The sequence below is a fragment of the Cariama cristata genome, unplaced genomic scaffold (genome assembly GCF_000690535.1).
Source record: "Cariama cristata isolate BGI_N322 unplaced genomic scaffold, ASM69053v1 scaffold1866, whole genome shotgun sequence".
NCBI classification, from domain to species: domain Eukaryota; kingdom Metazoa; phylum Chordata; class Aves; order Cariamiformes; family Cariamidae; genus Cariama; species Cariama cristata.
The window spans coordinates 1-52,156 of record NW_009622480.1 but is presented as its reverse complement, the minus strand read 5'-3'; the positions used below and the strand labels follow the sequence as shown (position 1 = coordinate 52,156).

Here is a 52,156-nt window from a genome sequence, read left to right as displayed (position 1 = left end):
GAGCCCTCAGGAACACCACTGGTGACTGGTCGCCATGGCAGCTCTGACTCAGTGTGGGCGGGGCTGTTATTTCTGAAGCATATATGTGCCCTTATGAAATACTAACCTGTCATTTTACCTGTAACATTTCTCCAGAGCAACAAGGAGCAGAATATATATGTATACATCTATACACACATCTAATACACACCTAAATGTCAGAAGTTTGGTATTGTAGGTAAGTTTTGAAAGACATATAACTTCAAAAGTTGCTGGCAATTAATAACATTTTAGTGTACTTCCACTCTGAGAGAAGATAACATGCATTACGGAATCATCTAAAGTGCTACTAAATAAATTGAAAGAAAATGCAAAAAAATATTTTTTTAAATAATCAAAATATTTCATTCAGCATATCCTTATATGAAAATGCCTTCTTCATTTCTATTTAAAAATAAAACTGTTGAACTGCTAGAAAACTCAGAAATTAATATATTTGTTTTATTGGGAATATGTTTCAACTTCATGTTTGTCATAAAAAAGATGTTTCTGGTCTAACTCCTTGCATTCCATCCTTTCTTCTTCTTTTCTCCTCCAGCATAACTATACAGCTGTATTGGTAAGCAGGTGCAACCATGTGAACGTATGCCAGAAAAGTTTAGAAAGTAGCTTGATTTCCCGCTGTTCCTCACAAGAAGTGATATTTGTATTCTTATGCAGAACCTAGGTGAGGAAAAAAGACGAAAATAATGGTTACCTTGCAAAATTATGCTACTGTGAATATTTTGTTTTAAAGGACAGTCATCACTGATGGTGCCACGAGATTGCTGTCAATCTTATGTCTAGGATATAACCAGCTTCCAGCCAGAGACGAAACCAAACTCTGCAGATTGATTCTGCTGTGTTTTTGCACTGGGGATTCCTCTGTCACTCTTGCACTGGGACAGGCTCATTAAAGACTCAAGGATAAAAAGTGTTATCAGAGACTTGTTGTACTTCTTGGCTGCTTTGCTTGCTAACAATTAATTTCTGTATCACCAGTGGGCCTGCTGGTGATAAAGTGGCTGTGTTTTCCTATTCCCATAGGAAACTTCCATAAAATACTTTGAAGAATATACAAGGAGAGGAGAAACAATTTGCTGTACTCCATTCCCATATCAGAAATTAGGGAAAAAGGCATACAATACACACAGTATTTTAAGCAATAAATATAATGCTGAAAAGTCATATGCTAGTCATTTTTATTTGAATTGAAAATTTGAATGCAACAAGAGTAGTTGCTGAGGAAAAATGTTCCTTTTTAATTATAAATTTTAGAAGGTGCCATTTGCTCCTGTAAATTTTCAAGACTGTTTGCTAATATAACTGATATGTTGAAAGGTTTTTAAAGAGTTTACATTTTTTAATTACAACATAATTTATACAAGAAGAAAATAAACATAATTGGTTTTATTTTTGTCTTTGAGGTACTTCGGTTACACAGGTAACAGCTACAGATGGTGATGATCCTTCTTACGGGAATAGTGCCCGTCTGCTTTACAGTCTCATTCAGGGACAGCCGTATTTCTCTGTGGAGCCAAAGACAGGTACTACAAATGATCGTGTAACTTGAAAACATTCGTAAATGAACATAAAATGGTTGCAAGCAAAAATGCCTTTCCTCAGTTCAACACAGAGATCATCTGATACCACCTTACACTTGTACATCTTTGCATAGTTCCTAGATTGAAAAAAATTTAATTCTTTCGTTCCCATAGGAATCTGAAATTCTTTCTCTTTAGAGAATTGACAATTTATTTAGCAAATTATGTTGCTAAAGAAAAGAGTTGGATTCTGAGTACCCCATCCAACAAATGGATCCAGGAACATTTCTGGGTTAACAGCTCTACAACTCTTTATGTGACATTCCTGTCTCTGTGTTGGAGAAACCACAGATATGTGACATCCCTCCAAAATCCTGAGTTCTGGAGAAGAAATATGGTTATATATGGTAGAAGAGATATATGGTGTGGTCTGCTCTCTGGAACTCTAAGTGTGTAGAATGGATCTGTCATACAGCGTAAATGTTACCATGAGTACTAATTCCCAGTATTAGGACAGTTGTGCTGTGTGCGATCTAGAATGTAAATTCATAACTGTGTCCAGTGATGCATTTTATATCATATTATATGGTCAGATGTTGGAAAAAATGGGATTATTACATGCTATGACATTAGACTTTTCATTTTTAGGGGTCATCAGAATGGCTTCCCAAATGGACAGAGAAACAAAAGATCAGTATTTGGTCATCATCCAAGCCAAAGATATGGTTGGGCAAGCAGGGGCCTTTTCAGCAACAGCCACTGTTACCATCAACCTCTCCGACATCAATGATAATCCACCTAAATTTCAACAGCGTGAGTATAGGCTACTTACAGTTGTTGAAATTATGAGGAAATTTAGATCTACTGTAGCTCTGTTAAGCTCACTGGTAGGTCTTTTCAGAACAGATCTGTGCTTTGACTTCAGCATGCAGATTTAAATAAAAATAAAATCAAATAATCCCACACAAAAGCTCAAAAACAAAGAGGAAAAGAAAACCTATCATTACAAAAGACCTCGGGTCTGCTGTTTTTAGGGCTAGACTTTGGAGACAAATGACTTTCTATGTAGTTTGCTCTACCCAAGCCTAAAATCTGAGTAACGGGATATTTAGTACCATTTTCACATACCTTCTTTCTTTTTCTCCTCTCTTCGTTCTTTGCTGACAGATACTGTAAACCTTTTGGCAGATGATGTGACCTTCTCTGTCCAGGCAGTTACTAGCAGACGTGGGAGCGACTAGACAGGCTGTCAGGGGGAACTAACGAAATGCAGTTGGGAAGTGCTGCCCTCCACTGTTTTTTCACCCTGTTGATTCATCGAATCGCAGGATCATAGAATAGAATCATAGATTTGTTTGGATTGGAAGAGTCCTTTAAAGGTCTAGTCCAACCGCCCTGCAATGAGCAGGGATCTCTTCAACTCGATCAGGTTGCTCAGGGCCCTGTCCAACCTGACCTTGAATGTTTCCAGGGATGGGGCATCCACCACCTCTCTGGGCAACCTCTGTCAGTGTTTCACCACTCTCATTGTAAAAAATTTCTTCCTGATATCTACTCTCAATCTACTCCCTTTTAGTTTAAAACCGTTATCTTTTTTTCCTTAGCTCTTTATTTACTGCTAAAATGGGGCTGAGAGGGGAGGAATCACGAGTGGAAAGGTCGTTGTCCCCTCCCCCCAAGAACTACCCATTGCTGGATTGGATCCATTGCTCTAATACAAGCTGGGGGCTTTCCCCAGGTTTTTGAGAGCCTCTAGCCATCATAGCTACAGCAGCTGTTAGCCATGGCAGATCACTAAACTGTGCCAGTATCGGTTTCTTTAGGACTCTACTATATGAATGTGTCTGAAGAGGCTCCTGTGGGCACTACTGTAGGCAAAGTCTTCGCAGAAGACAGCGACGTAGGGGAGAATGCAGCCATGAACTATTTCATTGAAGAAGATAACTCAGATGTTTTTGACATCATTACTAACAATGAGACTCAAGAAGGAATTATCTTATTAAAAAAGGTGAGATCTCAGAAACCTTCTAAAAAATCTCTAAGTACTGGAAAGAATCTCCTCAAGCAAGCTGTGTGTTTAAAAAAGGTCTATTGCTTTGGATTGTACTATTTTTTCTTTCTTCAGGCTTTGTGATTTGATTGGGATATTAGAGGGACAAAAAGAAACATGCTTTTCCTTCTGTTTACTTTTTTTAACTCATTCCTATTCTGCTGAACACAATAGTCACAGTCTAAGTATCTTAATATTATTCCTAGCTGTGCAGTACAGTGTATCCCATTGTGAGAAAATGTTCTCTCTCTTCTGTGCATCATCTGTGAAATCTTTATCAATAAATTGCACACAGTATTTCCTCACTTCCAACAACTCTTGTTAAACTTAACTGAAGCCAGAGTGCGTTAGAGTGTTAGACAGTTTTTGTTATGACATAGCTTTGAAAAGACAATAAATACACTCAAAAAGACACCACTTCATGAATTAAGATATTTAAGAAGCTTTGATACTGTGTGATTTATTTTGGAATCACATAGGAAGATTTCTGGGTCATCTGGGTCATCATCTGAAATGATGGTGGAGTTTGATAGTCTAGTGAACTCCAGGATCCTGAAGAACTGAATGCTATAAATTTGATGAATTTTTTTTTTTTCTATTTGGATTCATTACAATTCAGGAAGGTATTTATTTAGAATTTCATGGTTTTTAAATTACAGAACATAACGACTATTTAAAATAGTAGTGTGACTGTATTTATTAAACACTCGTCATTGCCTTCTGGAATTTATTCCCTTTAGAGACTAAATTTTAACATACTCAGCTTCACCCCTACAGATTAACTGATTTACATTGTTTGTGTAAGAGTAAAGAATAATGTCCACTAAGGTTACACCTATGTTGGAAAGACAAGGACTAATAGAAGTAGTTGTTTTTCTTAGGGGTGACGTTCTATGCGAAGACTTCTTTTACAGTGTTTAACATTAAAGCCAGCCTACATGTGAAAGCAAACAACGGCATAGCACCGATTAGTTTTAAAGTGTTTTTAACATAAAAAAGAAATCTTGGAAGTAACTGCTTTTGAAATATTCCCAAAAGAAAAGTAGTACTATTTTGTCTTTAAATTCACACCGCTTATTGAACTGTATTTAATTCAAATGTGAAGAAAGAAATATTCCACTTCTCACTTTCGTTCTTAACAGAGAGTGGATTATGAGAGCAAGAGGAGATACAGTATTCGAGCAAAAGTTGTAAACAGGTACATTGATGACCGTTTTCTGAACGAAGGACCATTTGAAGATGAAACCATTGTAAAAATCAATGTTGAAGATGCTAACGAACCTCCAGTTTTCACCTTGGAGAACTATGTGATGGAGATTGCTGAAGGGGCTATGAGTGGCTCAGTGGTGGGCGTTGTAACGGCTAGAGATCCAGATGACGATGATTGCCCAGTCAGGTACCTAACTTAAAATGTGAACAGGCCTCAAATGTAAATGTAGTTGGGATTTCCAAAGGCTGTTTCTGTTCCTTACCCTGCCTCATGATTACAGTTAACCACGCTTTCATTTTGATAGCCTGGGTTATTCTAGGTGTTGTTGTTTAACCTCGGTAGGCAACTAAGGACCACCCAGCTGCTTGCTCACTGCTCCACCCATTGGGGTGCAGGAGAGAATCAGAAGGGTAAAAGCGTGAAAACTCATGGGTTGAGATAAAGACAGCTTAATAGTAAAAAAAGAAGAAACAAAGAAAATAACAAAGGGGGAAAAAAAACCTCAACAAAACCCCAAGAAAAACAAATGATACTAAAAAACCCCAAACAATTGTTCACCACCAGCTGGCTGATACCCAACCAGTCCCCAAACAACAGTAGCCCCTCCCAGTTTTATTGTTGAGCACGACGTCATATGGTATGGGATATCCCTTGGGTCATTGGGGTCAGCTATCCCGGCTGTGTCCCCTCCCAACTCCTTGTGCCCTCCCAGCCTCCTCGCTGGTGGGGTGAAGAGCAGAAAAGGCCTTGGCTCTGCATAAGCCCTGATCAGCAATAACTAAAACATCCCGGTGTTATCAGCACTGTTTTCAACTTAAATCCAAAAAATAGCCTCATCAAACCTATTGTGAAAAAAATTAACTTTATCCCAGCCAAAACCAGTACAGTAGGTTAAATCCTGACCTCTAACCTCAGATCTAAATAAATCATCTTTCTTTGTGCATCTCTGCAATCACATTGAGATGGGATAATGTTTTAAACAGTGACAGCAGCAGAGCTAGGGTACCACAGCCAAACCTGTAAATGCCTGGGGGTGTCCCAGTCTGTTCCCAGTAACTTCTGGAGATACGGAGAGATGGACTCATTGCTGGGAGGGAGGCACAGAACAGCTCCACTGGCATCTGCTCAGCTCAGCATGACAAAAAAATTACCAATTCCCTACATCTACCATAACTGCCCTGCAGAAATATTATATGTGAAGAGTCCCCCAGGCTTTTAATTTTGCAAAATAATTTCACTGTCTCTTAAGGGAGAAAACAGGTAATTAATCTCTAACACGGAGTTTATAATTAAAAAAGCGTCTTGAGATACTTGACATCACAATGTACTATGTAATTTAGACAAGCTAGGATATAGGGATAAATACATGAGACACGAAATTATGATATGTAGATTCCTAATACCAGAAATATATATATATTGCTACCTGTAGTTACAGCTTCAGAGGTTTAGTCAATGCAAGGCCATTTCTTACTATTACATTCATTTACTCTTTAGTAAGCTAGCCATAGGTTACATTAAATAAGAATAAGTAGAAATATACATGTACTTTCCCACACGTGCCCCCAAAAAGGGCTTGTTTTGTGGTTTATTTAGATGATCGCAACATCTCCTGCAAAACATTTAAACATAGTGCACATCTATGACTTCTTAGATCGAAACATTTTGATGCAACTTGCTATAAAGTGAGTATGTATAGTCCCAAAACGGTGACGTATATATTGCATCACTGAATTTCTATAAAATAGAATATGTCACTTCTAAAGTAAAGATACGGTTATTGGGCTAAGTGCCGAAGATACGAATCTAACTTTGGAACCATTGCTACCCTAAATAACAGCAGTGGCTTACAATGTAGAAAACCAGTTGTGCTGACTTGTAGACCCCTGTTTTCAAACAAAGTAAATAAAAGACGTGCAGCAAAACCTCACTACATCAATAATAAAAAACCCCTAAATATAGCCAACATAGATTTTCTGAAAATTATCTGTCAAGAATCGGAATACCAAAAAAACTCCAAACAAAACAAAATGCCAATGTCAGAAAACACTAAACAAGCTTTGGATACAGAGGGTGAGGAATACTCACATTAAAAAAAAAAAAAAAAAAAAAAAGGAGAAATTGAAGTATGAATCCCTAAAACAGAGGTCTATAAATGTCAAATCTTGCATCTTGCAAATAGTTGCATGTGGGAATTCCAAACTGGATATTTGGAAGTTAAGAACCTTTCAGCTTTTCAAACAGGTTTTATTTCCGTGAAATAGACACTACTAGGAACTGTGACATACAGTATTTTTGTTAATATGTCATGACACATATGAATGAATATCCTTTCCATTTGAACCAATATCTTTGGTGTCTGTTTCAGTCCATCTCTGGCCTGTGAGCAGCGGTTAGACTTTAACAGTTTGAATGGTACGTATGTACGTACGTGTGCATGTGCACGTCCGCGTATGGACATAGCATCCGGAACCTTTTCAGTGAAGTCTCAGGAGCACCGGACACGTTTGCAGTCATCTCCTGCATTAGGATTTTGTACCCTGCCTAGGTGTCACCTCATTACAGATAGTTGTCTGTCTGTCTTTATAATGCCCGTTCCCTTGGCATCAGAGCATGTCAGCCACGATAAAATAGATTTACCTTTACACCTTCACTTAGCTGTTAGTGTTGTTCGTTTCACAAGTGGCACTTTTTCTGTTTCTTTTCAACGAAGTCATTCACCTGCTGTGAGCCTGACTTAGAAGCAAGAATGAATAATGCATTTCAGATTCAGTTCACATTAATATAGATCTGAGACATATTTAGTTTTATAAAAAGAAGAGCTTTGATCTCGGCAGTAGTGAATTTTAAATGTTTATAAGCGTACTTTTTTCATGATTTCTGGGTTGTTGCAGCTCGCATTTATATGTATATATGCACAGCTCTGTTTTCTCAACTGACAATACCCTTCTATGTCCTTACCTCCGATGGAACATCTCAGTATTAGGGAATCTCTTTACTTTTTTTTGGTGCAGGTACTCTATTGTTCACGGCATGCATTTAAGGAAATTGTTCAGCATCAATGAACACAATGGAACAATCATTACAACTAAACCTCTGGACCGGGAGATAGCTTCTTGGCACAACATAACTGTTACAGCCACAGAAACGAGTGAGTAAGAAATTCAAGGAACGCTGTGTTTTATATACTGTGAACTGCAATTATCCTCTGAATATGCCTTCTTTTAAGTGGAGAATACATACTTCTTTCTCATTATATTACTGTTGCTTGCTACATTAAGGAGCATTATTAAAATGATTAGTTAAACAGAGGGAGAATGTATTTGAGCTCCAAGGTCCTGTGCTTTTTCATAAAAGATGACCTTATAAAAAAAGAACGGAAATTGTAATAGGATCGAGACTGTAACACTTTCAAGTTACAGTGAAGCATACGAATTGCTCCTGGAGTGCAAGATCTTATGTTAAATTAGACCCTGGCTAATTTCACACCAGATTTTTGACTAGTGTGAAATTAGCGAGGGTCTAATTTAACACCAGTCAGAAACCTGTGGCTCAAATTAATTGTGAATGTACGGCCTAAATCAGCTAGACTTCTAGGCAGTGACAATTAAATCTGTGAGGTACCCTTTATATAGATTTCATCTGTCATTTTTGACTGAAAGTCAAATGCAAATTGCCTCTGTTTGTGCTTTTGGTGATCTGGTTCCCCTAACTCCGGGACAACGCTCTAGAAAACTAACAGCTACTGATTTATAAGGCAGTTTATCAAGATTATTGGGATATTATTTAAAGACTAATCACATCCATCCTCAGGAAGGTAAAAACCATACGAAAATAGAGTCCAATCAATAAAGCAGGTAGGTGTTGCCAAATACTTTTAGCATGTTTTTTTCAATCCTGAATCTCAGTTAAATGCTATTTATTGCTAAGACTACTTTAAATACATATTCATCAATTGCATCATTCCCAAAAGGGAGCATTTTCTGTACATATGTAGAATATTACCGCTAGAAGTTTAATATAGGATAGTCGGTAGCCGTTTTCATTGAAGTCTTTAATTTGTGTTTGGGAATTGATAGTATTATCTTTTCAGCTTCTCTGTGAGCTTTTAAGCATGAATGTGTTTTATGTCTCATGTTGTTGGACAGCTGGCAGGTGTTGGTAAAATTGATCTCTGGCATATTTTTGTCATGTCTTGAATAGCGCTATGGAAACACAGCAGGATGACTTTGGTCTGGACTTTTCTGTTTAGTTAAACAATAAAATAGGAAATAATAAAATGTTACAAATGAATAAGTCTCTCCTGCAGTAAAAGAAAGCGAGTCTTTCACAGTAATGAAAGTTATTGTAGAGAAACCGAGCCCTCATTATCTTCCTATTCTTATTCTTTCTTTCTTTAATGATGATAAGGTCACTATCTATAACACTATATTAAAAAGCATTGAAGTTAGGTCACCTTGGTCTGGGCATACCTGAAATGATTTATATCATGAGCTAGTAGCATTTTGTTCCTTGAAATATAGTCACACTAGACACTGTGTGTATGAGACATTTCGTGGATGACATTGTGGCTCCACTGAAACCAAATCAAAATGCCGTTAGAGTTCATGCACACAAGATATTCATTGCAACTGAGAGAGATATTGAAATTGCGTTACAACAACAACCTCCCTAGGGGCCTTTTGATGTCCTGGCATTCTTACAGGACAGAAGACTTTTGCCTCCATTGCAATGACGGGGATCAGAGGTTGGTAAAAGGAGCTTGCCTCTGTTATTTCAGGCTTGTGGTTGGATCATCCTATCCTCATGCCATTGAGATAGCATGTTTTAAAGGTACCCAGAAGAAGATCTAATTCATCGAACCTTACATGCAAATGGTTGGAACCTGCAATCTGTGAAGTCTTATTCTACTTTGTGCTTAAGATGGTTCTAGCTGAAGACAAATCAAGTTTCCTCCGATCAACTTTTACTTGGTTGTAATCACCTTTCACCTAGTAGAAGGCTGAAGCACAAACAACATTCTAATGATATGTGAGACCAAGAAATCCATAAGTCATTGGCTTTACTTAACATTGATTTACTGAGTCAGATGATGATTGACTGACAATTAAGTAATTTAGAAGAGGGGTATCTGCCTCAGCTTTGTCTCTATTGTATATCTGGTGGTCATCTTAGGTAACCAACAAAACTTCCCAAAGATAACACCTGGCTTGGGAGTACTCTGATCCTTATTTCTCTGTATTCCCATTGGAAAAGTGCACTACCAGTCATAGGCAAACCTACTCGCAAGAGACAGCATTCATTTTCCCACTGGGTCTTGCAGATGTCCTTTCATAGTGGATTCCAGATCTACTACATGATTACAGAACTTATGGCTCTTTGAAGGTTTCAGTCACGCATCATATCATTAATTCACTATTTAATTGTCACCCTACTTTGGTCATAGATACTTTTGTTGACAGACAAATTTTTTTAGATTAGTTCTTTTTTAAAAAAATAATAAAAAAAAAATTGGTGTCCACTTCCTTTAGGAAGTAAAGAAATTTGCTTTAGTCTAAATTATAACAACTATTATTATTAAGAGTACTACTGTTATTATTATTATTATTATTGCTTCAGATTGCCTTCTAGTGGTTGATGACAATGCCCAGTATTCTTTAATCCCCTGCAAGTAGTGAGTTCTGCTTTGTCTCTAGAGGTGGTCACTGTTTTTCTTTCCACACAGCTCCAAAGTAAGCAAGTTACTAATTTTGGTCCCTAATAATTAAAGCATCAACTTAATTTTCACACTTATCCAGCCTATTGCACTTGATATCCTGTTCTCTCAGACCTTGTTTTTCAAGTTCTGATTTGTCTCACAGAGATTATGACAAAGAAATTTTCTGTTCATTGGAAGATATTTAGCCTGATGTAGGAAGAGTTCAATAGCTGTATTCAAATTCTGACAACTATTTTCCCATGTAAGGGATAAAAGACAAAATAAGCATTGCCTACCATTTTCCCCAACTGCAACCAAAAGAGTCACTCTGCTTCACCCAAAATCTTCATTAAATATTTAGCAGACAGTGATTCCAAGAGTGGCTTTGCAATGTCTTGCTCCCTCCCGAAACAAAACACCTGTGATTTTGGAAAACTCAAAAACTTCCATACTGTTGCCTTCCACTAGCAACATGAGAAAAGCTCTTTGTTGTCATTTAACCATACGCTGAGTTAAAAAAAAAAAAAACAACACACCAAAACAACCGCAACACAACAAGCTAAATATAGTAAAGAAGTTGAAACAAGACTATTACCAAAAATAAATAAAAAAGAAGAGTTATTTGGTGAAAGAAAACAGATGTGAATGACAGCTCCAGGCTTAAAGATGCTACCAAAGTATTTGTGCAAGCAAAGGGTAGGCTTTAAAGCCAATATCGTACCCACGAATCTTACGAACAAGTAAGTTAGGAACAGGCCAAGGTAACTGCGTCCTTCCCATGTGACTTTGTATACAACTGAAGCCACCAAAGATTTTCCCTGTCTCCTAATTAGTATTACAAAGTTTTCCTATAAATGCCAATCCAGCCAAATCTCTGCCCTACACATCCATTTTGACCTAAGTAAAAGAGGTTAAGTGAGTCCTACACTCTCAGTATTATTTCTAAAAGGGATGTGTGATACATTTTATGAATAGTTTAAAAATAAATTGAGCACTGTTTCATTGCCTATTGTATTATTACGGATGTTAGGATTCAAAAGAGAAATGTCATCCCATAAAGAAGCATTTTTGAGATGACTTTGACAGATCACAAGCTTTGGTGAATTAGCACGGCTCTAATGATTTCACAGGAGGAATAGTAATGTGAAACTGCTGAGTATCTCGCCCTTTATCTCTGTGGTAGTCACTTTTGCTGCCATTTCCTTTGGCAAAAGACTCAAAGCTATCAGCACAGATTCCATAAGATCCAAGAAAACAAATGTTTGCTCCAAGCAACTAGTGAATTATACATTAAAAAAGCAGTGTAAGAACCAACCAAACCCATACAGTTTGAAGTGAGGAAGAAAGTACATTTTGTTTTTCTCTTAGAGGTCTGTTTGACTAATTTAAGAAAACGCCTTAAGGGCTTCTGAACAGGTCAGATGCAGTGACACTAGCACCCACCATGAGGCATATTTTAATTATAGTGAATATTATTGTGATTGACATACTTCTGGTTTAGACAGGGTGGATCGAGATATTGACAGATATTTAGGTGGATAGATACTTTTTTCAGTCTGGTCTACACACAACTTTTGTACTGTGAAACTAGTATAATGAGGTCTGGCTTTTCCTTGTCTGAGGTAGTTATAGCATTATAACCTTGTGTAAATGTAGTAAATGCAGGAAAAAAGTGCCTTATATTAGCAGAGTTTATTTTCCTTTTCATATGGTTATAAACCATACTGACATATCTTTTATATCTAAAGTCACGGTACTAAAGTGTACTTGTATACCAGAAGCAGTACGGATTGGGTGAGTACAAAATGCCTAAGAATTAAACCTGTTGTGAAAATAATACTTGGAACAAAACTATAAGCTCAATCTGTGAAGTCTGTCAGCAGTAATGCCTTAGACATGCCCAGGCAAAATCAGACTTCTTTGCAAATATGTGTTTGGAGACTAGTGGATAGATCAGCTCTGTTGCTTCAAAATTCAAAGTCTCAGCTTTCTGTCTTGGCTAGGTTGGGTATTAGCATCCACTGCAGTAGCTCCATGTCTAGCAGTGGCAGAAATATTTTTAGAGCATGTGAATATTCGTGAAATTTTCTCCCAAAGCTTTAAAATTTCAAAATACTAAAGAAGAGGAAGAGTAACAGAATTTCTTAAAGGATTGTGACCAATCATTGTGGTATCCATGATGTTAAGTGATGTAAGAAAGTGCAGCCACCTCCTCCAACCACTCCATCCCAGGACCCTTCTGCCTGGCTGCCGGAGCCCAGCCCAGTGCCCGGGGACCTGAGGCCTCTGCCTGGGTTCAACCAGCAGCAAAGCTGAGCACATGTCCTGGAGATACACACACAGAGACGTAGATGTGGAGGACACCAGCATGGCTGGTCGTGCAGACTGCCACAGGCAAGGCAGTGCCTTCAGCAGCACCTACATACAGGACTCACATAAACCACAGGCACAGCCAGCCAAGTCCTCTTCTCCCCTTCGGCTGGAGAGGCAGAAGGTCACTGGTGCAGGCACACACACCCCCACACATGACACCCTCCAGGTTCACAAGCACACACACACTCATGGATCCCTTCAGTACCTGCATGAACCTTCTGTCTGCCCGGTATCCCTGGCTGGATCCCAGGTCCTCTTATCCACTTCATGGTGTCCAACTCACCAGCTAGTGCATGGTCAATGCTTGCTAGCAAACCCCCAGCACTCACATGCTTGTCCCTCATGCACCCCACATTTGCAAGTCCCCCCTGAACACACCAGCATGGACCCCCCCAGAGCACCAGACCTGGACTCAAGGACCCCCAACTCACTGTTGGGTCCAACTTAAAGTTTGCTAGCTGAAACACAAGCACACCGAGTTTGGGGAAGATGCAGATATTTGTCCCCTGTGCCTCCCACTCACTCCAGTAACTGACACCAATTTTCGCTCACACGTATGCAGGTCTCACCAGTAGCTGGCAACCAGTGTCTGCAGCACACGTACACACAATGATGGAGACTGAGATTATGCAGACAGATAGCTAAGAAAAGATTTCATTACAAGGTGATAAGACTGACTGGTCATCAGGAGCAGGGCTCAGCCAGACAAGCATACTGCCTGGTCCCATTTTACACACAACCATCACCTTTTATACCCCCTTCTGTCTGCCCCCTCTTTGTTTCTCCCTGCACGTCCCCCATGGGTCTGTACAGCTCCACTGATTCCCATGCCCCTCCGGGTCTGGGGTCCCTCTGGTTTACAGTCTTAGCAGTTGCAAAGTCCAGATTGATCTACCTGGAACTGTTGCCCTGTGGTTTCTGGATAGCCCATCAAATTACCATGAGGTTTGTTTCTTGTCATTGTCTACTTGTTTACTTTGTCAGGTCTGTGTCTAAGCATATTTTGCTACCGTTTTCTCTTTTTTCTCCCTCGGTTTCCCAATTGACAAGATCTCGCATCTGATAATCTCTCAGGAATAAACATTCTCACACTATCATGTGCCCCCATCAATTAACATGTTTGACCAAGTTTTGTTCTCATCACCCGCTCCCTTATAATTTGTCCCTGTTTGTGTCCCTGCAAGTTCATGTTTATGGCTTCTTCCTTTTCTTAACAACTCTTGCTGTATTGGATAAGGTCCTTGACCAGATAGCCTTAGAGGAGCAGACACTCTCCCTCCACATAACCTTCCACCTGACTAGTACAGTAAATTGTTCTGCGTGAACAAAACCTCATTTATTTTTTCCAGATCAGATTTTATTTTTTACATTTAAATCAGTTTCTGACTTGATAAATGAAAAAGTGAACAAATCCAAAATTTTACATGAAATATCCTTGTATATTTCAAGATATACTATTATAATTTAACATGATGGGTTAGTGAAAAAAACAAACACAAAACCAAAACCCCACCACCTTTTTTAAACAGAACCTCAGTAAAGAAAAAGAATGCCCTTTTTTATATGTATAGCAGATACTTGAACTCATTAAAAGATTTTGTGTAAAATGTGTCTGTAGGTCTCAGTAAAAATTTTCTTCTCTGCAGAATACATGTAAAATTTTCTAATGTCTACATTACTTTAAAATATGTAGCAGACTTTTTATAGCTTTTGATTTCTGTCTTTTCTTAATCATTAGGAAATCCTGAAAAAATTTCAGAAGCAAATGTGTATATCCAAGTTCTCGATGTTAATGATCATGCACCAGAATTCCCTAAATATTACGAAACATTCGTTTGTGAAAATGCAGTTTCTGGCCAGGTAAGCATGAAGGAGTTAGCCGTCAGTTTTCTCATTACAACGAAGATTTGATCTGAGATGTTAGTACTCCCTTTAGTATTGATTACTTTTGTACTGTGCGTACAGGCTGTATTTTACCTATTTCCAAAATTAGTTCTGTTGATAGATGTACAGTTTCAAATTTAAATTTCAGAAGACTGATATTTATTTTTCCCCCTTTAAAACAAAATCAATACAATTTGTTTGTCTGCAAAAACAGGTAATAGAGAAGTATAGACAGAAATCTCCGAAAAAAAGACATAAGACAAAGATTTGTTTCATGTTAATGTCACAGATGTAAAACCTAGGCCTGGTATTTTCAGCAACAGCATAACGTAGCCTGGAAGAACCAGACTGAGACCAGACTGAAACCAGGTTTGTTGTGTTCTTTGGTTAGAAATCATCTATTGTGAGTAGAATTCAAACCCTGTCTAGTTCAGTGGAAGTCTGAAGGTGTTCAAGTCACAGCCCTTGCAACACCTTCTGTAGCTGGCAGCTTAAGGGATAGTTGTATTAAACATCCTTCCCTGGAGGTTTTTTTCCATTTCCTGCTCATTCCCCAGGTGAATGGGATAACATCAGTCAGCTGCCCTAAGACCCCAGGTACGCTGCTGACTCTCCATTTGCCTCCTGCAAAAAGAAAAACAGGATGTTCAAAGTTAAAAAAAAATAAATAAAGGTACAAAATGAGCAACAACAAAAAGCTGCAGACAGAAAACTCTATATGTTTTTTTACCACTTTACAGCATTATATGGACATACAAAAAAAGACCTTTGGGATATCCATGACGGTTCCGTTCAAACGTTTTGCTATGTTTTGATTTCTGAATCACAGACCCTGCCTTTTTACACCAGCTTGGTTTACTTTGACCTTCATTAGTCTGCAGTTAAATAAAACTTTCCCCATTGCTAAAGTAACTTCTTTATAGCTTTTTGTATCCATTTATACGTTTCTCGATCAACAGTTGGTTGGTTTGTTCTGCATCTGGTAATTTTGCACTCTGCAAAGGCTACCTCTGGCTCAGAGGTACTTGGAGCAAGCCGTTTCTTTTGGTCTTCAGGTAACTCATTGACAGATCAAAGTATAGGCATTAAAGCCAATGCCACTTCATGTTCCTTGTCATCAAGACACCATGAATTAAATATGGAAGCTTATAAAATGGAGGTTTGTAACCCATGTTTTGGACTTGTCTGCAGAATAAAAACTCAGGTGATTTGTTTCCCAAGGTTGTTATTATTCCATAGTTGTTTACCAATAAATAACATCTGTATGTTAACATATTAATGGCTACTTTTCAATAACAATTCAGTGTATATATATATATATAAAGTATTTTGAGAATCACTGAGGAGAATTGTACTGTAAAGAATGGTAGTAGTAACAATAATAATAAACTCTTTGAGCATAGGATACAAACCATGACAATAATGTCAAATAGTCTTCTCAATAACAAATGATCTTAGGAAGAACAGGAAAGTGCTACTGAAGTGCATAATTATCACAGTCACAGTTGATGTTGTTTTATTCAATGTTTATGATTGAAAACAGAATTGATAGCTGATATATCTCCTTCAGTGTTATTATTATTTTTTTTTTACTTTTTGCTCACAGAAAAAGGTTCTTTATTTTCATCAGCAAGAAGCCAAAAGGTTCAAAAGTGATTTTATAGACGATCTGGTTGTCCACTGAATAACACAATTTACATTTCAGAAGAATCAGGTTAAGTAGTTGAAGGGCTTAATCAGGACGTTACATATCTTTTTATCTTAGCCATATTTCTGCAATCAATTTCAAACAGCTCAGGAATCTGCTTACATGTTACGAGTTGAGATCAAAGCTTGTATAGATACTCTATCACATTTCAATTTCTAAAGTAGCTGTCTCTAACCATTTAGCTAGAAATGATATAGTGAGAGATATTCTCAGAGATGTTCTGCACTTCTGGAATCCACTTCCTTCCCTGATCTCAGCTTTCATGGGATATTCCAAAACACATTTACATCCCCCAGATTACAGCATTTATGGGAAAGGAAGGAAAGGCACTGCAGAGGGAAAGATACTGTCAAAAATTAAATTGTCGTATTGGGGTGACTTTTTCTTGATGTCTGCCTAGTTTACAATAAAAGCAACATAGAATCATGTGGCAAATAAGTTATTTTTACATAGCCTTAGAGTATATTAGGTTATGATAAAGAATGTGAAACACCACATGAATAGAAATAATTGTTGTCGTAATTATCCAGATTCAGAGGCAGTTAACAATAGCTTCAGTCTAGAGAAGAAGGCTTGGTTTGAAGTTTTGAATTTTCTGAAAGATTATAAAAAGTTATTTGTCTACTTTTATTGAAAAAGTGTTGATCTCCATGTCCCTGTACAGTGGTTTTCTAAGAGTTACAGACATGTTAAGCTTAACCTCCAAAAGACGTTCGAACAAAAGGATTACATTTTGGTCTGTGGGACTATAATCTGAAATTTGACAATATAAATGGATGTAAAGAAGATAGACAGGTGTTTTTTGGCATCATTCTAAATCCATTCATCATATTTATTAGACATTTTGAATAGGTTTTTCACTAGCAGCTTCATGTTACAGTTCTGTACTGTCCTATAGTCCAAAGGTCAGCAGTATACTAACCAAGCTAAAGATTTCTTTTGCACATTGAAAAGCCCCTTTCACTGTACCACTGGTATTAAACACATTATTTTCAAAAGAACTTCAACGTGAATGTTGCTATGCAAAATGGACTTCTACCACAGTTATAACTAGTGGCAGATCAAATAGAACAATATTAATAAGGCATGATTCCCTTTTGATTGGGCCTTTTGACTGTATAAGTGTACGTAGACATGGTAACTGATGACCACAATGTGTTATTAATTCTTTACTGTTACCCTTTATGTGTGTGGATGGTAACTACAGACTGTTGAATTCTAGAGGAAATATTCTATAAAAATAGTCAGAACACAAAGTGGACCAACTCTGTCCCAAAGGTAACACTAAAGGCATCTCAGCAAGAATAGATTTGACCTAGAAAGCTTAATTCGCAAGGCATTAATAAATTAACTCAGCCTGAAACTGCAGCTTGAAAGTTTCACATAAGCTATCAAATGTCTTACACTACGTGTAAGCAAGCTGAGCATCCAGAATGTAACTATTTGTACATGTGGTAATTTCAACCCTTTTGTGGATATTGGTCTTTCTTCACATCATACAGGACACAGATTTCAGCTGAAGACAAACTACACTGAGCACACTTACATTCTGAATTAATGCTGTGTTCTCTAATGCATATTTATTCTGGCAAATCTGAGTTCCTGTAATTTGGGGATCACGTATGAAGTGACTTTGATGTTGCAGCTTGCTTAATAATTTTTATCAGATCCAAATAAGTGACCACGTATGCAGAGCACTTCGAGCTAGAGATAAGACAAAAAACCAAATTTATTTACTCAGTACTTAGCATATAATACAATAATCATCAGCTACAGTGAAAGTGAAGAGTACTCATTTGCTATTACTTCTCTACATAATGAAATGTTGACAGAAGAAAAGAGGGGATATCTTTAAGGATATCTTTAATATCTTAAATTAATATTTAATTCTGGGGGTATACAATTAATGTTAAAAATAAGCAGTTTGCTAAAACAAATCCTTTCTAACAAGTCATGATGTAAAATGATTTTTGACAGCAAAGAAGTGAAAGTGATAGGTTAGTATCCAATGTTTATTATTTCACCTTGTTATGTTCTCTTAATCATTTACCAAAAGCATCTGAGCAGTACTGATAAGAAAATAAATAGCTAAAAAGAAAAAAAAAAAAGGAATGAGGGCATCCCTCAGAGTGTAAAAACACAGTGAAGCTATGAAAGTACCATATGTTCTAGCAGATCCTTACTCTAAGCTACACCTGCAGAGACACTGAGTGTGACCTGTGACATTTTGAAATAGTGGACACAGTGGTCCATGGAAAATTCCTTTTTCTGTTTAATACTAACCATGATTCAACAATATTGTCTCATAGAAGAATGGAAGATGTAGGAAGAGTTTATCAGCACATACAAACAAACATAAAGAGGTACCTAAGTGTCACAGCATGAGTTTTGTAATTGTTATTCCTTTGCTGAGATGTATACCATTTCATTTATAGCTGAGCAGAAGCATCTTACAGTAGACTCCAAGAACTCAGATCAATATTGTGCCAATTTGCTTTTCAAAAAAGAAATAGAAGCCATCAAAACGAGAGCCTTGGTTTTGAGGTAGAAGGTCTACCTGGAAAATGCAGGTAGTAACTATAGTAATGAACATTTTAGTCTTTGACTTGCACTAAATTCTGATGGTCATCAAACTTTATTAAGCAATGAGAAAAGTCCAACTACTTGTAAGACCTCTGCCAATTTGAACAAAACCAGTTCTGTACTCCCAAAATAGGAGGGTGATCAGATCTCTTACATCCTATGAACCACAGTAGAGCTCCTATTGAAGGACGTTGGGTGGAAAACAAAACAAAAGAAACTGAAGTAGAAAAAGAGAGATGGTAAATCTGTTCCTACTTCCTTCCATCTGTCTAATGGGAATGGTAAGACTATAGTTGGGTATGGAAGCACATACAAAGGACCCCAAATTATACTCTCAGAGTACTCTAGCATCAAAATTAATGGTACTGATCATTGTTCAAACAGACAATCTATGCTTTAAATTTAACTTGGTAGAGAGAAAGCCCTTAGAAGCAGAAAGGACTGTAACAAATAAGATTTATCCTTCCTTCTGGACATCTCCATAATTCCAATTCAGTTGAGACCACTTGGGGTTGACGAAATAAATTTTCAATGAATTTTCATCAAAACTATCAGGTAGCCAACTACTTGGCTCCATAACCTGTTATTTGCAAGACAAACAACACCCAGCTACACATTCAGTCCAGAAGAGTTCACAGAAAATCTCTTCCATACAAAATAATTAATTAGTGAGAGATCAGAGATGTTACTGATATCTTAGACTCTCTCACTGATGATACTCATTAGTTGAAAGTGTCCACTAATCAGATGGATGGGGAAGTTGAGGATAGCAGCCCACATCTTTTTGTGACCTTTGATAAAAGGAGGGCCTGCGGTTCCCAGCAGTGATCTCAGTGTGTTGGGAAAGAAACAGTAAATGAGTCCAACCCATCATGAACTTAAGTCAGTTTTTCAAGAAAAATCAAGTAAATTAATCTCATTTTTACAGAAATGTACATTTTCAAATGGACTACTGGATTATTAAAGCTTTAGATTAATGAGACTTGAAATAAGAAATTTTACAGCAATTAAATTTCAGTCTAGTCAATAGAACAAGTGATATGACCTTGCAGAAACAACACTTTATTCACTCTATTTTCTTTGCTTACGCACTAAAATGTAGGTTTTTTTAAAACCTTGACTCACAAGTGCAGTTTTTGAGTCTGTGATACCAGTGTCCCTGGTGAAAGGCTAGAATCTCCTAGGTTAGGTGTAAGCCTAGGAAACCAGAAAAAAAGAAACAGTTTTTTTTTCTGTGAGTGATTTTTCCTTTAGACTTATCAAAATCAGAGCTGCCTGTTGTTGTCCAAATATTTTGTACTTTCATCTGGGTTTTGTTGAATCCGAGTGGAAGTGATACAGTAAGAAATAAATAATAAGATTTTGTCCTGTCCTTATGTTCCAAATATTCCCCCCTTCTAAGGTGAATTCTTAAAGGCATGTGAATATGTCTAGAATAACCATTGGAGTCTTAGGTTTGTTTAGAACACCACAGTACAGATCAAAACAAAGGAAGGTGGGTTTTATTTTTTTGGCTAGCCACATGCTCCTCAGCATTTTATTGATTGGATCAGATACAGATAAAATTCACGGGGACAAACACATTCTGTACGTAAACTAATGGAAGTTAATAATGAAATAGCAAAACTGTATCTAATCTGCAACTGCAAAAGTTTTATGATTTTCAAACATGATAGACTCCAAAAAATACACTTTCCAAAGACATTGTTAATAGCTGGTTAAATAACTATTAATTAGAATGAAAATTAAAAGTATAAAACCCACATCAATAATTAATGCTTTCTCTTTTTTTGGTAGATATGTAGTTCTTCTCTACCAAGTAACTAAACTAAAAGCAAAACAAAACAAGACAATTAGATATGGCTAAGATGTCTTTGTAGATTACTATGCAGTAACACAGTATTCAGTCCAGCTTGATAGACCCTGCCTTGTAGGGACAGAAATACACATCCATACAAAGCTTTTTCTCAGCTGTGGCCATGGAGATGTTACCAACAAAGGTCAGCATAGCCCTTTTTAATTTTTTGAGGTATATGGCAGAATATTATCATGAAAATGTGCTATGGTTCATGTTTTAGACTGGATGCATAATTTTGTCTCTATCGCTGTTCATACTGAGCATATTCTGGGATCTGTATTTCCTTATAAAAATGAAGCCTGTGGTTTATTATCGAAGTAATATTAGTGATCAGTTATTGCTCTTCACTGATTTCTTGACCTGCATGCCTATAATTGTATTTGCGTCACCTTAGCTATTTTGTTTGTTCTGAGGAAATGGAAAAAAAATCCCTTGGGAAACTTCATCCTTTGTACACTCTCACCAGCCACATCACTGAACAACCACTCGTCTCATTAGTGGCAATAAAAAAATCTCAAGGGTCCTCATTTTTCCATAGAGTGAAAATATAGATTTGAAGTAAATTTCATATATTAAAAGGGAACAATGCTAAGAATACAAAACTGCTGGGCTGTAAGCCACATTTCGCACTTTTCTGTGACGATTCCATCAAACCTAGCTTGCTTGAAAAGAAAAAGAGTGTGCACTAAAGTCTTAGATCTTGGACTGAAAAATGGTTTAATCAGGAAAGAATTTTCAAAGGCACAGATGGAAAGCTGTAGTTGCTTCTGTTGACTTACTGGTTTGCTTTTAAAGCGCCGCTCGTAGCATTCAGGTGCTTTCTGGCTTGGGGAAAGTTAAGGCTTCAAGTCCCTTGGGTACAAATATCTACAAGATATGAGATGACTGGTAAAATAGAGCCCAAGTTCAAACTGGACACTGTATTTCTGAAAGTTGGTGGGCTTGCATCAGTTTGCTTTCCTCCTGATCAGTGATGATATTCACTTACTAATATATGCTGATGCTTGCGTCATTAAGTTTTTACTGATAAAAGTAACAAATATAAGCTTTTTTAAAGCAGAAATACTGCTAATTATGTCAACTGTAGTGTGGTTGTTTATTTACAGAGATGAAAGATATCCTTTTGAATGATAACTGTTATTTTTTATTTCATCTTATCGGAGCTATCTGATTTGACATATTTGTAAATGAAGGCTATTTTGCTTTCTTGAGAAAGAGCAGGCAAGAAGTTCCATAATCAATTTGTTATAATATCCAGAATCAACAATTCAGCACATGAACTTGTCACCATATCTCTCTTACTGAAGCTACAATATATCAATTGAATGATGTCAACATGTTTGTGGACTGAAGGAAATGGGTTTTGTATAGAGTGGTTTGTTCAAAAGTAGAATAATATACTTTTCACCTTGAAAAAAAAAAAAGACAAAACACTATATATATGATTACTTTTTTATTTATGGAAACTTCATTTACCCTTGGTCTTTTGATCCAGAAAGTCTTCTACATTTTCTCAAGATTTTAATGCCTGTCTCTCTCAAATATATGAAAAATCAAAGCGGAGTATTTGCAGAATACGAGTCTCGATAAGCCTTTTTGAGTATAGAAGGTGTATATTTGTGAGTGCATAACATGCATTCAATACTTCTTCACAGATCACAGCTCTAGCATCAAGAGTTTCATATGCCTGGTTTGTCCTTTCATTGTTTTAAAGGACAAGTAAATTGTATTTTTAAACATTGCTGTTTACCTGTGTTTCCAGCTAATTCAAAGCATCAGTGCAGTGGATCAAGACGATTCAGCAGAAGGTCACCATTTTTACTTCTCATTGGCTCAGGAGGCCACAAACAACTCACACTTTACTGTCAAAGATAATCAAGGTAGTGTCATTCATGTAGCTCTTTAAGACCTTCCTAATGAAAGATGCATGCTTCTAGTGGTCCTGACATCACTAACTTTGTAAAAAATTTCCACTTAAATAAAAATTGTCATTATAAGATATGAACATGTCATGAGGTGGATTTAAAAACAATAAATCAGAAGTACCAAACAGTTTATTTTCCTTTTTCAGTTGAGTAACATAAACAGCAAAAGACAGTATTTCAAGGAAAGAAAAAATGCTGAGATGAAAAATACACTGATATTCCTCAAAATTTATTTTCTTAATGTAGGATACGGTGGGAAATACCAACTTTCTTGTTAAAATTATCTATTTATCTAACAAACAAGATCGATAGAAAGAGCAGATTGCTGCTACTTCATCACATTCTGTTACTTCATCACTTCAGCAAGACCAAAATTATAAACACAGATAGGAACGTAATCTTGTTTCCTAATACATGTTAAACTGCATATGCTGATTACTGATGACATCATACAAATGTCTTCTATATGTATTTTAATGTTATTCAGAACAGATATTGATTGAAACCCTTATTGAAAGGGTGATATACAGAGGTATCAAGCAAAACCCGTCTGCAGTGAAAACATAAGTGCAATATCTGATGGAATTTCAGGGAAGATGACCACTTAGAGTCAGTCTGCTGAGACTACAGAGAAAAGCTTTTTCAGACTCAGTTAAAACACACATTGTTCTTATTGACTTTGTTAATTATTTGAATGTTCTGGCTAGGTGAATAAATCAATGGAAATAAGTTTTGGAAAGTTCAGACCATGTTAAACAGCGAACTACTTCTCTCGACGTCTCCAAAGTCAGTCAATATATTAATATATATTTCATTTCCCAGCTTCATTGACCTCTCACCCAGTGCCAGGAAGAGATAAGTTGTAACGTTAAGGTCAAATTGTGCGTAAGTTTTGAGCCTTTCCCACCTCTCCTCATCCCGCGCAAAGCCCCAGCAGAGCCACCTCCATGGCAATATGGCCAGTTCCTTTTGGTGGCTACTGACGGGAAAAAAAAAATCTTCTGAAGTATGGTATGATCAGCTCTCAAACTCCCTTTCTGCTGCATTTCAGAGAAATGGCTGGGTGAATTGGGGTAGTCCTAGGCAAAGGCAAAAGTGACTCCACAGATCTGGAACATTTTATCTCCGAGTTACTTTCTGAGCTATGACAGAAACCTAGAAGAACTTAAACATGAGGGAGTTAACTTCAGTAGACTGGATAGATGTATTATACAGATAATGGAAGAAATACTTTTTTTCTCCTATGTACACGTATGCACACATGCCGTAATTCACCCTGCCATGGTAAAAAATTCTGACATGTAAATATTTATGGATTTTTTCTTCTTTCCATTATACACAGATTTAGACGGGGCTAATTTGTTTTGTAACAAGCTGAGTTTCAGATTTGAGTTAGTTGATATGCAGCAGGAGCTGAACTGAAGATGCTTACTGGGTTTTGTACTGGACTGATTTCTAAGCACTAATAGTTAAATACAAAGCAAGGTGAGAGCCTCTAGCAACTTTTCGCTAATTTAGACAGTAGAAGCTCAGCTAGCTCCAGTTTTTGAGTCAGGGAAAGAAATAAAAGAGTATTTTAATGGACTTTTTTCTTGCTTTCTCTTTTTTCCCTTGCCACCTGCTTTCTCTTTGTGCTGCCAGACATATTTTTGAAGCCTTTTGATTGGTAAACTGTCTATATTTCATCTGTGAACTGCTGGATTGGTAGCAGCTGGTAACATGGAACCATTTTAAGAACCAATTAATTAGTCTGAGCAGGTGTCAGGTACTGAACACGGTGGGATTTTTTTTAGCTCTGAACATTAAAAACAGAGCTCCTAGGTCAATTTTTATTACGGCTCCTGGAATACATATGTCAAAAATCAATGCAATTTATTCACAATTGACACAAAAAAACCACCACATGTCAGTGTGTGGTTTTAATTTTTTAACTCTCTTAATATGTAACTTTGCACAGTAACACTGTTTTTAAATAGGTCAGATTCTACTGAAGTTTTATTTTGTTGTTAAAAAGTGACAAATGCGTATCATGCGTAATAATTTATCTTCTAGATAACACAGCTGGAATTTTCACAGCAAAAAGTGGCTTCAGGAGGCAAGAGCAGTTTTCTTTCTACTTGCCAATCTTAATTCTGGATAACGGAACCCCACCGCTGACGAGCACAAATACTCTCACCATCACTGTCTGCGACTGTGACACCGAAGTTAACACCTTCTACTGTCGATACGGAGCTTTCATGTATTCCATGGGTCTCAGCACAGAAGCTTTAGTTGCTGTTTTGGCTTGCATACTAATACTCCTAGGTAAGTACAAGTGTGAGAAATGACTTTGTTTCCCTTTACAGTGGGCTTGGTTAAGTGACAAAGATGTTCTCTTGGCTGGAAGGCTGGAGGTGTTGTGCTATTGAGAAAAATTGCAATAAGGCAAATGTTTCATTTCTTTTCTGTTTTCTTAACTATAATTTCCCCCTCTCCCCCAGTTTTCAGAAAAATTTGAATTCTAATCCAATGTCCTAAAAGTTGGCTCTAGTTGAGTCATGATCCTACTTGCTCCTCCGGCATTGCTAATAATAAAGGTTTGGAAGTCTAAAGTGTGTATTGAGCCCAGGTAAAGCTGAAACAGCATTACACAAGAAAATTGGTTAGTATAAGAATATATTAAAAGGAGCAACACCCCGTTCATTCTGCCTTAGGTATGCCAAATGTAAAGCTAGGATCAATAAAAGATAATACAAGAAAAAGAGAATCTGATACTCCCAGAAAACAACTCCAGAAACAAACAGGGAATTTCTCTGTCAGCTAATAAGGTTGCATCTCCCAACAGCCTTTTCTCCAAATGTTGGACATCTCCTCTTTGTTCTCAAGAGGCACCAAATTAACGTCCGTTACACTTGGGAGCTTGTAGATGTGAACAGTGGGTTTGAGAGCATTTGAAAAGCGCAGGAGTTGTGCGTGTACCTCTGCAAAGGGTCGTGCATAGCTGGCAAATGGCACTGCATGGGGCTACAGCTGCTGCCAGATGTATTGGAGTGGGAGCACTCGGGGAAACAGCTGCTTCACCTGGGGAAGCACACAGCTATCATCACTGCTACGATGCATTTACCTTTTTTTTTCAGCAAAAGGATATTCCTACAGTGTTTGATGAATGATTTGATGACCCAGACACGTTATAACAGCAGGCACACTGCACTAATCATTCACTAAAACTTAAATATCAATCCTGGAACTCTGTACCTGTCTGAGGTAGTGAGGCTAAGGTATGGTAGTTTCTGAGGCCAGGGGAAAAAAGTGATAGAGATGGGTAGGTTTGTTTTCCAAGGCAAAATGACTGACGTTAGAGCTTGGTCACTGATGATGGTCACGGGCCTCAAGACCACATTCAAGCTGACGCTAATAAAGTAACCGGGAAAGACTTCCAAATCCCTGTTGCCAGTGTAATAATATGGCATATCCATATTATGCCACATAGCAGTATGTTTCATAAAATGCCGTCTCCAAAAGTACCACAAAATGATTGATGGATTATGTTAGTAAAACTATTTTTCCACTAATGAAACTAGAAATAAACAACTCCAAAGAAAGAAAAGGAAGATAGAATTAGGATTTAACTAAGCAGTGTGCTATCAAATCATCATTATAAATTGTGCAAACCTAGCATAAATTGCTTTTCAATAAAATTCTAAAAAAAAAAAAAAAAAGGAAAAATAAAATCAGAATTGAAACAAGAAAACTGCAGCACAATATCTAGTTATACAAATATAATGTCCAGAAAGAAAGAAGTAATAATAACGGAAATTACATTGCTTTAGGAAACAAAATCTTTCAGTGAAAATTACTTTCAATGTATTTGTTAATGAGAGCAGATACAGCACTAATATTTTCAACTGCCTATATCAGTGAAAGAAATACACACAATTTTAAGTAAACCCTTTTTTTTTTGGCCGTATGAAGGATATCTAGGTAAAGAACATTCTTTTTTCTACCCTCATTATACATATACAATATGACCTCTACTAGTCTATAAATAACAGCATACAACACTAAGCATATCATCATTAACTACAAGAAAGCTGAGGCTTGAAAATGGAGGCTTGCAGCTCTATTCTGATGCTGTATTTTGATCTGCTATAGTAGCAACGGAAGACAAGAAAAACAAGTCCAATAAAGCTAATGGAATTATTTTGAGTTTACACCAATGAAAAAAGAAATTTAACGAGTTAAAAATCACCCATATTCTCCATTCTGTTCACAAAGTTATGGCTTATTTTCCTCAGCATAAGTAATAGAAACTGGCTTTAATTTTTTCTGTGGAGTTAACCTCCTGACTGAATGTCATTGAAATTTCTCCTAAAATGGAAGCCTATAATTTAGTCCCATAGGCAGCACACATATCTGTTAATTATGAGTCAGCATCTTCATATGGCTTTAAACTCTCAAGATTAGGTGACTTGTAGGAAACTGCAGAAACAGAATGGCCTACAAAAAAATACATGTGTTTTTATTTATCCCTACAAACACATTGAACAGATAGAGCAAGGATGAGAACAATGGAAGGGTACCTCATAATTATTATGTCTAGATGGAAGTACTCTTGGTCAGACACCACCCATTTCTTGACTCCATATCAAAGTCCAGGGATGCACTAGTTCCCCTACTTCCATCTCCTAGTTTCCAACAGAGAGAACAGAAACATATGATTGAATTGGTGGTTTTTAGACTTGCCTGCACTTCCAGAGTCACCTTATTTAAATCTGAGCTTTCCTTGTCCAGAGAAATCTTCAGTAGTGTCTCTGGAAAGCAGCCCCCCAGATGGAAGTCCCTGCCTTAGACCTTGCAGTCAGCCTGAGCTTGCAGGCAGGCCAGTGTGCATTTCAAGTTTTCTTTGAGTGTTGCTGGGTATCTGAACCTGGTCACTTTGAGTTATGCACTTAAGGGACTGAGGATCAGACGAACTGTATCACTGCATTATCCAGGCCATCAGTGGAATCATTCATCAAGGGCTTCTTGTTTGCTTGCAGGGAGGTCCTTTCTCCAGATGGAATAAACCCTTGGTGTTACTGGGTCTATGCATATCACAAAAGTCAAAGCAGGGATATAGATAAATGTATTAATCAGAAAGAAGAAGAAACTAATCTACCACACTCTTTATAGACGCACATATTTTAAATGCATTAAACCTTTGAATGTGTTTTTTTAATTATTTAAAATGTAGCAATAAAATATTCTATACATAATATGTTTGCCAGTTATATCTGAAATCTAAAGTTTCATTTTTTCCATTTTCCCATATCAACATGTGTACCATTAGAAGAGCTCACCATGCAAAGCATTTCGAGAGCTGACACTATCTGGGGTTTGTAAATATATAATAACATTGTAAAAATTCTTGTTTTTAATGATTTCAAATTTGGTGATGGTATCTCCAAATCAAATGAAAAAATATGCAGTAAATATATAGAAATAAATCACTACTTCAGGTCCCTTATATCCCTACATGAGGTAAAATTGTTGGTAGTTGTATCATGTTATGTGCCAAGTAAAAATTTCCAGTCCACAAACTACTTATTAAATAGAACTGCAGTAAGATTTAGATAAAAACTGAAATCATTCACCTCTGTGAAGGTCATAGACTATTTCAAAAGGATCGTGCAACTAAAAATGAAATGAGGTAGGATTAAAAAATAATTAAAAAAATTTTAAAAAGCTTTCATATATGAGAGAAACAAGGTGTTCTGATTCATGGGCCTTGGTAATAAGTACTACTACAACGTCACATAAATTTAGTGGTAGTCTTCAAATTTCCAAATCGGCATAACATAATTGAACCACACCCTGCATAGTCTATGGAACAGAATGACTCAATCAACTGAGGAGAATCTCTCACTCATTGCTTCAGTTTTCATTTGATCTTCCTGGGACTTTGATCTGAGAGAGAGTGAGAGATTAAGAATTTAAATTCTGAATGTGAAATTGATATATTATGTGATAAACCAAAGCAGTTTCAAAAAGCATAACCTGTGTTTCCATTAGTTCCAAACTCCCATCTACCAAAAGAACTGCTCCATTTCATTCACCTGCTTTATAAGTCCCTTTGTGGCCATTTTCCCACCACATACTATGCTCATCTCAAAACCATAAAATCTGTAAAAATTACAGCTCTATAAATTTGTTAAGATTGCTTCGCTTTGCAATAGCATTGATATTAAGACACTCTACCATTTTTTAAAGTCTTTCCAAGCACATTCAAAGTCTCTGGTTCTGTCTATTTTTTCCTTTCTTTCTCTTTTCTTTTCTTTTCTTTTCTACTCTTTTCTTTTTCCTTTTCTTTTTTCTTTTCTGCTTTGTCCTACTCTTTTCTTTTCTACTCTTTTCATTTCTTTTTTCTCTTCTCTTCTCTTCTCTTCTCTTCTCTTCTCTTCTCTTCTCTTCTCTTCTCTTCTCTTCTCTTCTCTTATTTCCTTTTCTATTCTCTTCTTTCCTTTTCTTCTTTTCTTCTTTTCTCTTCTTTTCTCCTTTTATCTTCTTTTCCTCTCCTCTCCTCTCCTCTCCTCTCCTCTTCCCCCCCCCTCTTCTCTTCTCTTCTCTTATTTCCTTTTCTATTCTCTTCTTTCCTTTTCTTCTTTTCTTCTTTTCTCTTCTTTTCTCCTTTTATCTTCTTTTCCTCTCCTCTCCTCTCCTCTCCTCACCTCCTCTCCTCTCCTCTCCTCTCTTTTCTTCTTTTCCTTCTTTTCTTTTCTTCAGTGTTCTTTTTGGCAATTGTAGCCATAAGGCAGCAGAGGAAGAAGTCTCCCTTTTCAGAGAAAACAGAAGAATTCAGAGAGAACATTGTCAGGTATGATGATGAAGGAGGCGGTGAGGAGGACACAGAAGCCTTTGATATTTCAGCACTGAGGACTCGCACGGTCATGCGAACACACAAACCTCGGAAGCAGGTCACCGCAGAAATCCACAGCCTCTACAGACAGTCCCTGCAGGTTGGCCCTGACAGCGCAATCTTCAGGCAATTCATTTCAGAAAAGCTTGAAGAAGCAAATACAGATCCCAGTGCTCCTCCATACGACTCACTTCAGACCTACGCGTTTGAGGGGACTGGCTCCTTGGCAGGATCCCTCAGCTCTTTAGGTTCAAACACGTCAGACGCGGATCAGAGCTATGACTACCTTACAGAATGGGGACCTCACTTTAAACATCTTGCAGGCATGTACGCTTCCCATAGATGTGTGGGGGATTAGTTACTCTTTGGTTTGTTGCTTCATTTTCCCAAATCTCAGCAACGAAAAACAACTGTGGATTTTTAAAAAGGAGATCATCCCATATTTAAGCAGGAAAAACAAAAAGTCCAAGTAATTTTTTTTTCTGGAAGATCTTGGACTCAGAGGTCTTCTGAAAAATCACACCATGCATGTCGTGAGGTGAGGGGATGGAGCCTCCTGTTTGAAAATCTCCTGGTTATTTGGGTGCCTGAATGCAAACTGTGCTGCTTTGGATACCTAGGTCCCCTTCTGGGTACTGAAAACTTGGGTCCAACACGTACAAAAGGAGGAGTAGATGTCACAACTGGATATTGTAAATATTCTGTCATCCATAAGCTTTAAACTGTTTCCAAAGTTAAGACAGACTTTTGCTGTTGCAGTTGAATATATTCATTAACCAAAGTTAAACATGCGTATTTGTATAATGCTTCATTATATAAATATACTTGTGTTAAAAAATAGACCATAGATATTCTAATACAATTGTCAGAAGTGCACACAGAATCATCTATTTATTGTTCTTAGGATGATAAAACTAAACCAAATGTCTTTTCCTATCAGTGTAAAAATAAAGACCTATTACAACATCAGCAAGAATTTGCTGCCATTTTAGTTTTTAATGGAGCTATTGGAAAATGTATAAACCAATACTTAATTTAGCAAAGAAGATAGGAAAAAAGAAATCGGTTCAAATTAGAATCAATATTCAACGTAAATACTGCAATCGACCACATTATATATTACTGTACTTCGAAAAAAATGCTATCCAAATACAGGCATTTGTCCTTTTATTAAGAGTTTAAAGGATGACTGATTTACCAGCACAGATTTATTTTTTTATTATGGAATATAAAATTATCTGCAGTAGTCAGTTTTTTTATAACAATATTAAGAATCTTTAAAATGCTAAGCTGATGGTTATAAAACTTTATGTATAATATTAGATAATAAGATAATAAAATGCTTTAATGTTAACCCACTTCTGAAAATGATCCTGAATCATTCTGCAAGACTCAAGTCAGACTTCAAAATTAATTTCCCACTGTATTTTTTCCAAACATTCCAGAAAGAGTACAAAGCACTCTCCGAATATTTCTTTACTCTTACTTAGACTACTACCCAACAGCAATTTTGGATCTGAGGGTCATCAAACATGGTCAGACATCAAAAATGGTCTGTCTGAAAAAAAACAACCTGCCTGGTTTTTATTCACATTTCTTCCATCAGGTACTTATTTTACAGAAATTACACTATGTAATCAACCGATACATTTCCACAGCTAAAAGCTGGCATCAGGATAAAGAAAACTATGCAACATGTTTCTTCTCCCTCCTCTCATCCCCTTTTGTTTAAATAAGATTTTAGGTAACAGCTACTGAATTACAGAGAGCCAAGCAAATCCTATACAAACAAACAAACAAACAAACAAACAAAACCTAACAAACCCAAAAAAGCGTGTAACATATAGGCTCTGCAATGTTTGCAACAATTGATTATCCCTGAAGAAAACCAAGGCATGTAGGTTAAGTGGAAAGGTGCTAGTGCAGAGTTTAAATTCCTGCCAGCTAAAAATACAACATGTAGAGGAGTTTAAAAGTCAGGAGAGACTTCCAGAGTGAGGTCTGGTAAGGGCAGAAACATTATTTATGATATTCATAGCTGGAGAAATACGGGGGGGAGTCACCCGACCAGGTGCAGATGAAGCAGCATCTGCTTCATGAGGAAAAACTGGTTCTTGCCAATCTCACGCTAGGACGCCGGTATGCGTGAGCAGCTACAAAACAGCCCCAAAAGATGTACAAGTAAAAACATTTTATTAATGACTCTAACATTTGTGTTCAATGGCTCTTAAACAGATGTGACAAAATAACTTTTATTTGAGATAGATTGTACATATTAGTAACTTGCTCCACAGACAGGAATAGAGAAAGGGAGAACTGTACCTGCACTGGTTGTTGGAGATGGTGAAAAGTACATTTTTAGGATTAGGTCTATAGATTTATGTGGGTTATACCCTAAACAAATCCGTATTCCACAGATGGTCTCAGTGGCATTAATAGAATTCCTCGTGCTTTCAGGCTGTATTTAGTACAAAAAGGATAACAGTGTCTGATCCTTTCTCAATCCAGAGATTTTGTCCATTTATGTGCGGAAATAGCCTTGAACACTCAACCGTATTTTTACTTACATTATAATTTCTTTTTACTGTAAGGCTCTTTAACAATGAATATTTTTTGTAACCAGTGCATATCGCTGTCATGTAATTTTTGTAATCAAGGTATGCTATTGTCAGTAACTTCCATATGAATGAGAATAATGACCTACAATGGATCTTGAATGATCTTTAGCTGAAAAGCCATAATACACTGTTTGCACAGCAAAGAAAGGGAGTGTTTTGCTCTGAAGAAAGAAGTTATTCCTAGCCGCTACTGGCCCATGTCTAGTTAGGTTCCTGGTATTCAATCTAAGTCAAACTTGTCAAATTAATTCCACAGGTAGAAAAAGAATCACTGAACAGACCTAGTAACTTCACACTCCTTTTAACATACTGTATTTAATTTATCTGAACAATGTCTGCAAAAAGGTTTTGTACAAGTGTCTGCTTATTTGAAGGAAGTAAACATTCTGAGGAAGCCAAAATTAAACACATAAGAGACATCACAATAGTTAATAGTATGAAATTAATAAAGGATAAGTTATAAGCCACAGTTCCTGATCATGAGATCTATTAAACCATGGACTGGTTTTCCCAAGAGAATCCTCCATTACCTTTATCTTTTAAAGTTCGTAACTAACTAGAATTAGCTATGCTATTGGCTGAAGTGAGGAGTGCAGGTATGGTACCAGATGGTAAATACATATTCAGCTGTTCATGACCTGCCTGAGGGAGTACAAGGAAGACTTACTGGCTGGTCAAAGGCAGCATGATCATACACGCTGCTTTTCTCTATGAATGCTTTGAAGAGATGTTCCTGTATATTTCCTTTTCTGTGACATGGTACTGAGACAGGTTAAGAACTGGTGAAATACCTGGCAAAAGATCAGCTTCCTGTTTTGGTTCTTGCTCATAGGCATTCAGGGCGTTGTGATCTCAGTTTTACTATTTAAAAGACATAGGAATGAAGGCTACGCATGTATTAATAAATGCTTAACATTCAGAGGTTTGAAGTTATAAAACAAAAGAACAAAATCACTTGATAGCACCTTGCAGCTTCAGACTCATTGTAGTGACTAGAAAATGGTATTTTGTTTATTGATTCACCCAAACCAAAATGTTTTCATTTGATTTTCAGTATGCATATCACGATGTAGGTTTTTTATTATCCCGCTTGCCACTGAGGATAATCTTAGTCTTTAATTCACATAATTTTCCTACCGCATTTTCTCACAGATACTGTCATTACACTCCTAGCTTTCCTTTCAAAATTTGCATTGGAAATGTGGTTGTTTTAACACTCATGCTTAACTGTATGGGGTAACCCTGTCAGATGAGAGTAAAATATTTTTGCAAAGACAGTGTGCATTTTATGTTTCAAAGTCAGATCTAATATATGCTCTCTGTGGAGTAGAAGTTGAAGGAGATTATGTGATTTTACATTCTGGCAAAGAATACATTTTACCCTTGATCCAGAATATGAACAAATAGAATACAAGTCATATGAAAAAAAAAAATCAGTAGCTATTAGTAAAGTCTGTAAGACTTCTCTACCAGAAAATTGGTAAACCAATATTCTATAAAGAAAAATAGAGTGGATTAATGTTTATAAAAAAAGTTGACACATTTTACAACAGTAATTTCGATGCTCTCATATTTATTCAGAAAAAAAAAGAAAATCTTCATATATGGGTCTATATCAGTCTTACGTCTCATACACATAGTGCAAGGAACAGTAAGATCTAGCTATAGTGCACAAAAGGATAAAACATACATACAGAGAGACTGCTTAGATCAGTATGGAACAATTTACCTGCAGCAAATAGATAACAGCAATAGTCAGAAATACGCTGGAGACTCAAGAGGATGTCTGCCAGTAAAGGCAGTTAGATATATGGCACTAAGAGAAATATTCATAAATATAAGTAGGAACCATCACTATTTCACCAAACTCTCCAATAGTAGAAACCGAAAGAGGATATCAATGGCTCTTAATTCCCCAAACTTTTCAATTGTGATTTAGGTAATGCTTTAATAATATTAAAGTTTACAACTTAAACAATACTCCACATGTGGAGGTTCAAATAGGATTGACTTGAGGAGAAACACTAACATCTGCATACCTATATCTGACCAAAAGGATAGAACAAAGTTATTGGATTAAAGCTCAAAAGAAGGCAAACCTACCCACAGGTACATGATGGATCCCTTCTGACATTGTTATGAGTAGATTAATCTCTGTCATCACAAATTCCTCTGAAAAGAGACTTTACAAGGGACATCCTGGACAACTGTTTTAGTAGCTTAGGAGCTGGAACAAGAATTTTTATGTACTGATTCTGAATGTTGCACTTACAAATGTCAAAAATATCTCCCATTATTAAAGGTAAGGATACCTGAGATAGACAGATGCGAGAACTGGATGACCTTAAAGACTGAATAATAAAAAATGGATAAAATGTAATGGCAAAAATAAATATCATCCACTCTGGAAACAGTTCTTACAAAAAAATCTGCTATTATACTGGGCACTTATACAGTAAAGTAATTAAATAGGACAAGGATGTTCTAGCTGCTAAAATAACTATGAATTGCCAACAAGATTCAGCCTAGAAAAGCCAAAAAAAAAATAAACTAAAGCTGTAGTAGGCAATACAATAGACAAAAGAAAATGTTGACCATGAAATTAGATTGAGATTACATTACCTAAAGGTTTAATTACTTGAAAGCTCATTCTCTTCTGTCAGATTCTGACCAGCCACACTAACTGTTTCTAAAAGTCACACATTCATTTAAACAGTAATAGAAAGGTAGTTCCAATATTAATTATTGTTAAAGCCTTTTCATAGGTCAAAATCTTGTTAGTAATTTATTATTTATTCCATAGGTACAAACTCTTTGGCAAGGCCCGACAAGGTGTCCAACAGATGTAAAAGAGGTGATAAAAGAAGTTATTGTTAAACACCTCCTTTTATAATTTCAACAGTCTAATTCAATATGCACACATTTCATTATATATTCAGTGAACTTAATTTCAAATGCCGATTTACTTATATTACTTATGAATTCAAAATATCATTGCAATGACTTCACAAATATTTTACGAGAATTCTTAAAGTGACTTTAGTAATACTTATTCAGGTTCTTGTTCTCAAAGTAGCTTATTCTCACAAAAATCTTACTCCGCTTTTGCCATCACTAAGTATAAAAATATCTTAGTTAGCTTCTAAAAGCATTTGCATCCACTGCAGTCCTTCTCACCCAGCCTTAGCCACCTAAAAATTGGTGTGAGTTATCCAACTTCCTTCCCATCCTCCGGCATCCCAGAAGTTCAGGGCATGCTGGACACTCTCCAGGACTGCAGGTTGAGAGCAGCATCCTTCCTTACAGGACCAACTTAGACATGGTAGACCTTCTGCAGCAAAGAACTCCTGATAATACATCTCCTTCATGTCACTGAGGACTCTAACCCACTGATGAATCACCTCCAGAACTTCATCTGCTTTGCCCGATCTGGTAGGGGTGTAAGGATTCCGCTCTGTCTTCTTACCTTAACGCACATTTGGGTTTATTTTTAAGAACCTAATAAATATTTTTTTCTTTGCCAATAGTTTCTGTCAGTCTTGAACGATTATTATTGCTTTATAGTATTCCACTAACAGCTAAAGGTTTCCTAGTCAGCTCCTTGTGGAGATAGCTATTCTGCACTCACAAATGTCAGGAAAGGCAGAGAAAGAGACAAGAAATCAAGGTCAAGGGAGGTCAAATGGTTCACATAGCTGGTCAGCTCCTGAGCTGGAAACAAGTTGTAGATCCTGAAACATTCAGTCCACTGCCCAACTCCCTGGACTACAGTTAATTTTTTGCAGCTCTGCTTGTGCTTTCTTGGTGAATAATAAAGTCACTTAAAATAAAAATGCTATGTTCACCTGAGTTGGTCTGTTCTGGTTTTGTAGGTCACTTTGAACAACTTTTTGCATGTCACCATTGTCAAACCAGGTGAAAGTAATGCAACTGCTAGTTTCTCGTTTATGACACTTTTTCCCAACGTAAACTAGATCAAAACTGCATGAGTGGCTTTAAAAAAAAAAAAAAAAAAAAAGGCAAGTTAAGAGTACAGCTCAGGGAAACACTTTGTCTTGTTCTCTCCCTGATACATAACTTATCTAGAGCCACCTTTGCCCTGTGGCACTTTAAAAGAAACAGAAAGTCTTAGTAAATGTAGATCTCTCACTGATGCTTTCTTGTTTGCTTTTTTTTGCTGTCCAGGAAAATAACTTTGTAATGCAAGTCATTGTGGGGACTGCCAAAAGGCACCAAATAGCTGTTGTAGCAATCCACTCTGGAGTCCCACTTCGTTCCTTGGGGACGAAGGAGAACTTTGCAGCTGTTAGTAATGTTGATATCATGGATTAGGTTTGAGTAGCAGGGTAAATGGAAAGGAATAATACTTCTGGACACTGAAAATTGCATCGAGTTTGTACCATCTTTCTAATTATCTTTTGCAGTGTCCAGGACATGAGTTAACTGTTCCTGACATTCCGTGTAAAATTCACACTTTTTTGGTTTACTCCAAAGATCATACAAAACAATTTTAGCTTTCCAGGTTTCTCCTCCTTATTGATTTACTGGCTTGTAGGATTCTGACACGTGTGCACTTCTTCCTCTGAGCATTTTCTTGATGTTCCTTTAAAAAAAAAAACAAAACAGAATAAAGGTTTGAAAGAGCAGGAGGGAACCAAAAATCAGCAATCAGGTAGAAAGGCCACTGTGGAATGCAGTTTGAAACGCAATCAGGAATGGATCTTATGAGGAGTTCTATAACTTAAGCTGTAATAATAGAAGAATTTGGACCTGTATTTTCCCTTTGCAGGCCACAAAATACCCTTATAGACACCTAACTTCCTGCTGTTGCAGAGACCTGCGACATCAGAGATGTTTTCCATCATCTCGTTCTCTTAGTGCGGCACGTTACAGATATTTCACTGTTGCTCTTAAGCTCATGATAGTGTGCTGGGAAGTATTTTGTAACCCTTACTAGGGAGCTGATAATGGGAAAAAAGTTTCTAAGACAGATATAACCAGACTGGTTACATACAGACCACCTGATCTCATACTCCTGTTGGTTTTTATTATTATTACTATTTTTATTTCAAAGAATTTGACAATTGAAGTCTGACAGTTTAAAAATATTTAAGAACAGATATTTCTTGTCTACGGGAATGGTTTAAGGAAAAGATAATCAAACCTTTATGCTAGTTTGCACAGAAGAAAAAAAAAAAAAAGTAAGAAGACAGAATGCCCCTTGATTCTCACAGTGGACCTCATCCACCCCAACATCTGCTTGGAGAGCAACACAGTAGGGTGCAAGCAATCCAGGAGTTTCTGGCATACCAGGTGACAGTGGTTTGATGTATAAATCGGACAGGCCGGTTACAGGACTAATCCTGTGGGCTGGCTAGGAGGTACTGTACTCAAAGCAGAAAAACATCAATATGATTGGATGAGTGGACTACAATGTGGGTGAGAAACTGGCTAAACAACTGGGCTTAATGGGTTGTGGCCTACACTTCACCAGTGTCCAGTCTTGTGGTGTTCCCCAGGCGTTGTTACTAAGCTTCGTGTTGCTTATCGTCTTCAACAATTCCTGGGGCAATGGTAGGGAGCGCACCTTCAGCAAGTTCATAGACAACACTAAAATGGGAGGAACATTCAGTATACTGAAGGGTAGGGATGCCCTCAAAAGGTACCTAATGACACTAGAGGCACAGGCAGCAATATGTTGAAATGGTAGGGAAACGTTACTCTATGACTGTTCGTAGGTGTCCTGCTCTGACAAGGGTTACTTATTTGTATGAATGATAGAATGAATTTGTTAAGATTTACATAAAAAACCAAACAACAATGAAAACAAGAGATGTCCAAATACCACTAGTGAACTGAAAGATGCAGCAGCTGTTTGAACGTGGAGCTTCACATGCTAATAGGACACTCGTCGTCATCTCTTTTGCTCAGGTAACTCAGAAGGGAAAGCAAAATGTTAGCCAATTTAACTTAGGAATAATTTTCTCCAAATGTAATGGTTACATCCAGAAATATTCTAGCTGAAAGGAAAGGTACACAGTAAGTAGCATAACCGTCTGCTTATCTAGAAAGCTGTTAGTACACTGATGAGCTCAAACTATAGGCTTTCCATTTGGTTTTTTTGATGATTTAAGAGGTGCAAACAACTTTTTGCCAACACTGTAATATGCATATGTAGGTAGAGAAAGCATACAAACTCTGTTTTCTTGGATAAATAACATTGTCCCAAAACCAACAATTCTTGCTTTTTTCTTTGTTTGATCATAGGTAGAAGCAATAAAACATATGAGAATTGCCTGACTTCCTGGGAATTTAATATTGTCTGCCATTTTTCAGAAGTTGGCATACCCTAAAAAATACCCTACTAAAATCAGAAATTGTCACAAGTCATCTTTGATGACAAAAAGTAAAAAAAAAAAAAAGAAAAAAGAAACAAAAAATCTTTTACAGATCTTGAAAAGCCATTACAAGGCAAGCTTTAGAGATGAATCTGAGAATCAAACATCAATTTTCTTTCCTCTGTGATTGTTTTAAAATGACACTATACCTCTGATCCATCCTCTGAGCTTTCAAAACTACACATGTGGCAACAGTGTAAATAGAGAAAAACATAATTTTCTGATGGAACAACTATTTTCTTCAATGCTGTCTACACTTCAAGATTTTAAGTTAATCTTTGAGCACATTCTAGGCAACAGTCCAGCTCAGTCTGACATTATAGCTTTCAAAAACTCCCTTCTTTTGGTCTCAGATGCCTTTTTTTTTTACTGTGCCTGCTTCCTCATCAAAAAAGCTAATTAACCAATTTGCAACACATGTTCTAAATCCCTACCACCTGAAACTGATATGCTGAAGCCCCAGTGCATACTTAACCCTATCCCATGCAAAACAAGTAGAAAATAAAAAAGTGCTTACTGATTTTCTGAGAAGGTTTTTTTCTTTTCACTGAGACAGGATTTTCATCTCTGAGCAATCAATCATCTGTATGGTGAGAAACCATATTAGAAAAGTCCTTAAAATAATGTCATTGTGGGCATATTTATGGTGATTTTTTTTAAAGTATGGGGCTATTTACTGGTGGTAATGTTTCATGCAGGTTTGCTTAGGCTAATGGATGGGGGAAAAAAATCACTGAGCAGTTGCACTGCTGGAAATTCTGAGTGTCTGTAGAAGCACGTGGGCTCATTAAGACTATACCTATATGCTTTAACCCTGAGCAATTTTATAGATAGTTATACTGTTGAAACAATTCTGAAAATGTTTGCCTAACACTTTTATATTAGTGTTATTCTGCATTGCTGGACTAGCCTAAAAACTTTATTAAGAATCCTATCAGTTTTTTATTAAGTTTCTCCGCCTCACTGCAAAACATCAGAGTAAAGCAGTAGGACTAAACTCTTGGTTTTTTAACCACTACACTAATACGTCTTCGTTGTCGCAGCGTGCTATTTACAGTGTTGAAAGCTCTTGTCAACTGAACTTATTTTGCAAAGTTACTGAAACAATCCTAATGAACTATAGCTGGGTCTGTTGGCTTTATTTATTTATTTATTTTTCTGCTGATTGCAGAAAATAGTTTTTCATCTATTTAAGTAGTGAATTTTTATTGCTTTACAAGAGACCTGAAGAGCCAGTGCTTACTGAGAATTACTGCACAAGCAGCTTCCACTAAGTAGATGATTATATACATCCTTTCATGCTCCTATATTAACTTAAATGCTGATTATTGTGGTTCTTTTTCATTTTCTTTCTTTCTTTTTCCTTTTTTTTTTTTTTCACTTAAGATGGTTCATATGGGTTCAAGTCTTAGCATGTAAAGCATAGACACGCCACTGTAGGGTCTACTTTATATACCACAGAGCTTATTGGTGGGAAAATCCTGATATCCAGGATTAGCTTCACACTGTGATTAACTTTTCAGTGGCAGCAGGATGGGATTTTTAATTCTAGGTTTTAATAAGTTTATGTCAGTTATCAGTTGAACACTTTGGTTAGAAATACACTATTCTCATATGAAATGTCCTCCTTTTTTCAGCTTCTCATAAACCAATTCTGCAAATAATTCTTATTCTTTCTTAAAGGATTCATTTCAAAGTAGACTCACACAAGGCTTTCAAACTTCAATATTTCAGTAATTTTTGTTTCCAAGTAATTTCTCTGTCAAATCACACAGAACTGTTAATGCAGCATCCACTGTTAAACAAAACAGGCTTATGTGTGGCTTCCCTATACACAGGGGTTCAGCTGGGGGAGGAGAGGAGAAAAATGGTAAATAACAAGGACCTAAACGTCGCTGAAGGTCTTCTCGCAGTTTTGGGAAATGGTTGGCTGAAAGCCTGGCACTGACTTTGGGACATTAGAGAAATAAGAACAGTCGTGCTCTGAAAACGTCCACCTATGTGGTTCTAAGGGGTGACTTTTAAATCCCAGGCTGACCAGCCATCACCCAACAGCAGCCTGGGGCACTGAGTCTGTAAAAGGCGCTGAAGGTCTTCTCGCAGTTTTGGGAAATGGTTGGCTGAAAGCCTGGCACTGACTTTGGGACATTAGAGAAATAAGAACAGTCGTGCTCTGAAAACGTCCACCTATGTGGTTCTAAGGGGTGACTTTTAAATCCCAAGTTGACCAGCCATCACCCACAGCAGCCTGGGGCACTGAGTGTGTAAAAGGTGACTGCTCTCTGGTTATGAGATAGTGATTTTATTTTTTGTTTTGATTACTCTTCTGCATGTGATAGGCTTGACAGTGATACTCTTCTTGAAACAGATATGGATCTGTTGTAGAGATCTGAAGGCCTAGATAATCCAAGGTCATTCCATACAGCTGGGTTATTTTGTCTCAGAAATACCCATCAATTCAGTTTGATTATAAGATATTCAAACTTGCATCCTCTTTTTTTTTTTTTTTTTTAACCTGTCCATCCTACTGTAAGTGCAACATCTATCTTTCTCATGAGTTGCTTTTACCTCCAATTACTAAAAGTGTAGTCATGGTAAAGCTAACAGCTAAACCATATCATTAGTCTGGATACCGATCCATACCCTTCAACAGCTGAAAAATATTTACTTTACTGCATACATAGAGGCTTCTGTGCAAGGGACCAGGAAGGCTTGATGAGTTCACCAACTGATACCCAGTGCAGCATAGAGTTGTGTAGTACGCTGTGCTGTAGGAGATGTTACTGGGAAGATGGCAACAGAAGCGTGGTACAGGTAGGAGCCTGCACAGGAGATGTTCCGCTCCTCACACCCTGGTTCATGTGTATGTATGTGTGTACAAATAAATAGATAAGTGCAGAGTATCATGTGAATATTCCCACCATCCCCTGAGCTGTCCAGATGCCAGCCAGCAGTAGATATTGAAACCATATTACCATTCAAGCACAGAAATAAACTCTTATTAGGATGAAAGTATGCTAACTTGGTCTAAACCCAGCTCCAGAATCCTAACTGGCTTATGTGTGGCTGCCTTGTCGTATCGACATCTGCCTGCCTGCCCTTCTCTGCAGAGAGATGCTTTGATATGAGCCTAGCCCTGACTTACTCTGCGAGGCTTATTACGCTATTAAAGGTCAAATTCATAAAAGCAGCTTCTCAGGGGAACAGGCATTAGTATTTTGTGAGTTAACTGTTTTAACAGCATCCAATAACACTGCGAATTGCAGAAGTGGACCTTCCATTATAAATCACTTGTTTCTTCAAGTGGTGCCCTGTTTTCTAATTAATTGGTCATATAAGACTTATAGAAACTCAGTGCGGAAATTGCTGGAAATTATGGGAGAGTAGTTGAGCACTTCAAACCAGCTATGAAAGAACAAAGGTTAAATTCTGCCTTTGAGCAGTACTCATGTCAGCCAGACTACAGCCTGAAAACATTTACTTGTGAAATAAACTTCAGCTCTTTTTACTCTGTACAGAGCATGGAAAGCCAGATAATTTACTGCAGTCCAGCAGATGCTTGTTTTGTTTTGTCATTATTATTGTTATAAATAAAAAGAATGAAGAATAAGTGATTCCAGCCAATGGAGAAATATTATTGCTTTAAATGAAGAGCTCTGAAATACTGAACAAATTGGGAAATCAAACAAAGAGATATCATTACTTTAAAAGATCTCTAAGAAAAAGAATAAAGGAAGGACTTTTATAATTAGAGAGAAGAAAAAAAAAAAAGGAAAGAATAAAAGGAGTTATCCTTTGTTTCTCCACCACAGTGGGTCTCCCACTGTTCGGGGGCTGCAGTGGTTTCTGTAGGAGAGCCAGAGGCCAGAGAAAGGGAACTGTAAATGAAATAACCAGCTTCCCCTTAGCAGAGGTAGAGCTTAGGAGTGGCAAGAAGCATCCTCTTCATCCTCCTCGTTGGGAATGAGATCAGAGCTCATGCAAAATGCCTTTCTCTAAGCAATGTGGTCCATAGGGAAGGCAGATGCGCATTCCTACAGCACAAGGGTGCATGTGGCAGCAACTTGTTAGCACTCACCCTAGAAAGCAGTAGACTTCATAAATTAAGGATACTTGTTTATGGGGAGGGCAAGGGAGGAGAAACCCGCTTTCTGTGTGATGGGGACAAGTTTCTATGTTGGTGTTCTATACAAAAAAACCTTGGTTGTGTTTTATTTAACACTAGAGGAACAAGTTTTGAACTATTTCTCAAATACAAAAAGTAAGATTTGTTCTGTTTGCATACAGTGTTTTGCCCACTAAGAAAGGCTAGAGAATGAAAGCAGAGACTGTTTAGCCTAGTGAACCTCAGGCTGTCTGGAGACTACGTGGTTTTCTGAATAAATCTCACTGCCTACATGGTAGTTTGCTTGGCTGACAGTAAGTTAGGCTTCATGATTGATCTAAAAAAACCAAACCTAAAGCTTAAAAAGTTCAATTGATAGCCAGAAGAAACACTGACTGAACTTCTCTAAAGCATGATGAGTTCTGCCTGTGCTGTCTATGTAAGGGGAATAAAGAAATTCCCAAATATTCCAAAACACCACAGAATGAAATTCTGACAGAGGCTCCTGTGCAGTTGGCATCTTTTCCCCTTACACTGTTTTACAAAATTGTACATGAAGGGTCCATTGAGTCCATCAGGTTGCTTGGCTGATATCCCAGGGCAGATAGTTGGCGCCGAGTAGGAATGACAAATTCCGGTTGTTCAGTATGTGACAGGATTTTTATCACCAGCTATCACAGCTGATGGCACTCGCTCATTCAGTTTCATTGAAATGATTCTTCTTTTTATTCATGTTCTCCATAGTGGAGGTTTCTGGGGTGAGGTGTTTTACAGCTATTATATCAGCTCCATATATATATATATATATAATATGTATATGTCTTCCTAAAGAAAATTTCAGACAATGTCATGACATTCATTTGCGTTTGTCAGGTATGATGGGATTAGAGTATAATCCCAGAGAAGAACAAGCCAATCTCACTCTATGTTAATGGTTGTTTTGCTGTGTTTCTCTTCCACTCATTCTACGCTTTCAAGTGTTGGCTTCAATATTAACTTCCTCCTTAATATTGTCTTCTCATTTCAATTGGCATTGCTTTTAAAAGACATTAATATTTTTGTTCTATTATATATTAACATCTGTCTGTAGGAGGCAGCTGTCACAGTAGTATTTTCATTTTCCTTTTAAAAAGAGATTAAATACTTAGTTTTCATAAGCAAAAGCTTTTTAAGGACAAACCATTGAAAGATCAAACATTTCAAAGTTTTAAACTACGTAACTGAATATTTTTTTTTTGTATTTCTGTTGTTTTTTTTAAAAAAAGTTTTGATCAGAAAAACAGAAAAAAGTCACTAGAATTGAAAAAATCCTCCAGGAAAATGTTAGTTTAAAATACAAAAAGCTTTTTTTTTTTTTTTTTTTTTTCAAGTTATGTGTAAAGTCTTAACATATATCTATACTTTATTCTTTTCCCTCTGAAAATTTTGTTTCAGTTCAGTAATAGTTTCTCCGACTTTGAGATTTTGCAATATTTGTTTCTACCTTTCAGTCATAATTTTTCACTCTTCTACTATTTCTTCATTTTTTTTCAGAAGAATGATTACTATGTACAACACTTCTTATGAGTTTTGTGTTATTTAGCCATTGACTATCACTGCCATATCTAGTGTTGGTAGGGGAGAAATCTTCTAGGTTCCCCCCCCAGCTCTCCACAAGCCACCTTTAAAGATCTGCATGAAATGCTGAAAACACTCTCATTCTATTTCACAGAACAGATATTTGAAACTGATTGTCTTACAGTGCTATACTTCCATAGAATGGCTGCGGTCAGAAGGGACCTCTGGAAGTCACCTGGTCCAACCTCCCTGCTCAAGTACAGACACCTGGAGTCGGTTGCCCACGACTGTGTCCAGGTGGCTTTTGAATATTTCCACAACCTCCCTGGGAAACCTGTGCCAGTGTTCAGTCACCCTCACAGTAAAAATGTGTTTCCTGATGTTTGGAGGGAGCCTCCTGTGTGTCGGGTTGTGCCCATGGCCTCTGGTCCTGCCCCTGGGCATCGCTGAAAACAATTTGGCTTTGCGCTCTTTGCAAATTCCCTTCAGGTATTGGTACACGTTAAGATCCTCCTGCTGAGCCTTCTCTTCTCCAGACTAACCAGTCCCAGCTCTCTCAGACTTTCCTTGTATGAAAGATGCTCCAGTCCCTCCATCATCTTTCTGGTCCTTCGTTGGACTCTCTCCAGTATGTCCATGTCTCTCTTGTACTGGGGAGCCCTGAACTGGACCCAGCACCCCAGCTGTGGCCTCACCAGTGCTGAGCAGAGGAGACGGATCACCTCCCTCGACCTGCTGGCAACACTTTGCCTAAAGCAGCCCAAGATACTGTTAGGGTTTTTTGCCACCAGGGCACATCGCTGCCTCATCTTCAACTTGGTGTCCACCAGGAGCCCCAGGCTCTTTTCTGCTGGTAGGCCCCCAGAGCATACTGGTGCTGCCAGCACATACTGGGGAGGTTGCTCCTCCCCAGGTGCAGACCTTTGTACTTCCCTGTGCTGAGCTGCATGAGCTTCCTGACAGCCATTTTCTCCAGCCTGTTGCAGCCCCTCTGGATGACAGCACAGCCCTCTGCCATATTAACCACCCCTCTCGGCTTTGTGTCATCCACAAACTGGCTGAGGGTGCGCTCTGCCTCATCATCTGGGTCATTAATGAAGATGTTGAAGAGGACTGGTTATTGGCCCCCAACCAGACTTTGTGCCACTCTCCTCCTGAAAGGAGGCTATAGCGAGGCGGGGCTTGGTCTCTTCTCTCCGGTAACTAGCGATAGGACAAGAGGGAATGGTCTCAAGTTGCACCAGGGGAGGTTCAGGCTGGACATTAGGAAGAACTTCTTCACTGTAAGAGTCGTTAGGCATTGGAATGGGCTCCCCAGGGAGGTAGTGGAGTCATTGTCCCTGGAGGTGTTCAAAAAACATTTAGATGTGGGGCTCCAAGATGCGGTTTAGTGGGTTTAGCTGGCATGGTGGCATCAGGTGTACGGTTGGACTTGATGATCTTTGAGGTCTTTTCCAACCATAATGATTCTATGATTCTATGATCACCATCCCCTGGGCCCAGGCGCTCGCGCAGCCAGTTTTCAATCCACCTTGCTGTCTGCTCATCCCTACTTCATCAGCTTCTCTATGTGGAGCTTGCAGGAGACACAGTCAAAAGCCTTCCTGAAGCCTAGGTATACAATATCCACTGCTCTCCCCTCATCTACCCAGGCAGTCGTTTCATCGTATAAAGCTATCCAGTTGGTCAAGTATGGCTTTTCCTTGGTGAATCCTTGCTGACTACTCCCAGTCACCTTCTTGTCCTTCATGTGCCTGGAAATGGTTTCCAGAATTAGTTTTTCCAGGATTTTACTTTTTGTTTATGCTCTACGTTCCACTGTGTTTAAATGCCAGTCTTACAGTAAAATCTCATACAAGTCAACTTTCAAACCTCTAGAGGAGTACGAGTGTCTTTGACACAATCTTGATTGATTTTCCTATCTGTATAACAGGGTAAACAGTACATTACTGCTTCATATGGAACAGAATAAGTTTATTTTAAATTGGCTGCTGAATTAAAAGTATTCTGTAAAATCCTTTATTTTTTTCTTTCTTCTGACACATCTAGGCAAGTGGAACAGCTTTATCAGGCTTACATCAATTAATTTATTGTACAATTTGACCCAAGAATATGTTAAAATAGTGCATAATATAAAAAATCTGGTACATTTAGAATATACATTTCTGTAGCTGCTAGATTGTAGAAGTGTCATATTCCAAGCTTAACAGAATTCTGGAAAATTATCTAGGATTTCAAAGAAAGAAAATAATTAGCTCTAACTTGGCATTCATTGAAATGTCTTTCCAGTCATTTATAAAGGCATTGATTTCATAGACTAGCTTCCAAATTCATGTTGGCAGTAACCGTTAACACCAAATTCTAAACATGAGAATCAAGTAGTGACATCACTAACCTACAGAGAATCTGGGCAATTTCCAGTAATTTATTTACAAATTTCAGATAATTAATTTGATGGAAGGCTTGTCAGTGTTCACTTTTCATATCAAATACTGACTTCGATTAAAATTGTCTATTTTGGAGCACTTCAATTTTGCCTATCCACCATCACAAATAATGAGGGCAGACAGAGAGGGTTTTTTTCAGGGAGTGGGTGGGTGGTGGGTGGTTTTTGTTCAGTTTTTTTTCTCTGCTGACTTCCAATAAATATCTGATGCTCATAAGTGGTAGTATCTATTACTCTAAAGATATCTTCATTGGCACTTCTAAAATTACCATGTAATGGCTAATACTATAACTATTAGAGGAATAAGCTGACAATTATTATTTCCTCTCCTTCCCTCCATTTTTTGTCAGTTTAAGCAGTTTTTAGGTACTTATGTTATTTTTCTAAAGCAAAGAAGGTTTTTTATGCATCAACCTAAAAAGTAACATAGTTATTAAAAAACTCCTATTGTATTCTGCTTGAATAATAGTTGGCAAAACTGTCAGCTACATGTTTACTGCATGATCTTTGGAATTTTTTTAAAGTTAGAAAAAACGCAGCTTGAATTTCATATGCCTGATGACATATATGTATCTGGTGGTTAGAGGGGGCAAAACCAATAAAAAAGTCTTCTGACTCAGAGACTGATGAAATCTAATACCGAAATCATTGATAAAAAACGAATGTGGAGCTCAACAATGCTGGCTTTGTTGTCTGTGTTTAGTGTCCTTATCACTCAGACCTTCATGAATGTCTGAAATGACTTCCAATATCAATGAAAGAAGCTGCACCACCCGAAATTTCCTCTCTATAGCATCACTGTAGCTATACAAAAACTAATTACATAAAACGTGAAAAGGATACTTGTTTTGTCTCATTAGTACATTTTCAGTAGTATATTTACCTCTTTGACTGGAGGATTTCTGCCTGCTACTTTTGCTTCTTTTATTCATTATGAGGAATTCAGTTTAGAGAGGAAACACAGCTCTCCAATAAAACCGTAACAACCACTATTGCAAACAATCTAGTAAAGTCAAAGAGATTATTCGATATACTTCTCTTTCAGCTGTTTATCTTTTCTGAGTTACTAGTGATTTTCTCCACTAGGTCAGACTTTTAAAACTTAAGATTAGCTTCTGATGAAACTAAACCTAAATTTACAATTTCCACTTCAGCATGTTTAGCATTTTTGTGTGAAAATTCTTGTGCCTTTTTTTTTTTAATGTTATTGCCACGTTTTTATAATACAGTATAATTGAAATATTTTCTCCCTTTTTTTGCCGACTTTGCTTTTTTTTTTCAGTCCCAGTGTTGTGATTCTCTGGTTGTTCGTATTTACCTCAAACATGTTATTTGCAAGACTAGATGAGAGAATGGGAAAGATTTTCATAACTCATAGCTTAAGCTGCTTCTCTTTTTTGGTATTCTTGTCCCATGTAGTCTATTTCTACCTTTCTATTCTCTATTTTTAAAATTGTGCTTATTCTGATGATGAGATATTGGTAGTTAAAAAAAAAAAAAAAGAATTAGGAAAACTGTTTATCTTCTTATTTGCAGAATCAACCAATTAGCACCTACCATATTAAACCTGAACACATACTAATTATTTTTCTTTTCAAGAAAAAGGACATGTTGCATTTGCAGAGCTGTGGGGTTTATTCTGTATTTGGCATTACTTTCAACATTCTGCTCTCAATTCATGTGCAACTAAATGTGTTCTCAGCAGCAGTTATATGATACGTGTGCAGAGATAAATTTCCCTTTTATAAATGTACTTTTAAATACATTAGTATATGTCCTAGAATGCCAGTCATGGCTGATCTCCTGTTGCAGTTAATAGTAAGAAGTTGTGATCCAAATGACAATGTCTGCTTCCATGACTTCACATGTTAACAGCATTAAGAAAATACCAAACATTGACTACATATATAAAAGGCCTTCAGAAAAAGGAGACAAACTGTTGGATGTATCTTCTGAGTCTTTGGTGTGACATTTCCTGTTAGAAGTGGTCTTGCCCTTTGACTCAGACCTAGATTTTACTTTGGGGACACCTGAAATCGTGCAAAACAGGGACAAGGAGAGAGCTAATGATTTTGCAGTACAGGCTCGCTTCCTGGCTTTTTTATATCGTAGTGCATCATTAGAGACCAAGAGGAGCATGTTTTTTTCCCTATGAAAATAAGCTGGTTTTGTAAAACATAACTGAAAATTTGTCTTTCAGCATGACTAGTACGCATGCGAACTCAAGCATTCCAAACTGATGGAGAAATAAATAGTATATAATTAATATTTATTTTTTTTCTTAATCTAAGTTCCAATGCCCAAGGAAAAAAAGTAGTTTCAGCTGTGCAAAATGATCTAGTTTCTTTGATAGACGTTATTCTGCAAGTTAGTCAACACTACCACAATTTTGCCTGATATTTTAGAGATTCCATCTCTTTGTAGAGATGCCACTTTACTGTCTTCTCATTCTTTATGTTGTGATTAAAATGCTGTATTGCTTAGATTCTTGAAGTCATACAAGAATGGCAAAGCATCAAACCTTGTAAAAGCACTTTGGAACTTTGTCAACACAGATTTTAGGAAAAAAAGGTGATTTGTCATCAGTTGTTAGTTAAGACAAAAATCCTGTTCTCAAGTCTCCAAAATGATATAAGATTTGGGAACTAAACCTCGTAGCATGTAGGTTGCAAGCCTGAAAGGAGTTGGATAAGAAGGGTGGACAAAACATCCACTGAGATTTGTAATCTGTATGCAATCAGGCTGCCTGTAGCTTGGAGGTTTAAACATAATCTATAATGTCCTGCACACGTGTATGATCTGTAGTGTCTTGAGGCATAAACATTGAAATTTTTTGGGATCCTCCTGCCTGAAGCTGGCCATGTAACAAGATTACAAGACATAATACGTGCATAATGACTGAACCATAGTGACAAGGTATGACTCCTTTAGCCAGACTGTAAAAGAAGTGGTGTTTGGCTTTACACAAAATTACCATTCTATTTTTCTGTACTCTGTGGCTGGAAGTTTTCCCTAAATCTATCTCTTAAGCCTTATTTTTGTCCAGCCAGTGAGGGTAAACATAAACTCAGCCTCAAGCACAGATCTGGGCTTCAGAAATAAAATATTGATCTGTACAGGAATATTTCAAAATCTATAGAAGAATGACACCATAGGGGAGGTAAATACAGCCGAATAGGTCATAGTTATGCAATTTTTTCTGGTTTTCCATTACATTTAATTTTCATTGACTTTGTTTTCCAAATAGTTAGACATAAGAATTATTTTAAGGTCTTCTTAATAGGAACTGCTATCTTGTGTCCATTGTAGCAGTTCATCTATGATTGTATTCCAACAAAGCACCCTGATACCAGTTTCACTGGAAACAAAAGCAGGCAAACAAAAAGAACTCAAAAAAACAGCCACGCAGGCAAACAAACACTGAATTTATTTCAAAGTTCAGTATAAGCTTATGTTCTTTTTCTAGGAGGTGAATGAATAAAAACTGAGAAAATCAGATGGGTGTGATTTATTGGTAGGAACACTTAAATGTAAACTAAAATTGTTTTTGAGCAGAAGGCTAGAGGCATAGTATTATTAAAGGAGTTGTAACTCTTTGTTGGACTCAAGAGACCAAATCCTCAACCCCTTTGAATTTGGAATTTTAAAAAGTCTGGGAAAAAGAAAAAAGGAAATTAAAAGATTAGAAGGAACACTACTCTAATGTTGTTCAATATTTTGCTACAGCTCAAGGAAGGCCCTGTGGCTGAAGTCTTGCTTCTAATGTTATGTTCCCCTTCTAGGTTGCATTTTATTAATGTTCTCTTTTGTACCACACTGCAAAGGAACACAGAACTTTTATCTTTTATTTAAATTAATGAGGCGTACATTTCAAGACCAGGCTGGACAAGGCTTTGAGCAACCTGGTATGGTGGAAGGTGTCACTGCTCATGGCATGGGGGTTGGAGCTAGATGGTCTTTAAGATCTCTTCCAACCAAACAATTCTATGATTCTATGGCTACTTTACTAGGAAAGGTCATCAGAAGAAAATATTTTCCCTTAGAAAAGCAAACACAGGTTTGCAAGCAGATTTGATTTTTGTTTCTGGATCTTCGTGGCTTGTTAGGTGACCTTTGGCAAATTATTTGAAGAGCTTGTGCAGAAGTTCCCGCATTTTTATGCTATACTGGTATTTGTAAAGTAACCTCTGAGGTGCGTTGCACACCTTCATTAAAATCTACATTGTGACAGTGAAAATTCAAGATAATAACATGTAATTTTTTAACTAATCAAAGGTTCTTGGATACATATCTTCCATTCACTTCAGATGTGCTGAAGCAATATCTTGTAGCTAAAAGACATTCTCATCCAAATATTTTAGACAGTGTTTGGTAATTTGAAATTAATGGCTCTCCATCTGAACCTGAAACAAACTCAGTCTTCCCCATAAAGATTCAGTCTTGGAACACACCTATCACTTCATACGGCACTCCTTTCATTACAGGATAAAAACGTGGGGATTTTCCCACACGCTAGCACCCGGGAAATTGCTCATAGCACCACAGCTCTGACAAAAGGAAAGCCTACCATAGGAAATATCCCCAAAGCTAGTTGAAGTAAAGTGTCCATCCTATGAAAATTTACAAGTTAATCAGAATTTCTCTAAACTTACAAAGTGACTTTTGATACAGTAGTTGCAGATGTCTTTCTCCTATGTACAAGGTGTTTGAGAACCCTCTGTGCTCTCCTACAGACATCTGAGACCCTGGGACTGTATGTGTGAAATGTGGGAGCCAGCTCAGCAGTCTGTCCCTCTCACCTTCCCTCCCCATCGCACCTTCCCAAAGATAGTGTTATTGCCAAAACCTCAACAAACACTCTGTGAATTTCTCAGGACTGTTAGATGTTCATAAAAAAATATGTTAATTGAACAAATAAACAGTTTATTTCTATCAGATCACATAATCACAGCATCACAGACTGGTGGGAGTTGGAAGGGACCTCTGAAGATCATCCAGTCCAACCCCCTCCCAAAGCAGGGTCACCTACAGCAGTTGCACAGGATCACGTCCAGGGGGGTTTTGAATATCTCCAGAGAAGGAGACTCCACAGCATCTCTGGGCAGCCTGTGCCAGGGCTCTGCCACCCTCACATCTTCCTCATGTTCAGGTGGAACTTCCTGAGTTTCAGTTTGGGCCCGTTGCCCCTTAACCTGTCGCTGGGCACCACTGAAAAGAGCCTGGCCCCATCCTCCTGACACCCACCCTTAAGGTGTTTATAAGCATTGATGGAATCCCTTCTCCGTCTTCTCTTCTCCAGGCTGAACA

At 37.4% G+C, this 52,156-nt stretch overlaps 1 protein-coding gene across 1 annotated transcript; it reads left to right on the top strand.

Annotated features, from left to right (window-relative positions):
• Positions 1-1,445: 1,445 nt before the first annotated feature.
• Positions 1,446-30,288, top strand: CDH19 (cadherin 19, type 2; the record flags this gene model as incomplete). The annotated part of the gene is made up of 9 exons (XM_009702326.1): positions 1,446-1,565; positions 2,211-2,375; positions 3,386-3,570; positions 4,755-5,008; positions 7,837-7,973; positions 14,632-14,753; positions 22,689-22,806; positions 24,904-25,155; positions 29,593-30,288. Coding segments are annotated over 9 exons (1,844 nt in total), but the record flags the coding sequence as incomplete, so codon positions are not given.
• Positions 30,289-52,156: the final 21,868 nt, after the last annotated feature.